Below are 72,089 nucleotides of genomic sequence, written 5' to 3'. Positions count from 1 at the left end.
TGTTGACTGTTTGAGCTGCTGACGGTGCGTCTGAGTGAATTGAAGTTTGAAAATTTGTATGATGGTACTTTGAGATGTATGGATGTATATGAAATCCATTTGAGCTCTCAAAACTTGTTGCTCCTGTTAAAACAAGAAAAACCCTGATTAGGGACTGTCTGTATAGGAGGCAGTTAAGCGTACCTGATTTTTGTGCAGTGTTGAGTTTCTGCTAATCATGTGATATTCAGAAGACTTCTAACACAAAAATCTTGGAAATTTGAATTGTGAATGATTGATTTGATTGATTGTACAAATCACTGTGAATTGTACTGTCTGCAGCTTGTCTGTCAACCGACTGTTCGTGTACAGTACAGTGTGAGTTTCCTGCTTTTGCGCCTGCAAAAAGATTTAACCCTGCATGAACTGTGTTAGTACTATTTATCTGTAAAATAAATAAATAGTATTTGTGAAGTAAAGAACAGTATTTGGCGTTTGCGTAAGAATAAATTCCACTGTAAGCCAAGTTACTGTGTAAGAAAAATTCTGAAAACCAAGTTCTTCATATGTCAGGATATTTTGAAAAAATCCATGTTTATATGAGACTCTTAATTTTCATATTGAAACTTTCCTGAAAAAAGAAGTGGGCAAATTTTGGGGTATAACAGTACCGTTGAGATGTTGATTCGGATGTAATCTTTGGTGGCGGGAGCCATTACCTGCAAAAACAAAGGTAAACTCTTTGATCCTTGAAGTGTTTGGTGCAAAAAATGATATGCTTATGATGCAAACATGTGGCACACAAAGACAAATCAAACAATAGCCTTAGGTTTAAAGGCTTGCATGGAGCTGATAGGTGATACCCTCCCCACTGAAGTTGAGTTGGTTAAAACCTGTCCTAGAATAGTATTCGGGTTCTACGATCCTTGGAAGTAACATCTCAATGCGGCGCTCGAGCGGCCGATCAAAATATTCCTCGAGGATAACTAACTTCGATCTATTTCAAAGCTAGCCACTTAAAAGGCCACAAGTCAAGTTCAACTAAAAAGGTTCTAAGACAAATTAGTGTTTAATGACACTTCGGAAGCCTAATATACTCCTTGATCGTTTTCAAGGGACATCAGTATGAACCAAAGTATCGCACTAATGATGACTACCAGATCAACCGTATCGGTACATGCCGTACAGTTTCCTTGGTCTATTGTCATATACTTAAGGTATCTCGAGATTCGGGTTAGAATCTTTCACACAAGCAAAATACCCAAACAAACTTTTGAAAAATAGAGCAATCAAGTCAATCAATTGAAAACATCGAAGTGATCTATTCTCTTAAGGTAACCCCTTTTGAAAACATTTTGTTTTTGAAAGTATCCCCAGCAGAGTCGCCAGTTCTGTGGACCTCCGATTTTTTTTAATACCGGGCCATACCTCTGATCTGTAGAGATACGTGAACTGACTCTTTTTTGTCGCTTAATGCTTTCGCATTTTTGAAAATATCACAGAGTCGCCACCGACCTTTTATTTTATCCAATTAAGGAAAGGTTTATAAAAGAAACAGAAAAAAGACCTTTAAGAAATTCTGGGTAAGGGGGTAGGTTATACAAAGGGAAGGTGTTAGCACCCTTTGTATCCATGGTTATCCATGGGCTCTTAAGTTTGCTTAGCTCACTTGTTTTTCGATCACTTTTCAATTGCTCTGAAATTGCTCATATGTGGTTTCAAATACTTTTGTAAATTGAATTTTGTAATGATCCGTGTGTGGATGTATACAAAATGCTTGTTTATCTTTCGAAAGATGTTTTTGAAAAGAACGTTAACTTTGTAATAATCCGTGTTTGGATGTATACAAAGTATTGTCTTTTGGAAAGTTTTGAAAAATCAACAGTGTATGAGAACTTTGTTTTGATTTGATTTGAGCAAGCAAACTAGGAGGTCTACCTTGAGTTGTAAGGTCTTTATCCTATTTCCTTTAAAAACCTATCCTTTCACCGGATATAAAAGCAAGGTTCGATTTTGTACTCAAAACAGTGGAATTTAACTTTGATTTTGAAAGAAATGAAAAGGATTACCTGAAGAGGTGCAAGTGTGATTGTGATTGGATTCAGATATTTTATCTTTGAAGTTAGTGATCTAACGGTTCAATTTTATCTTTGACATACACGCAGTTTATATGTGCGGGAATTTAAAGTGCGGAAATGTAAAGTGCGGAAAGTAAATCTACGCTATTACATCGATTATGCAGGAAATGCAAACTAGCCTATTTACATGAATTTGACATCCTATACATTTATCTAGGAATTTAAATTGCAAGAAAAATAAAAGGCATGTTTTTGGATTTTTTATGATTGGTTTTAATTATAATTAATGCATGATTAATTAAATTAAAATGAAGAAAAAAGATGAAAATAGATTTAAACCTAGAAATTAAGTTTAAAAGATGTACAAAATATTTGTCAATTAATTTTAAAACAAAACTAATTTTTTTGGAATTTTTGGAAATTGATTTGAAATTGATTTAAGTTAATTAAAACATAATTATGCAAATAATTATACAAATAATTAAAACTTAAAAAGAAAATTATTCAAAATATGTACAAAATTAGTTTATAATATATAAACAATATTCAACACAAAGAACAATTTTTTTTATGATTTTTTGATTGGTTAGAATAATTAAAAAGCAAATATATAAATATATACTCATTAATTATGAAAAATATTGAAATTATGAAGAAAAATAAAATATTTTTATTTCAGAAAATAATATATTATTTTAGAAGTTTAAAAATATTTTTTGTGTATTTTTTGGATTTTTAAAACTATTTTTAATTAATTTAACAAAGAAATTAAAATAAAAATAGAAAATAAAATAGAAATAAAGGATACTGATCCTGTGTGGTTGTTTGTGAGGGAGCATGGTGTGCATGCGTGATCTGGATCATTGGATGATTCATTAAATGAGATCAGGTGGTCCAGATGGTGAGGCACGTGGTAAAAGCTACACCTGCAAAGCACAGAATCAGAGGACAATTTAAAAAAAAACGCGCGCGTCTGAACCAATGAGGTGGGGACACCTCATCATCTTCAACCTCTCGCCAGGGCCTTTTACAGCGTTTTTATGAAAAAAGCGCTATAGTAAGTGAACCTCAAACCTGCAAAATAGCGAATAGGGGTAAACATGCAAAGATTTTTGGCGCGATGGTTCCATTCGTTTCGTCTTGTTCATGCGAATCTAATGGTGCTAATCAGAACTTCTAATTTTGCCTAATTTGGAAAGCCCTAAATTTGAAGCTATGAACCCTAAAATGGTAGTTTCGTTTATACGTGTCCAAACTTCAATTAAGTTTCCAGAAATGATCTACACCTCAAACCAAACTCAATAGTATGTCTACATCTTGTTAAACATGTGTGAATAACCAGATACGAATTGATTTTAGTTTGAACAAATTTTGACCTGTGTAGCTCGATTCAGTGAGCTTCAAGGCTTGTAATTGATTGAGATAGTTTCAGTGATGTTTAAGGAAGGTGTATGAATGCTTAGTTTGTATTGAAATGGACTGAAATTACAAATTCGAATTTGAGTTTTTCTTTGAATTTTTTGAAGTGATTACAAGTGTTATATGCTATGCTATGCTTCTGAATTCGTGTCCTCTTCTTTGCTGAACTAAGATAGCTTATTTATAAGCTATGTGTGCTTAGAAATGAAGCTAAGATGTGTCTTAGTTGCCTTTGTTGAAACTTTGCATTTTTTAATATAAAAAAGCTTGAATTCTTGACCAAGTCATCTTGCCTTCAATGCACCTGCCTTGCCCTTCAATTCTCTGCAGAAAGATGAAGATTCTTTGAGGTGAGTCATGCTTGATTTGTAAGCTAACCTTTATCCATGCATTTTCCTTTTAATTTTAATCTTAAAGTAAGATAAAATCATGCAAAAATGGATAAAAAAAGGTATGGGCTTAGTCTTGGTCGTGGGAGGCCCATAGTAACATGGAAATGATGTTTGAATGCTGAAAACTTGGCCCCATTTGGAAAAAATACATTTTTGAGCAATGTTGATTTCATGCATTTTACCAAAATTTAGCCAACTTCAACAAGGTGTAAATCCTTCAATTTTTGTCATATGAAGGAGATCTTGCACTTTTTGGAAACCTCAAAGACTCCTCTAACCAATGTCTTTGGTCTCATGTCAAAATGATTTTTGAATCTCCTTGTGTGTCCTTTTGAAAAAAGTGTCTTTTTGTTGACTTTGAAAATGACCTGTAATGTCTTTGGTCATATTTTTCAAATGGTGAATCCAATGATCATGGGATCAATGGCATTTGAAAGATAATTGAATTTCCTTCAAAACAAGCTTTGGTTTGAATTTTTTGGATGAAGGATGAGAGAGTTATGATCAGTCAAAGTTGAGTTGACTTTTCAGGCAAAAACCCTAATTTTGAATCTTAGGGTTTTGTTGATTTTTGATCTTTCCTTGATGAATTATGATCATCCAATGATCAAATGATGAATCCTTTGACAAAATATGGACTTTGACAAAAAATTTCATTTTTGACTGTCTGTTGACTTTTTTGGTCAAACGGGTCGTCTGTTGACTGTTTGAGCTGCTGACGGTGCGTCTGAGTGATTTGAAGTTTGAAAATTTGTATGATGGTACTTTGAGATATATGGATGTATATGAAATCCATTTGAGCTCTCAAAAACTTGTTGCCCCTGTAAAAACAAGAAAAACCCTGATTAGGGACTGTTTGTGTAGGAGACAGTTAAGCGTACCTGATTTTTGTGCAGTGTTGAGTCTCTGCTAATCATGTGATATTCAGAAGACTTCTTTGAACAAAAATCTTGGAATTTTGAATTGTGAAAGATTGATTTGATTGATGGCACAAAACACTGAGAATTGTACTGCCAGCAGTTTGGCTGTCGATTGACTGTTCAGGTATTGACGTAGTAGTTAGAGTGAAAAATCAACAGTCAAAGTTAATTTTCTTTTTTGTTGTTTTTTTGTTGTTTTTGTTTTATGTGAAAAATGAAAGTTTATTTACATGACTTGTTAGAAAAACACAGACATAATAAATAACTAATATTTACGGTATGCGGGCAAAATTACCGATAATAACCCTGAAAATCATTTAATGCACAGAAATAGGAATATTTGACTGGCAGAAAACACACAAAATATTATCTTAGTAACTAAGCAATATTATGACAAATAGTACAACATTTAATACTGACAGTACAAATATACTATATTGAACAGTACGACGAATAAACGGTACATTTAAGAAATACGGCAAATTTTAAGAATGACGATTAATGACCCATGCTATGAACAATAACATGTAGATGATTGGGAGTGCAACTATTGCAGGTCCACACTCCTCAGGACTATGCAGGCAGAAGAAAGTCATGATCACCGTAGCAATGGTGATGACTGTAAGAAACAGTGTCTCTATCCACTTTGCCATTCTTGTCAGGGAAGAAGAGAAAGGATGGATTATGAAGTAGAAATTTGAGAGATGAATTGGAATTTGATGTGAGATTTTATGAAAGAAAATGAGAGGTATTTATAGAATGGAAAGAAGGAAAGAGACGTTGGGGAATGATGTGATTCCGTACAAAAGGAAAATTTGAGTGGAAGTAAGATTTGAAAGAAAGTGTAGATAGTGTTGGGAAAAGGAGAGATTTGATTTTTGAAAAAGAGATTTGAAAAGATTTTTGCAAATATTGGAATATAGTACAAAAATTAGTGGGAAACAAAAGATAATAATAATCTATTTGTTACCAATACAGTCTGAGCTTCCTGATTCTGCGCCTGCAAAAAGATTTAACTCTGTACCAATTGTGTCAGTACTATTTATCTGTAAATAAATAAATAGCATGTGTGAAGTAATAAACAGTATTTGGTGTTTGCGTAAGAATAAATTCAACTGCAAGCCAAATTACTGTATAAGAAAGATTCTAAAAACTAAGTATTTCATATGTCAGGACATTTGTTGAAATAAAAATCCATGATTATATGAGACCCTTAATTTTCAGATTGGAGTTTTCTTGAAAAATATGTGGGCAAATTTTTGGGTATAACACATATAACTCTTCCGTAGAATAATTTACAATAACATTCTAGGCATCCATTATTCTTTCCACTATCACACTAGCTTTGACAATTTTCCCATCTTCACACTTTATTTGTTTGGTCCCTATCTCAAGCTTAGGTCTACTTCTCACATTCTTTGTGATGTGATACCTACAAAGTAATGCATATGATGTAGGAAACATATTTGCAACCTAACTCATCAATGCAGTATCACGATCTGTAACAATGACCTTCAACGTGTTTTCTTTGTCCTTCAACATTGTCCAGAATATTTCTAAAGCCAAAGTAAAATTGTCCTCTTTTCGCTTTCCAAAAATGCAAATCCGACGAAAAAAGTTTTTCCTGTTAAAGTAACGCTAACCATTTCCAATAGTGGAAGCATGTACTTGTTGGTCTTATATGTTGAATCAATAACGAGTACAGTGGAAAATATGTTGAACAACTTTATGGAATCAAGATGAGTCCAAAATTTATCTCTAGCGATTTCTCAATCCTAACACACTTAATACCTAGATACATAATCATTATAATTCATAAGCTTCAATAATTGTTGCATTTCAGTGTTATCCACTTCTACTGCTTTGTTGTTTCAGGCACGAATATTGTAAACATGCTTGATATTCGAGATATTTTGCGGTCTTTTCAGTTTCAAAGTTGCAAGTATGTTTTTGGCTGCACCATGTTCAATGTCATGTCAGAAACAATTTCCTTCTCTCCAACCATAAGGCGACTTGCAATGAGATGACCGACTAACTTCTAACACATGTCATAATTATGTGTACCATAAATCACATTAAATCACCATTTATTATTTTCCAAAAGGTATCCACCCAACTTAAAAGGACACTTATATTTCCTCAAAACAGTGTCACCTCATTTCAACTTCCGAATAGTAGTTGTGTATCTGCTGCTGGACTTGAAACTTCACACACAAGAGGGTGTGAATTGTGTGATTTAGAAAAAATGGGTTTTGAAAATTTTTTGTAATTTAATTAGAGATTGAAAATATTTTTCTAAGTCTAAGCAGCGAAAATAAAATATTAAATTCGGAAATTAAAAAATTTTAAGGAAGAAGAAAGATAGCAGAATTATGGAGGTTCGGCCAAAACTTCCTCTCTCCAAGATTTGGTCTTTGGAGTTTCAAATAATACTTGAGAGATTTTAGTAGGAAAGACTCACGAGCCCCTTTACACAAGGAAATGGTGGTTGTCTTACAACCACAATAATACAAGATGATAGATATGGGCATTTGCGTCTTTTCCATAAATTGTTGAGATTGAAGTGACCAAGCTTCCTTCCTAACTGTAGATTGAAGCATATAGTTTTTTCTCCACGAACATGGACCTTGTAGCAGTTAGTCTTCAAGTTCCAAAAACATATTTAAGCTAAATTGGTTTAACATGATTATCAAATAACCTCTTGAAATTTTAACCGGGTTGATCTCAAAACCTAACATGGTTTTAACCAAGCTAACCATGAACCAATGGTAAGATATTAAAAGCTAGATGATTTTAACCTAAATATATAAACTAGTGGGAGTTGATCCCAAAATATTCAACCGTGAGCTTTTAACGTGTTTAGCTTCGAACCACATATATGATCCCTAAATGGAAAGTATTCAGCCAAGGTGCATGAACAACATCCTTGGTGAACTTATACAATGCTACCCTTCCAAAATTACAATAAACATCTCACTCACAAATAGAACTGTCCTCACAAAAGAATTTGGCTATACGAACTATTGAGAGAAAGTGAACAAAAAAACTTAGAGAGAGAGAGGGAGAGTGAGTGAGTGTCAATATAAAAATTGAGTTATGGATCATATGAAATTATAAATTGAGCCTCTATTTATAGGCTTGAGATTTACCAATAGAGGAAATAGCATTTAATCAAAAATAGTTGTTATTAATTGATTGATCTAATAGGATGGAGATGATATATAGTCATTGGATAAAATCTGGGTGCATTCAACTTGCCTTGCTCCTCAAATTTGAGTTGATCTAATCGATTGACATTATGTTCTAATCAATTAAATAAAGTTAAAAAAGCATTTTATGGATTTTTGAATGCTCTCATCCTTTTCTATACAACTTCTATATGTTTTTCAAAGCATTATATTTTGATAAACCATTTGATAAAAAGTGTTCCTTCTGGTTAAAGATTTAAAAATGGTTTTAGTGTGTGTGCTTATAGCCGTATACTTTTACGAAAAAAGTCCTTTGCATTTATAAAAGGTTACTCACTTACTAAATTAGGAATTTAACTCTTTCCACAAGCTTTTTGTCAGATATCATCTTCTGTGTTGACACTGCTTGAGATCTTCTAAGGCTTTAGATAATCTCTCTTGGTTTGCCTTCTTCTTTTATTAGTCAAGTTCATCAAACCTTTACATTTATGGTTTGCATCTTTAACCTCTTAAGTGTTATTTGACTTATCATTTGTTGTATTCTTATCATGATAAAGTCTTCTTAGTATTTTACTTTATAGTTGTCATCATCAAAAGAAAACCTATTACTTATAAAATAAGGTTCCACATTTGTCACTTCTTTCGCATCTAAATGTCACAAATGCAAGTCGTTTATCTGAATCGATATCTGACATTCCAATTACAACATTGAACCCCAATTTGGCTGCCTATGTACGGATCCATTGGAGCATATGATCACCAACAACAAACTTTTGTTCATTTGTAAAGTGGTTGCCAATATCTACCTTGACATAAACCGGTTTGACTTATCATTTGTTGTATTCTTATCATGATAAAGTCTTCTTAGTATTTTACTTTGTAGTTGTCACCATCAAAAGAAAACTTATTACCTGCAAAACAAGGTTTCACATTTGTCACTTCCTTTGCATCTAAATGTCACAAATGCAAGTCGTTTATCTGAATCGTTATGTGACCTTCTGATTACAACATTGAACCCCAATTTGGCTGCCTTTGTACAGATCCATTAGAGTATATGATCACCAACAACAAACTCTTGTTCATTTGTAAAGTGGTTGCCAATATCTACCTTGACATCAACCGGTTTGACATCCGTTAACACAATAAGTTTGGGAAAAATATCAAGGTGCACCATATTTAAGGCCAATCATAAAACAAATATTAAAAAACAGTCGAAATTGAACTCTGAAAATGAATCTGTAAATGAATTTATGGTTGCAACGTTCATTTTTTTCAGAGCAAAAACCAAATTAATGTAGGTAATAAGGAAGGAACTACATGTACATTATTTTAAGTTCGAGCTTCTTTTGCACCATTTAATGTTAAAAAATAGACAAATGATGTTTAGAAGTAAGAAAATTGATTGAGTTTGAATGGTGGTTTTGATATGGTTTGAAAAAAATTGGTATCTTGATCATGAGCGAAACAAACATGAAAGGTGGTATTTTATTTAATTTCACGCCTGACCTTTCCGGAAATGCATTTATGAAATTATCACTAACATGCAAAGATGGCATTTTTTAAATTCTTGATTGACAAATTCGGAAGTACACTTTTATATTTGTCATTGAGTTCTTAAATTAGCAAAGTCATTAAAGGGGTGTGTTCGGAGATGCACATTTGGACTAGTTTTTTGTGTGTCTCATTCAAGGCGTATTTTAGTGTGATTTGTGTGCATCTGGGAATACACTTTCAAATTCATAGGGATATTTTAGAATTTCCATAAGATGCTTCTCCACCACTTAGGGTGGAAAAAGTAACCCCTTTACATCTAGGACATATTAGGTCACATACAACCCCTTTGTGGCTAAGATTATATTTAGTAGGTATAATGTTGTTGAGGATTTTTCACAGGACACATTTTGTCTGGGTGTAGCCTAAGAATTCCATTTCTTTTTCCAAAAGTTTTAATCTTTTGTTCTATCTGAGTGTTCATGGTCTCTTTCTTGTTCCAATTGTTGTTACACTAGTAGCCTATTTTGACTGTATAATGGCCATTTTATACGAACATTCAACAAATTAGGCCTTTGCTTCTCTATTTATAAGTGGATTTATAAAATAGATTCCCCTGTTTGTTTTGAGGAAGAGGTTGTTGAAGAGATTTAGGTTCCAACAATTGTTTTCCTCATCAATTAGGTCTCAGATTTCGTTTATCCTTGTTTTCAAGGGTTTACGTGTCGAGAGTTTAAACCCACATTGGTTTGGAACTCAATTATCTTTCCAAGTGTCAATGTTATTATCTTTCCCAATATTTCAGGAAATACCCTTTATGATGATCCAATGTTATGTTAGATACTTCTCCAGATATAACTAGGGTTATTGTCAATCTTAGTTTGTAGGATGTCTCACTTAGGAAAATATTTAGCTGTTATGATTCTAGCCATAAGGGAGTTTGGATTATAATGAGCTCTTTAACATTATTTATTCAGAAGGGCCTCACTGAACTTTCTGATAGATCTAAATCCAAGAACTTCTTCATCTTTAGGTTTATATAGATCAACCCGTTTTTTCTGATGGATTTTTCCTATCATTTTCATTATCACCCCTAAAAATTTCCTTATGATTGCTTCCATTTTTCTTGAAATTGATATGGGGATCACGAAAGAGCTCATGATGTAAGTGGGAATTTCTTGAGGTATGAATATGGTGTTGGACAAATGACTTCAAGTATAAGAAGGGGGTGAATTATGGTATTTAAAATTCGTGATTACTGTTGTGTTTTTCTCAATTAAACTTGAAATTATGTTAGTAGTTTCTTAAGAGTAAATAGCACCAGAAATAAAAATAATAGATAACATAAAATAACGAGATTTTCTTGAGATTTTGACTACAAATTCTTGAGGTTTTACATGTTATGCCCACAAACCTTATTACAATCTTGAGATTCTTACAGGCTTACCCCCAACTACAAATAGCTTTTATCCCGGGATAAACTAATGAACCTTTAGAGATTTTCATATTTATCTCAATAACCAAAAACAGAACTTTTTGTAGCAAAGCTCAATAAACCAAAATATAGATTTTATGACTTGTTTAACTAACAAACCAAACTCAATATTCTCAAGAATATCACAGTCTTTTATTCCATATTGTTGATTTCCACTATCATCTTCAGGTTCTCATCTCCTAGAGATAAACAAATGAGTTATTTTAGCATGGATTTGGGAATAGGACTTTACTGACTGATGTTGGGTTTCTTAGTAGGGTTACTATTGAATAGTCTCTCCTTTTGTTGAATTTGTTTTCTTCCTAATTGGTTGGACCTCATCCAAGATCCCAAAGGGTTAATTCCATGGATACTATGATTAAGGATGATTGGGTTCTTGCAGTGATCTTCATTGTTCCCTATAATGCCACATTTAAAATATAATATGGGTAGTTTTACATACCTGAAATCTACCCATGTTACATCGTTTTCTTTGCTTCCAATGTACGTCCCCGGTTTGATAGGTCATGAATGTTGATTTTGACAATGACTTTTATCATGGAGGTTATGTTTGGCATGTAAAAGATGAGCACTTCATAAGCCTCTCCATGTTTGTCCCTTAACATCATTCTCATTTGGTTTTTTTTTCCATTGATTAGAAGCCCCAAATTTGAATGCAGATTGGTGCTTTGGTGAATTCTATATTTTGTAGAGGTGTGATATCGTTTCACTATTGTAGGATAAGTTATAAATTCTTAAATATCCATGGACACCCTTTGAGAATACAATTGGGATATTCTCATTTCTCCATGGTTATCTTGAAAATAAAGGGTTATAGTTCATAAATTGTTAAATTGAGCACATTGCACCATATATTTGCCAAGAGGCCCAAGACATTTGAATTGATCCTCTGCGCATTAGTTTTTCCTATTACGATCTTACCCAAGATGATACATATAGGAGATTCTTCAGTTTCTCGAATTTCTTCTTTCTTCAAAAACGAAGATATCGAGTTCAAGGTCTTCCTTGTTTTGGTTTGAGTCATTTTTTGAGGTGGTATACTAGTTTAGGGTGACTTTTCTATTACGGGATAAGGTTTTTTTCCGAGGGATTTGAATATTTTTCAGATTCTTAGTACTTATGATGGTTTGTTGATTGTTGTTTTCCAAGTTTTAGAAATATTTGATTTTCTGTTTGGTGGAGGTTTTCTCACAATTGACATCATAATTGGTACCAATATGTTCAAGTGAAGCAGTTAAGATGCGATTCATTTGTTTGGGGTTCAGTCAAGTGAAATTCCAAAGGTTCTTCATGTGAGATACAAAGAGATCAGAGGCATATTGAAGAGGATAATAACTAAAATGAAAAACATGCAAAGAAGATAAACATCTGAAAGGTTTAACCACTTATGAAAGGGAGTGCACACACGATGGAAAAAGGGAGAAGAGCGAAAGAATACCATGTTGATTACATATAAAAACTATGATATGAGCATGATAGAAGAGCGATGAGCAAAGATCAGAGGAGAACGAAAAGTGATATAGTTCTTGGGAGATATATTTTTGGAGTTCTTCACTTCTTGTTGATCATGACTTAGCAACAAACCAACACAATGACTCTATATTTCAAAAGCGGTTGATTTAGCAAATTTTTATATTAACACATATTATGATAATTTTTTTTTAACTTTTGAAAATTTTAAAATTAATATTACTATTACTTATTCATTAATTAATAGTGATATTTTTAAATGAATTTACATTTTTCATTTTGAATGAACAACATTATTGTAATTATTGTCATTCAACTATTAAAGAAAAAAGGCAAAATTACCCCCGTGGTCCTTTAAGTTATTTAATTGTAACAACTTGGTCCCTTATGTTGGTTTCTCTACAACTAAATCCTTTAAGTTGACTAACGCCTTCAGCGTTACCCTTGTCCACAGATTCTGTTCAAAAAAATGTGATGTGGCACTAACGGTGCTTACGTGTCACTTAACTTTGCTGACTTGTCTGTTATCTCACTTAAAGGGGAAGAAAAATGGTCGGTGCTTACAATTAGAGGATCAAAACGCATTTGTTAAACCCTAATCCTAAATCAGTGTGCAGAAGTTACTTGGAGAAGACGAAGGTGTAGTTGGCGTTAGAGGCGAAGACGAGAAGCAGATCATTGAAGCTCCTTGCTGACGATATCGAGACACTCAGGTATGTTATGTTCTGTCTATCTTAACGATTCATTGCATGTGGTTCTGTTGTTGATTTAGGGTTTTTGTTCATTATTAGGAAAAATGGATTCGGATATTTTTTTTGTTGATATTTATCATGGGGGATTTTTTGTTGGTGATAACTACATAGAAGGGGAAGTGGCGAGAGGTAGGTTGGATGGTGATAAATGGGGGTACTATGAGATGTTGGGAGTTGTTAAGGAGTTAAATTATCCAGGGTGTCTTGAAGTTTGGTACGACTTTGCTGGAACATTGAAGAAACTAGAAGATGACTTTAGTGCTTTAGAAGCTTTGCACTGGGCCAAAAGTAATGGAAAGGTTGTTATATACATTGTTCACCCTATTTCCCAACCTGAGGTAATTTCAGATGAACCAATTGTTCCACAACCAATTGATCACAATGAGACACACACTGATGCCCAACCTGAAGTAGTTTTAGATGATCCAATTGATGCACAACCTGAAGTAGTTTTAGAAAAGCCAATTGAGCCACAACCTGAAGTAGTTTTAGATGATCCAATTGAGCCACAACCTGGAGATGTGTTAGATGTTCCAACTGATGCACAACCTGAAGTAGATCAAGAAGATCCAATTGAGCCACGACCTAGAGTAGTTTCAGAAGATCCAACTGAGCCACAACCTGAAGTAGTTTCAGAAGTTCCCACTGAGCCACACCCTGATGTAGTTCCAGAAGTTCCCACTGAGTCACAACCTGGAGATGTTTTAGATGATCCAATTGAGCCACAACATGACAGTGATGATAGTGCTTTAGGAGTAAGGTTTTCTGATTCAGATGATGAAATTTTAAAAGATGGAATTGATGAAGTGTTGGTAGGAGAAGGAGGGTTCATTGCTGGCCAAGAAGAGCAACCAATTGATGAACTCATACCGGAGGAAACACCTAAAAAAAGAAAGAGGAATACTGGAAGACCAAAGAAAAAAAAAGGTGGGAAATCAACTCCAAAAAAAAACCAAGTGGATCCAAGAAACTGAAGGGAAGACCTGTTAAAAAAAGCTTGGCTGAAGGAAAAACAATTGAATTTGGGTCTGAGGACACAAGTGAGGAAGATGTGTTGGACTTTGGATTTAGGCAAAGGAGTACTGGTAAAAAGGTATGTCATGGGTTATCTGATTCAGACTATCAAACTGAAGATATAGAAAGTGAAGATGATATGAGTAGTGATTACTCAGATGAGGGGACAAGGGTAAAGTATCCATCATTTGTTATGCCTAAGAAGTTTAATGATTATAAATGGGAATTGGGGAGCTTGTTTTCATCAAAGGAGGAATTCAAGGAAGCAATAGCAAGTTATGCTGTTCATAATGGTAGGGATTTGAGATATTTGAAGAATGACAAGACAAGGGTTAGAGTGGGCTGCAAGGAAGGATGTGAATGGGTGGCATTATGTTCCAAATTGCCCAATGAGGATACATGGCAATTAAGAACTTTGAAAGACAATCACACTTGTAATAGAGAGTATAATGTAAGGATGTTTAGTACTAACTGGCTAGGGAAGAAATTATACTCAACAGTTAGAATCAACCCCAATGTAAAATTGACATCTATTTATGAAAAAGTACATGAGAAATGGAATGCAGGCATGAATAGGATGAAAGCTTATAGGGCTAGAAAACAAGCACTGAATATGGTTGAAGGGTCATTCAAAGAACAGTATTGTAGGCTTTATGACTACACACATGAGCTTCTGAGATCTAACCCAAACAGCACCATAAAGATGAATGTCCAAGCAACTGAACAAAATCCTACTGAAACTGAACAACATCCAGAGAATTATGTTAGCAGACCACTACTGCCAAGTTTCCATAAACTCTATATTTGCCTGGATGCTTGCAAGAAAAGTTTTAGTTTTTGCAGACCAATAATAGGTGTTGATGGATGTTTTCTCAAGGGGAATTATGGAGGTCAGATTCTTGCAGCAGTTGGCAGAGACCCTAATGATCAGATGTTGCCCATTGCATTGGCTGTGGTAGAGGCTGAAACAAAGGATTCTTGGGCATGGTTCTTTGATCTACTAGTGAATGACTTGGGAGGTCCAGAAATATGCAAGAACATTACTTTCATTTCAGATCAGCAAAAGGTAACATCATTTAATTTGTTAATTTGAACTGTTTTTTTTAACACTTTACATTGTAATCTAATTTGTTTACAACATTATTAGGGGTTGTTACCTGTAATAGATGAGTTGTTGCCTGGTGTTGACCAAAGGTTTTGTGTTAGACATCTGTATAGCAATTTTAGAAAAAGATATCCAGGCAAGCAGTTGAAAGAGTTAATGTGGAAGGCAGCCAAAGCAACATATCCACAAGCATGGGAGAGGGAAATGAAGGAGATGAGAAAGATCAATGAGGAGGCATTTAAACATTTGCTGAAGATCCCCCCTAGATACTGGAGTAAGTCACATTTCAAATACAGGACAAAAAGTGATGTGCTTGTGAACAACATGTCTGAAACCTTTAACAGTGTTATAATTGGACCAAGACAAAAACCAATTGTAACAATGTTAGAGGAGATCAGAGGGTATCTCATGGACAGATGAGCTAGAAATAGAGCAAAAATTGAAGACTATAATGAATCTGTACTTCCAAGGATTAAAAAAATAATTGCAAGAAGGCAGGAATTCTCAAGATACTTCATAGCCAGGTAATTGAATCTGTTTGTACAATGTATATATCTGACATGATAATTGATATCTTAAACATGTGTATTTGATATGCTTCTCAGGTTATCAGGTGACTTGATATATGAAGTCAGGCATACAAGTTTCAGTGGAGATAAATTCACAGTGGATCTCAAGAAATCTGAGTGCTCATGCAAGAGCTGGATGCTGACTGGAATTCCCTGCTACCATGCTATTGCCTGCATCCAAAGTTGCCAAACAAATGCTCAATTTGTGGCATTTCTGGCCATAACAAGTCATCCAGTCCTTCTGCACCAAGACAATCAACAACAACTCAGACCCAAACAAGTCAAGCCCAGACCCCTACCACTGCAGTCCCAACTGTTCAATCTCAGCCAATCCAGAGGGTTCATGCCAGGCAGTCTCAGGATTCCATCAATCAAACTCAACCATCTCAAAGGGTTCAGACTAGGCAATCTCAAAATGCCTTTAGCAGTTCCCATCCAACTCAGAGGGTCCAGACAAGACAATCAGCACAATCTGAAGGAGTGCAAACACGTAGTTCCATAACTGTTTCTCAGCTGCTTGCCATGAGAAGGGCTAAAGAGAAGGGCCAAAGACCAACAGCAGCATTTCAGCCACCAATATCTCAGAGACCAAAGATGCCTTATAAGAGAAAATCCACGTAGATAGTTTGCAGGGATTCTGTTTTTTTTTTTGCCAAAGATGCCTTATGGGAATATGATGTATTTATGGTTATTTTGAATCTTTGGGTGTATTAGGTATTTTGGAGCTATATTCTATAGCTGTAACAATATTTTGCTGTTAAACCAGAAATTCTATGTATTTTGATGCACTACTAATGCTATATTCTGCTGATAAGAAAATTTGAATGCCTTCCTATTAATGCTATATTCTGTTGTTATCTAAGAACATTTAGTTTGAATCAAAGTTATCCTTGACTATTTATTAATTGCATATGGTATTTACTTATAGAAACAGAACAATGTATCAAAGTTGCATATGGTATTTATCAAAGTAAAGAAACAGAACAATTGCATATGGTATTTATCAAAGTTATCCTTATAGAAACAGAACAATAAGGCAGATATAGCCAAAAGTAACCAAATTTGATATTAATCTGCATTTGTCATCAAAAGATTACATCAAACTAGAATTCCCTGCTACCATATTCCATTTCTTACAACATTAACCTTAACATAAACTAAGATTACCTATTTTTAAACAACATACAAGTCAACACTACAATAATCAGAATTAAACATATCATGACATAAAAAAACATCTTCAACATCTTCAAGACATTCTTCATCATCTCCTTGTTGTATGTGTCATCCTTCATAAGCATCTTAATTTGTACCTCCTTTTCATCACATTTGGAAGACCTTAAGAATGCATTTGGTGGTGTCTCTTGTTTGACTTCAGAACTTTGTTGGTTTTCATACCACATAAAGAAATTGCAGCCAACATTCTCATGTTCATTCTGCAAACAAAATCATTAAACTTCTTAACTGACCCAACTCAGGAATACGAAGGAGAATTGACCCAAATATGCAAGAACATACGTACGTACCTTAAAGTTTCTGCAGCCCCAAAAAAGCTTACCCAAGTTCCTTCCTTTCTTCTTAACTGAACGTATCACAGCTATGGATCCACACATGCATGTTGGTTCGATTCTTGATTGGGATCCACTCGAAATTAGCGAAAACGAGTTCTCAGCTCTCACATTTGTTCCACAGCCACTGTATTGACCCATTGATGATGACTTTCAAAATTAGGGTTCTTGAATTTGGGAAATGCGTTTTGATCCTCTAATTGTAAGCACCGACCATTTTTCTTCCCCTTTAAGTGAGATAACAGACAAGTCAGCAAAGTTAAGTGACACCTAAGCACCGTTAGTGCCACATCACATTTTTTTGAACAGAATCTGTGAACAAGGGCAACGTTGAAGGCGTTAGTCAACTTAAAGGATTTAGTTGTAGCGAAACCAACATAAGGGACCAAATTGTTACCATTAAATAACTTAAAGGACTACGGGAGTAATTTTGGCAAGAAAAAAAAAAAAAAAAAACTTGTATGAGCAAAAGACGTGGAGAAAATAGTGGGGAACTAGGTGGGAAAGGCAGACACGCATAAGTAACTCTCTCAACCCGAAATCTGAAATTCCAAATACTTAACTTAATTACACATATTCCCTCACCAACCAGAAAAAAAGTAAAAAGAAGTCGTTGTATTTTCCATTTCCATCATATCACACCCCACACAAGATTCCTCTCTCACCGCAACTCACAACGCAACAAGGAATCTCAGAAGTGGCACTGTTGTTGATCGGAAAAAAATGGATGATGAAGTTGTTCAGCGAGTCTTCCATGAAGGAGGACGCGATTACTTCCAACAACAGCCTTCAACTTCTTCCTCTTCCTCTTCCATCCTTCAATCTCTCCCGCTCCATGTGGTATATTCACCATGCATCAACTTTCGTATTCTTCGATTCTCATTTCTCGCTTATACGATGCACTTAACGTTTTGCTCATAATTCAGATGAATTGAATATATATAACAACACCTGTTGAAATCTATGCGTATTTTCTTACATTCTTCAATTTTAGGGCTTGAAACTTAATTTTATAGATTACGTTTTCCAGTACTCGATAATTTTACTTGTGGATGAGCACACATGATACTTAAATTGTAAAATTAATTTTATATTTGAAGATCAGTTTATAATTAACTTGTAATTGTGTAATGTTTGTACTTGTGAATGATAGAGTATGTTGCCAATTAATATGGCTGATTTTTTATTTTGAGTATATTGAACTTTCGTGCTATGTAGCACTGACACTTCTGAAAAAAGATGAGTTTGTGTCTGTAACCGACCTGTGATCTTGTTTACTTTATTCATTTTTAAAAATTATTTCTGTGTCGACATGTTAGTGTTTGTGTCGTGTTTTCGGTGTCTGTGCTTCTTTGCTTTCGTGTACTTAATTGTCATGATCCATGAAGTTTGTGCTAATTTTAGTAAGATGTGAACAAAATGGTGCAGTCTTTTGATCATGGATATTATTTGTTGGTAAAATCTATTCAAGAACTGCGAGAGAAAAAAGATGGCCTTGTTACAGTTGGCATTGGTGGTCCAAGCGGTTCTGGTAAAACAAGGTAAGGTATTATTGATATTGTTGTCCATGTATTTGTAATTTTGGACTTGGTTTGCTGAAGAAAGTCGATAATGCTGCCTTGCTTTTCTCTTAATTTTCTCTCTTTATTTCATGGCTCCTGAAGCTTAACAGAGAAGGTGACGTCTGTTATTGGATGTACTGTTATATCAATGGAGAATTATTGTGATGGAGGTGATGAAGGAAATGTTCTGGATTCTATAGATTTTGTTACCCTTATCAAGAATCTCGAGGTTTGCCATTGTTTATACTTTATTTTAGAATGTAATAAGTGCTGGTCTGACCTTTTTCTTCATTACCTTGGTTTATGCCTTCACCGGTTTCCAACACTGATATCTACTAGCCCCTAAATTGTATACTTTACTTTTTGGTCTTTTCAAGTTTTATTGGCATAATGTTGTTTTGTTTGATCCTGGGATCTTATGCTTACCAGCGCTTACAAAACCAAAAGAGAAAAGCAAGAGTAAGAATAGAAAGTGTCAGTAGCGGCTGTTTTATCATGTAATTCATGGTGAAGTGATTTTTTGCTAGTTTTCTTTTGGACCGAAACTGATCAGATTACGTGTCAAACTGTCAACTTAGAATGTGCTTATTAGGGTGGCGGGGGTGGGGGAGGGACTAGCTTATGGTTTTACTTTAGCTAGTAGTACAAATGAGCCTTATACTTTGCTTTCTGCAGACTTTTTCTTCTTTTATTTTAACAGGGTTCTCTATTGCAATTAGGATTTGACAAAAGGCAAGGATACATTAATTCCAGAGTTTGATTATCAGCAAAAGAGACGCATAGGCTATAAAAAAATAATGAGTACTTCATCTGGAGTGGTAAGCTGGCCTAATTGCACATTTGAAGGAGTTTTTTGTATATTCAAATGAGTTATTTGTTTTTTAATTATCTTAACACCATTTGTTTCAGGTAATAGTTGATGGTACATATGCATTGCACGCAAAACTGCGTTCTTTACTGGATATTCGAGTTGCAGTGGTAGTTTTTTGTATTACTTTAATTTATGGCCTGCACTATGTTATTAGTTGCTTATATATTTCAAGATAATATAGAAAGTATATTTTTTTTATAAATCAGGTTGGTGGTGTTCATTTTAGCCTACTTTCTAAAGTTCGCTATGACATAGGAGATTCTTGTTCACTGGATTACCTTATAGATAGCATTTTTCCATTATTTAGGAAGCACATTGAGCCAGATCTTCATCATGCACAGGTTGGCTGCTTTCTTATTTTTATGGAGGTTGCTTTCTTGTTTTCATGTCTAAATTTCACAACAATTTTATTTCCTCTACCTTCTTTTGCCAGATCAGAATTAACAACAGCTTTGTGTCATCATTTAGAGAGGCAATCTACAAGGTTAAATGCAGAAGCAAGGTGCCTCTATCATCTATAATTTAGTACTGATATCTTTGTTTTTGTGTGTGAATTTATTTTTCTGATTAGCTGTTTTTTATTTGTTATGTTTATGTTTGCTAGGTTTTCTTTCTATCTGGTGCCCAGTTGTTTGTTTTTTTTATCCTTTCCTTGTCTACTGGAAGTCTTTTAGCTGCATGGTTCTTTTGCTTTTGAAGCTAGTCTTCTTCCTTATCTTATAACCCCAAATATAGTTTATTTTCAAAGCTAGACTAGCTGAACCATCTGGTAAACCAGGTTTCATCCCTAAGATTCATCAGGATTGAAACCTTGGGTTTGATTGCATTGCTTTACAGAACCAAACTAAGGATAAGAAGAAACCAATTTTCCGAATAAATGCGTTACTTCTTTAAACAAACCAAAGCAATAAAACGAACCATATATGGATGACAAAGAGAACAACTGTGATATTTATGAACTTATCATATCAATCTGTTCCACACAATCATGTGTTTTTCACCTCTTAACCTAACCTTTCATCATATTTATTTTACGATAGTGAGAAAGGAACCTCATGAGTGGGCTGGCCTTTTTCTCCTTTACATTTTTTAATATTGCTGGACCAAATTAAGTTAGTTAACATTTGAATATGGGTCTTTATATAGCGAGCATGGATTATGGGCCTGTTTGTTTCAGCTTTAAAAAAACATAGATTATTGAAGACCAAAACTTAGTCAAAATTGCAATTTTTTCAAAAAGTTGTATTTCAAAAATGATTTTTATGAAAATCTATTTGAAATAACTTCAAAATTAAGTGATTTTTGAAAGTTTGATATCCAATTTTTTCCCCATAATTAGGTGAAATACCTAAAATCACATTTTAAGAATAACTATTCAAACAAAATTTTCATTTGAAGCTTTTATAAAAAGTTTCTTTGTAAAATTATTTTTCACAAAATTTTGTAACACTATAAAAATCCTTTTAAAAAAAAGCCAAAACAAACGGACCCTATTTATGTTCTGCACGCCCTTTACTGTTTATTCTTTTGCATTACCTTTGTGTTTTGAGAGGAACTGTGTGTAATATTAGTTTTCCCATCACCTTTGTGTTTTGAGAGGAACTGTGTGTAATATTAGTTTTCCCATCAGGTATTTTTTTCTATTATTCTTCTGACTCATTGTGTAGTTTTTTCAAATATCTTTTTTGTCTGATTTAATTTTTATTTTTTTGTTATTGTGTTTTGGACTTTTGGGGGGAAAACTTCAAGCTTTTTACTATTATTTAAAACTTTGTGACAGTCTTCAGATGGATATCCAGGTTCTTCCTCACAAGGAAATCAAGCTCAAACAGATAAGTTAGTATTTTGATTTTGGGAAGAAAATGAGTTTGGTAATCACTAGAAAATTTTAAATATATTCACTAGAAAACTTGTTTTGCTTTCAGTTTTATTGAAATGTACCTTAGACCACCTTCGGCGAGTGAAGAAGCAGGGATAAATGATTGGATTAAAGTGCGGCAGTCTGGAATTAGGTATTATTTATCCCTTGGTGACCAGAGGATTGTTGACAAGAATTTCATTATCAGGCCAAAAGCTGAGTTTGAGGTATGACTATTTTCAATTTATTTTTCATCTTAATCGTTTTACTTTTCTGATAACAGAACTATATTAAACAACATGAGTGGGGTGTATCTCGTATGTTCAGCATTTAGTTGAAGGATATATAACCAAAAAGCTGTACCTTTCTTCAAGTTTTAGCATGCTGATTGCAACAAAACTATTAATTAAAGAAGGCGACATGGATGTTTTCCACCTCGCATCCACTCTTAATTGAATTTTGGGATCTGTGGAAATTGTAAATGTGTCACTCAATCTTAATATACCACAAAAAGTTAAGCAGTTGACTTGCCAATCATTTTCCCTCTGCTCATGAGCGACTTCCAAAACTTAGATGTTATGTCTAGCTATAGGGCTAGAAAGATGGAACTTCAAAAGGCACAAGTTAGTGTTCTTTCTCCCTGGTTGCACTAGACAATATGCAAAATTTGGCCAGCTTCATCATTGAAAGGAAATTAACAGTGTAAATGGTTAAGTTATTTATTATGTCCTTTTTTGTCACACATATACAGTCAGACTGTTTGAGGGATGGTTACAATACTATATTTTGATTTCGGGATAAACCTGAGAATATAGTAAAATGTTTTATGGACTTGGAATTTCTCTTGTCAATATAAAAACATGAAATATTCATATATTAATTTTTGGGCTTGGAATGGAGCTTCAAGAGCTACTATTACTATTTTCTGGTATTATTGAATAGAGAACAGAACCAACCTTTGTCAATATATATCAATTTGTTTTATGAGACTGACGGTAGTTTGATCAATGGGAATAAGAGAAACATCATTGTATAATATTGAGAGATTATATATTTTGTCAGGATGGTAGACATGAATTCAGAAGTTGGAAATTCAGAATGAAATGGTTTTCACGTGGCATTCTTTGTTGTTAAGCTTGACTAAAACATATTGTGTTGAACACTTTATAGACTTCTAACATTCCTTGGTTAGCCATTTAAAAAATCTTCATCTGTTGAACCTGTCATGTTGTCCATTGAGAAAAAATGAACCCATTCTGCCCTATAGTAGATTTTGTTTGCCATTCATTATTACAGTGTTGGAACAGGTTGGACGAATGACATTGGGTGGGTTGCTGGCTCTTGGGTACATTGTTGTGGTTAGTTATAAACGCGCATCCACAACTATCAATTATGGCAAGGTTTCAATGTCGTTTGAAACCATTGATGTTCTTGGCGAGACATTCTTGGTCACGAGAGGAACCGATAGGAAGGTATGAACTTTTTTTCTTATGACTAAATTATGTTCCTTCTAAATAAAATCTTTCTGACTATACGCATTCTTCTCTTTTGGTGCCTCACCATGTTGATTTTAAGTAGATAGTGTTAAGAATGGTACATATTTGTTTAAATATCTAAAAAGTATCATTGGTTCAGTACATATCTTTTATAGTATATTAGATTGTTTTAGAATATATTACAGCCTCGTAGGAGTGATTTCCATATTTTATCATATTTCCTGTTGTTTCTGTATTTGTGTATTAGTATAAATTGGTTTTAATGCTTTATATATTGTATCACATCATAATAGTCTATATCTATTTAACACCTTTATTTGTAGTCTCTATCATTCTTTTTCTCCTTCCTTTATATTTTTAACGTAGTATTAGAGTAGTGTCATCCTTTGTGAGCAATTCTCTCACTATTTTGTTATTAAGATTTTTGTTATTAAGATTCCTAAAATTTGGAAATCCTCCACGGAGGTGATGAATTCTCCTTGGCTCTATACACACAAACCTTAGCTTCAAGTCTCAATTTCAAAGATTTTGGTTTACAATAATTCCAAATATGGTTTTGGAGGTTTCAATGGTGATGTGCCTATTTATTGACCAAGAAATTCTGACCCAGCAATATTGACCTTCCATCATCTCGGACACAGTGACACCCTATCAACTTTTCTTTTACATTATTGTGTTTTGAAACCCACTTTAAACTTGGTTATAAGTAACACTATTTTAGGATAAACTATTTCTTTGTTACCTACTTTCTTCTGCACATATCACCATATGATAGTTAATTATTATGACGTCATTTCCTTTTCCTAGACTATCTTTTGATAGGATTTTTGTACAGTTGTCTATATATTAGACCTTGCATTTTAAAACTTGTCATGCAATAATATGTGAGCCTGCTTCCATGCATTAGTTTGCCTTTGTTGCAGTTTTTGAGGATTGTTTTAGTGTTCGCCTGTTTGGGCACATTCGTTCTGCCTCGCTCAGTGTTGCTGCTCTGAAAGTTAATTCTTAGTTGACTACTTAGATTTATACTTCCTAGTATGTTCATAGGCGGGGTGGTTCCAATTTCATATAAGTTTCAACTAGTGACACTCAATTTTACCTATAAAAAAAATTTAATATTAATATTGTTAGAGTCTGTAAGTTGTAACAGCATAAATTACATCTTTAATCTCATAATCACTAATGAGGACCAAAACTATATTTTTGTTTTGCTCATTCGAGTTATATTTCCCCTTTATGTTGTTAACTCCTAGTTTTGGGGAGTTTATTTTCCTAGTTCATTTTTTCCTTAACATTTTCTCTTATAAAAAGTTTTCCTTAGTCCTTACAGACCATGTATGTAATGTCTTCTTTAATTCTACACTGAATAGCATTTTTTACTAGAGGCAAAGAAGACCTAAAAAAATTATAAGAGAAACTATTAAAAAAGAAATAGAGATTAATGAGTTGGATAGATATATGATTTATGATAGAACATTATGACGTCATGTGATACATGTACCGACCCCACTTAATGGTGTAATACTTGATTGTTGTTATTGGCGTTGGAGGAGTGTTTAAGGGTGGTTGAGCAATGGATGTGTGGAAGGTGTATGAGTATTCATGCCATGAGCCGGGCATCATCATGATGATTTGATTCGAGTTATTCATGAGATAGGGGAGGTTGGGAACCACATTGTAGGTATTTTAAAATCATTTTCAAGGGACCCTGATACCCTTGGTGCAAAGGAGGGTTGGTTTTGGATGCAAGAGTGTTAGAGAAAGTCCTCATAACACCTATCTTCATTGTGAAGAGTATATATCCCAGTTGTCGTCTTGCTTTCTTTTAGGGAGGCTCTTTAAAAGGTGGTCGCTGAGCCGGGTTTTGTAGCTGCTTCAGTTCAGTTGGTACTTCTTTCTCATTGTACTTTACATGTTTTCAAGCCTTAAAATAGGCTGAATCGTAGGTCTGAGAATTTGAAGACCTTTCAGTAACATCACATTTTGAGTTGCTTGGCTACTTGAAGAGAAGAAGACGGTCTCGCCAAGTTATTTGATAGTGTGTTGGACAACTCTAGACAAGGTGATATGGGTCATGAAGGAGTTAACATTGAGGAGGGAGATAAAAACGTGAGTACTAACATCAGGCAATGCCTTTTTAAAGTTATAGATGGACACTTCACAACGGCAGGGAAAATGATGGGATCATCTAGAGTTAGGGGTGTTCAAAACCAAACCAACCCAATAGAAAACCGCAAACCAAACCGAAACCGCAAAAAACCGCATTTGGTTCGGATTAGTTTGAGTCATTTTTTAACAAAACCGCACGGTTCGGTTCGGTTTGCGGTTTGTATTTTGTAAGCCGAACCAAACCGAATCAAACCGCATTATATTACAACCTAAATTTTACTTAACTCACATCCAACCCAAACTTAAACCTATTATACATTGGCCTTATGATTACAAACAATTTTCCCATCCTTACACATATAATTTCAGTCCCGATCTTCTCAAATCTCTAATAACATTATCGCACCTTCTTTGCCACACACATCTTCCCTCTTCTGCTATAATCTCTACTCTCTTATATTCTTTCTTTTTCACCTTCTCATTTTTATGTAAATGTTCTGTATTTCAGTTTCGTTTTTATCGCACATCTTCTTCTCTAATATCTCAACACTTTTTTTTTTCACCTTCACTAACTTTCGTCTCTTCTATTTTTTGTTTTGTTATAATAATTTTTATATTATTTTATGCTATTATTTTATGTTTAATATTCCACTTTTGTCTAATTTAAAATTTACATATTAAATGGAAAATTGTTGTCAAAATATGACGAGTTTTGTTGTTATTTGATAATGTATGAATGTCTAAATACAAAATTATGTTGTCATATGTATGTGTATGTATGGCTTAATAAAATATTTGTAAAAAACCGAACCAACTGAACCGAACTAAACCGCATTAATTTGGTTTGGTTCAGATTTTTTTTAAAAGCCAACCGAACCAAACCAAACCGCACTATTTTTTCTCTTGCGGTTCAGATGATTTTTTTCGTCAAAACCGCCCAAACCGCACCGCGAACACCCCTATCTGGAGTGACCACTAAAATGGAGTTACAATGAATATTTTGGAGGCTAAACACTCATACAGGCCACCTTCCTCCATGATGATCTCCATGTTCTCTGAGGCTCCCGTTGTGGCTGAAGCTGACATTATTTTCAAGGGCGTTAAATTGTTCTCTAGAGGGACACTGTGTGGTAGAGAAGGTTTGGGAGCCCAACAATTATTAGACACGTCGTGTGAGAAGGTTCGACTGTGGCAAGAGATCTTCTTTGTGCAATCACTTTAGTAGTTAACTTATGGCTAGGAGAAAAAGTCTGACGAGTTTGGTTGAGTTTGTAGCTTCCTCATATTTGACGGTGCTATTAAAGCCTGATGGTAAGATACTCCCTATTGTTGTAGGTTCTATTTAGAGGTGTTTAGTATCCAATGTTACTATGAAAGAAGTTACGTGGAAAAGTATCTCGCTTTCAGTTTGGAATTGGGGTATCAGGTGGTTTTGAAGCCATTTTGCATAGTGACATTAAGGTGTTGAGCAAGCGATATGGAGATGGTTCATTGACTATGCTCACGATAGATTTCTGAAATGCTTTCAATATGGTAGACCGATCGACATTAGTGCACGTGGTGAGTTTGTAAGATGTCCATCTATTTCTTTGTGGGTTAAGTTTCTTTAAGGTCAGAAAGCGAGGTTGCACCTTGGGGATGAACATGTTATGTCAGCCATTGAAGTGCAGCAAGATGATCCATTGGAATAGTTCATTTTTTCTCGTGTTACACATGCGCTACATTGGAATAGTTCATATTTTATCTTGTATTACACCTTATTCATAATATCAAAGATAATTGCAAACTTATCCTTCATGTTTGGTATCTTGATGATGAGACCGTCGTAATGGATTCAAAGGAGGCGGCTAAAGCCCTTGACATCATTTGGGAAACGGGTCAAAGTTTGAGCCTTGAATTGAATATTTGCAAATATGAGATCTTTTGGCCTTTATGGGATGACAGTAGATATCGTGGGGGGTTATTCCTTTCGGACATTGGCAATCCAGTATTGTGGATGAAATTGCTTGGAGGGTTATTAGTCGATATAGAGATTTTATCAAGGGATCGTCCATGAAGAGAGTTGCCTAGGCTATTGAGTTAATGCATCTTCTTCCACAATCAATGGATCCGTAAATTGAAATTCTACATCGATCCTGCATCGGTATCGCCAAACAATTTTTTTGGCTTAAGGACGTGCCAACTTTTTCATGCGGAAGAGACAATTATTTGGTTTGATAAAGAATTGCAAGGGGGTGGCTGAAGACATTGTGGTTAGTAGATGTCCTTTCTTCGTTGACCTTCATTGGAGAGTGACTTCTTTACCTATTAGAGTTTAGGGATTGGGTTTGTAGTCAACAATAGAGACTGTCTTGTAAGCTTTTGTAGCTTCCAGGGTTCAATCTTGGATGCTACAAGATCATATATTGAGAGATATTGGGATATATGGTATGAACTTTGATTTTGACCGAGCTTTCGATGGTCTTCGCGGTAGGATTCCAAATTTTGACTGTAGTTGTTTTACTAGAAAGGACATCGCCCTACAGGTGGGAGTATTTGTGAAGAAAGGTGCGCATGTGAGGTGGGACTATTTGTGAACAAAGGTGCGCATGTGAACTTCTTGACCCTCCCACAGGAGGGAAGATCGACACTTAGGCCATCAAATGTGTCGCTTCAAGCAAAGTGGCCAAACATGAGAAAATGCGTTCAGACAATGAACATGATTTTATATTATTTGTGTTTGACACTTTTGGCTTCTTAACACCAGAGACAATGAATCTTTTACAAAGAGTTAAGAAGGTTATGTATAACAATTTTGTGTCTCTTAGGTCTATGGATGTAGTTTTTAAAAGGATTGATTTTGCTATCCAAAAAGGGGTAGCGGCCCAGCTTGTTGCCTGCTTGCCTTTCATGTGTAATCTTTTATATGCATATTAGTCAAGATAAGAATGATCACAAACACCCTTTTAATTTAAGGACATATTTTTTGTCAAATTAGCACCTATATTTAGGAACAGGATAAGTAATTGATAGATAACGCACTCTCTCTGATCTTATTTTAAAAAAAAAAATCATCTATAATAAATAGCTTTTTTAGTTAGTGGTTTACTTATGTGAGGAACCGAAAAAAAACTGCAGACTGTTGGAACAGAAGCATTGAAGATGGGTATCAATGGACCTTGGATTACTAAATCATACCTTGAAATGATTCTTGAGAGAAAAGGTATGGATTTGAATGCATACTTTCCTCAGTCTTTCATATTTAATTAATTTAGTTATTTTTCTTGTTTGATATTCTTTCTTTTATGTGGTGGTGAGTGATGACTGCCACAAAAGGTTAATTTTGGTTGTGGATAAAATTTGGTCAATTAGTTTCAGTGACTTACATCGTCCATCCAATGTTTAATTTAACCATGAGGATAATAACAAGAACATTTCAATTTGTTACTGTGACTTGTATTTATCGCTGAACAGTGCAATTGTTGCTTCTACTAACTTTTGCTTGCAGGTGTACCCCGTCTTAGTACGCCACCACTTGTGTCTAATACAACTGTGACTGGCAGTCAAGAAACAACAATTGTTGCACCAAAGCCAATTCGTGTTATCCCTAACCTTGTTACTGGCCCCGAGGATTTATCTCAGCCATGGACCCGTTCCCCAACAAAATCAAAAATAGAACCTTTTGTGGCTACATGGCGTTTCATGTCTTCAGATTCCTCCCATATTGACCACACAGTCCTAGGTATTATTCCTTGAATTGAAGAACATATCCTAAACTTTTCTGATATTTTGGTGATAATTTCCTGTATGTCTATATAAGATTTCCTTTATATCAAGACTTCTCTCATGAAGCAACCACAGATCCCTCACCTTTCAGGGACACCATTAGGCTTGCTCCCATGCCCGATTCATATGACCTGGACAGGGGATTGCTTTTGGCAGTTCAAGCTATACAAGTAAGGAAGAGTAGCTTGGAGATTTCTTCTGGACTTCATTTTTTAAAGATTGCAATTTCATAAGAAATTCCTATTTATTTGTTTGATTGAAACCTATCTGCTTATTTATTTTTGTTCCAGGCTTTGTTGGAGAATAAAGGTGTTCCAGTCATTGTTGGAATTGGTAATAATATGAACCTTTCCTCATTCCCAATCTTCCTTTTAGTGCGCTTCTCCATATTTACCATGCATAGTGCCTGCCAGTTGCTGTGTTACTCTGCCACACAGAACCATTTGTACAAGTAGCTACATGTGCACCAGAAGACCAAAGCTAACAACAACACCCAAGTCTTATTCTACTAAGTAGGGTTGGCTAAGAAGATAAATCTAACAAAAAATGAAATAGTATAAATGTATGTATACATCTTACACGCGTGCGCACACACACATACACATGAGAGGAGGAAGTATTTTAGAAGAACTGGGATTTCATTAAGGTAGAAGCCTTATAAATATATCATAGAATGTGTTGCTACAATTGATAAGTAATTAATAAACATTTAGCTTGCATATTATATTGAAGATACCAAGTCAGTTCTTCGGTTGCTTGCTGATAGGACTGGAAGTGAGTTTAGTTGAGCTCAAGCTTGGTTCACATTATGCTGAATGGGTCAATTTTGCTTAACCAAATTATCTTCATCAAAAGCATACATATATTAGCTTTGGTTCTTCCTAATGACTGATCCTTGGGAAGTTATGTCTTTCAGGTGGTCCAAGTGGGTGTGGGAAGACAAGTTTGGCTCATAAAATGGCAAATATCATTGGTTGTGAAATAATTTCCCTAGAAAGTTATTACAAACAAGTAAAGGATTTTAAATATGATGATTTCAACTCACTTGATTTATCTTTGCTCTCAAAGGTAGGTCAATTGAATAGTTTTAATGCAATTTATTGTTACGCTACTTATTTTTTTTATAATAAATTGATGTTGCTCTCTCATTTATATAGCAACCTAACTTCACAAGTACTTGAAATTTCTGTGTATAAATGGATTTATTTTGCTTAGAATTTGGGCTTTAGGCCTAATTCAACCCCCATAAAACTGGCTATAACATGACTAGTCTTATCAGCACCACTTAGACCATATCTCTAGTTGATGTTAGAATCTCAACCGCCCCATCTCACTCAGGATTCGAATCTAAAGTGTGGATCTTTAGGGTGGAGTAACAAGAATCCTAACACCTCCACTTGTCTAGAACTGGACATCTGAAGTGTGGATGATTGTGTGTGAAACAACAAATTTCTTGGCCTTACAAGCTATGTTACAACCTTCAAATTAGGGCTTCGGGTCCAACTCAATCCCATAAAATCAATTTGTAAGGTTAGGGATACCCTAGCCTGAACCTTTCTCATTATTGCTTGCCCTAAAACTTTTCTTGTTTAGGCTTTCTTATGTTTTCTTTATAATGATTGTGCTGATTTAGTATCATTAACCCATCTATTAGTATTTAGCTTTGGACCCTTTAATTAGTTTCGTCTGCAGAGTTTATCGGTAATGGCCTGTTTCCCAATTGTATCTTCAACAGAGTTTAAATAACAACTGTTTTGTATTATTGTAAACTACTTTAATTTCTTGTTTTCACCATTTTTCTCAATTAAGATGATGGTAATTACTCTATTCACCTGAAAATAAAATGGATGATAATATTGTCTCTACTTATCCAAAAAAAGGTAAATTTCATTGACTTAAATGCTTGGTTAGTCAAAGTTTCTGGATACTTTTTGGCCATTATACTTGTGGATTATTTAACATCTTTATTCTTGATTCCCTTGCAGAATATTGATGACATAAGAAATGGACGAAGAACAAAAGTACCTATATTTGACTTAGAAAGTGGTGCTCGGAGTGGCTTCAAGGAACTTGAAGTTTCTGAAGATTGTGGAGTGGTCAGTCATTAAATTTATTCCCCTGAAACTTGAAAGTAGGCATGGCAATAAAACCCAGATCCGTGGGTACCCACCCGAACCCGCCCCAAAGTTGACGGGGAAAACCCACTTTGATTGGGTTTGGGTTCGGGTTTTCCCCGATTATAAAATATGGGGACGGGTCGGGTAATGGGAACACTAGTACCCACCCCAAATCCGTCACCGAACCCGCCCCGTTTATTTCAACATGTACATTATTATTTATATTTCATAATTTATATTAATAAATATGTGGCTGATGTTTTGATAATTTGATTTGTATATATTATTTTAAATACTTGAAATGTATGTATGAAATATTTTGAGATTGTTTTATTTTGTTATTTATAATGTAATTTGATTTTTGAAAAAGTAAATATTTTTATTAAAAAAATTGATTTTACGAAATAGATGGTGGCGGGGCGGAGATACCCGAACCCAACCCGAACCCGTTTGGGACGGGTTTGGGTTTTAACTCTTCATCCCGTTTTGGTTTGGGGCGGGGGGAACGGGGATTGATTGGGGTTTCGGGTTTGGGTTTGGGGAACGTAAAAACCGTCTCCGACCCGCCCCGTTGCCATGCCTACTTGAAAGCTATGGACCATGGTTGACCTGTGTATTTCTTTATAATTACCATGCCAATAGCTGCACAAGAGTTGACAAATGGTGTTAGCGCTTTAACCCTTTGTACTTCTGTAGCATTCAGGCTATGCCACTCTGCTAAGACTGTACCTCAGAATCATAGTCACTATTTGTCTGCTGTAGAGATTCAGTGACACACTAACTGCAGTGTAGTGTACTTGTTGAAGTCCCCTGTCGCACTGCAGAAGGGTATATAACAATTAGTTGAGGAAATAAATATATTGATCAGTTTGTACCACAAAGGAACACTACATCATTTTCACCTCATATCGAAAAGTTGTGTAAACTCACTTTTTACCTGTTTGTACTGTTGCCTCTTTTGTCACACTCACTGACATCAGAAAGTGCAGTACAAATATGCATAGTAACAAAATTGAGTATTTGATGCATCTTAGTCTGTCTCTATGCATACTTCCTGATATAGTTACCAGTCACATTTGATATAGTTACCAGTCATGTTATGCTAGTTAGTTCTTTTTCCTATTTGTCAATTGTAGTTCTTGAGAGTTCATTCCTAATTTTGACCAGATTATATTTGAAGGCGTCTATGCGTTGCATCCGGATATTCGAATGTCACTTGACTTGTGGATTGCTGTTGTAAGAATGAGTTACCATCCATCTTTGAAAACTTTTTTTCTATTCCATCTATTTATTTAGCTGGGGCTAAAGAAGTCTAATAACTTATTTTCTTATTCAAAACAGGTAGGAGGCGTTCATTCACATTTGATTTCACGTGTTCAAAGGGATAAGAGTAGAGTTGGATGTTTTATTTCCCAAAATGAGATCATGATGACTGTGTTTCCTATGTTCCAACAACTTATTGAACCCCATCTTGTTCATGCACATGTTAGTGGATAGCGTGCTTTTCTTAATCTCCATATATTAATGCTGCTTAAGAAGTAACAGTTTAAGTAGTTTGATTACTTAAGATTTTAGGCTGAACCATCAAACGGCTTCCATATATAAACAAGAAGTACAAGAAGTACGACACATCTTCTAATTTTTTAATGCTCTCTAACTATTATAATATACATTACACTAGTATGATTCTGTAAATCTTGAAAATTATTTTGGTGGCAAAAGCTTTCATGCATGATTACTGACCCTGAAATAATAACATATAACTTGATGATTTTAGTTTTATTTTGACAAACCATTCTTTCTCTCTCTGCTCTCACATAGATCTTTAATAGGAGTACTGTGACTACTGTCTCTGTGTTTTTTAATTTTTAGATAATGGATAGTTGTTTTCAGAGAACTGATCAGTATGTGACCGTTTCATATTGGATTCCAGCTGAAAATTCGAAACGACTTTGACCCTGTGCTTTCTCCCGAGAGTTCACTGTTTGTATTGAAGAGTAACAAAAAAGTAAGGGGTTTATCTCTATCTATAAATCATAATATGTGATCAGGTGTTGTTCAATTTTTTTTTTACTAAAGATAACAATAAATAACAGGTGGCATATCAAGATATTCTATCCATTCTTGATCCAGCAAAATTTTGCAGTTCAGTTCAGAAATTTATCGATATTTACATGAGGCTTCCTGGGATCCCTTCTAATGGTCAACTGACAGATAGTGATTGTATTCGGGTTAGAATATGTGAAGGCAGATTTGCGTTACTGATACGTGAGGTCGGAAATATTTTTCTCTTTTCCCGTCATTTACTTATATCGTCACTCATGAATAGATGTTGTATCAGTTTTTTATTTTATTTTCCAAAAGTTTCATATTATCTTTTCTTTAAGTTTCATATTATCTTGTACTATCCAGCCTATCAGAGAAGGAAACTTCATCATTCAGCCTAAAGTGGATTTTGATATTAGCATTACTACGGTTGCCGGTCTTCTTAACCTTGGGTAAGCCATATTTCAATACAAATAGATAATCATCCCCTTTTGTAGATCATCGTAATCATAAAACAATTATGTTTTATGGATTTAGTTGTAGTGTTTGAAAATATATCTTTCTTATATTCTAACATAAGGATGTGTTGTATTTGACAAAGCGATAGACACCTCTTGCAAATTTCTATCTTTCAATTTTTCTCTCTCATTTGTCTATGTATTTACATATTACTATTATTGATTGGTAGCAGTTATCTATCAGGTATCAAGCAGTTGCTTATATTGAAGCGTCCGCATTCATCTACCAGGATGGAAAGGTCTCATGATTTATCTTATGATTTACATTTGACTGAAAATACATGTTTCATTCCAGTAATTAGCTGATAAAAATTACAGGCTGAAATGAATTTGTTCCTGTTTCTCCTAGTTCCCCCCTCCCCTTAACCTAACTTGGCTGATCTTAGCACCATGATGAATAAATTTGGTTTTAGCAACTGAAGTTTATAACGGTTTATGTTCAATAGAGCTCTAGTTCAGATTTATGATGATGAATCGTTGAACTCTTAACCCCATATGTGATATCTCGTCTAGTGTAACTCTAAAGGTATATCTTGGTGCCACTATTGTGAGTGTCAATTAGGCAATGAAGATTTAATGATAATCATTTTAAGTCTTTTTGAACATCACTCTTTTATAATAGAACAGTGGATATTCTTTTACTAATTACTCAGAAAATGGTTATACCATTTAGACTTGTATTTATACTAAAGCTTATACTGAACAATGACTAACACCCTTCTTTTTGATTCTCAACAAATAGTGACCACCTTTTTGGGTAGTTACAACTACCAGTTCCTTAATTTCCTTTTATTACACTACTCAAATTTGGTGCATATGATGTGGAATAATTAAATCATGTTATTATTCTGTTGGGGAAGATGATTATTTGCCACCATCACCTCTGGGCTTATTTATGGTTAATGGGCTCCTAAATTGCCATTGAAGTTTTCTTTTTCTTTTTTTCCGATTTTACTGGGGTAGATTCTAATTGAGGTTGATCATCTACAAGATGTTCCTGGTCCATACATTCAGATAAAGGGTGTTTCTAAAGATGCTGTGGCTGCAGCAGGTTCAATGCTTAAATTGGATGGTTCGTATACTACTAAGGTATCGGCATTATTGCTTTATTATAGTTTCGTTCTTTTCTCTGGTGTTGAATCAATCGTGTCTATTGTGATGTCCGGGTGGTGGTCAACTTACTATGGTTGTTGTCTGTTTTTCGGCAGAGTTACCTTGAAATAGTTTTGGAAAGACTACCAACAATGGAGAGAACATCTGGTGGGATTAACTTTCAGCAATCGACAAGGCTGCTAGAGATAATGGACTTTATTCAATCTCAGGTACCCTGTACTCAATGGACAAAATTTAGTCTTTTTTTGGGCCTTCTTCAAACATTATCCATTTAAGTACGTAACAATGTTTCACAAGAGGAGGCAGGGACATCGTGAATAATACTACTCTTTTGTTAAAATCAATATGGTATGATGTAAAAAGGACAAAGTACTAACCCCTATTTATACCCACTCTAGACTCGGTATGGTAATTTAAATTAAATTAGAAATCAAATAATGAAATCAAGCCTATGTTAGCCTTCCTATGCATAATTGGTTTTAAGCCCGGATAAAAGGATAGGGTTATGTAAGACAGTCAAAAGCCAACATAAAATTTTGTTGAATCTCTATGGCATAGATCAAATACGCAAATTGTAGGGGATTTCGCTTAGAAGCCATACCATGAAATTATGAGAAAAAGTGATTGGGTAGAGATTAAGAATAGAGACTCAAATTATCAACAATCAATTAGGTTTTATGCTTAGGAGGTCGACCATGGAAGCGATTTACTTACCATGATGTGTGATAAAGTGATATCGGATGGATAAAAAAGATTTCGGATGGATAAGCACTTAGTTTTCATTGATTTGGAGAATCCGTCTGATAGAGTGCCTAGAGAGATTTTGTGGAAAGTCCTAAAGAAAAAAATCAGTTATGAGAAAGAGTGGTTGAGCATAGACTAAGAATAGAGACTCAAATTATCGATAATCTATTTGTTTTTATGCATAGGAGGTCGACCGTGGAAGCGGTTTACTTACTACGAAGTGTGATGGAGTTATATCGGATGGATAAAATAGACGATTTCGGACGGATAAAAAGGACTTGCACTTAGTTTTTATTGATTTCGAGAATGCTAGAGTGCTTAGAGAGATTTTGTGGAAAACCCTATGATCAATAAATTCTACAAACAGTGATACAAGTTGTTAATCAACTAATTCCTAACCATCTTTTAACTTAGCATCTATATCTGAAGCTTTCTTAGGAAAATGGTCGGAATAGGGTTGACCCAAAATATTTGAACAGGTATTCTTCTGTCACCATTCAATTTTTATGTTATGATAGTCGGTGTTCCTTGAAGCTCAAACGAGATCAAACTCTTTCGTGGAATCAACCTCCGTTGTTGGGATTTCTGACATTATATTTCACCCAATTTTTTCTTAATAATACCAAATAATGAAATATGGGTCGTAGAAACAGTGAACAACCCAAACGTTTGATGCAAACGGACTGAAATAGTGAAAATTTGACACGTCTGAAGCAAGAACTACTGAAACACAAATCGAAGTAAGATCCAAAAACTGGAAGGGGTCCTTCCTAACAGAACTGGGAGGGAAAAATGAGACCACAGGAACAAACCACTTCACAAACAGATGAGCAGAAGGTGGCGCGGGACACACAAGGGATGGCAAATAGACCCAAACCCGCAGGGCCCACCCGCACCCGAACCCGAGTCAACGGGTGAAAACCCGAGTTGACTGGGTTCGGGTGCCACCCGATATTTCGGGTGCGGGTTTGGGTAGTGTGAAACCCGCGCCCGAAACCCGAAATCACACCCGAATATATATATATATATATATATATATATATATATATATATATATATATATATATATATATATATATATATATATATATATATATATATATATATATATATATATATATATATATATATATAGGGGACAACTCAAGTGAGAACACTTGGTTATTATGAGAAATGAGAACAATGAATCACGACTATTAAATTTTGATTTGTTGATTTTAATGCACTGTATTGGTTTCTGTTTCTATGTTGATTTAAAATAAATATTAAGGATCATAGAAAGAGAAACCAATCCAGTCCATTAAAATCAACAAATCAAAATTTAATGGTCGTGATTCATTGTTCTCATTTCTCATAATAACCAAGTGTTCTCACTTGAGTCGTCCCCATATATATATATATATATATATATATATATATATATATATATATATATATATATATATATATATATATATATATATATATATTGTGGAAAGTTATAAAAAAATTGTAGGAAAAATATATTTTATGTATTTTGTTGCGGGTTTGGGTTTGGGTGAAAAACCCGAACCCAACGGGTGTGGGCGTGGGTGTTATTTTATCACCCGAATAGCATTTGGGTTCGGGTTGTAATTTCGGGTGCGGGTTTGGGTAGTATAAAACCCTCACCCGCGGGCACCCGTTGCCATCCGGGGAAGTGCATGGAGGAGCTTCTGACAGTGGTGTTTTACACGACGACAGATTGAAGGTTTCCAGTCATGATGGCAGCGGGCATTGCAGCAGAACAAAACAAATGTTTCTTGGACACCCAACCGCCAGAAAAAAGCTAGGGTTTTTAACTTGAGACTGAAAATGTGTTCACTTCATTACTCCCTCCGTCCCAAATTATAAAACTATTTGGCCATTTCACACGAATTAAGAAATACGATTATTACTTTATGAGAAAATGAAATGATGTATAACTTTACAAAAATGCTCTTCAATAATTATATTGGAAAACGAAATTAAAAGAATTGAAAGATGAAAGAGAAATAAATAGCAGAGGGTATATTAGACAAAAAGTCATTAACGTTGTATTGAGATTGTAAAGTGAATTATAATTTGAGACAAATATATTTGGAAAAGTGACTTACAATTTGGGGAATATGTGTTTTCATAATCAATTCCAAGAATTAGGGAGAGAATCAACTAAGATAAATAAAATCAAGATGAAAACACGATACGCTAACCAATACTAATCATAATTACAATATATCAACAATTATCATTGGTGCTAGTTGTTGGAGGATGTGTTTTCAGGTGAGGAAAGTGGGACCTATGTCTAGGATATGTTAAGGTGTGCGTATCTGATGTTTAAAAAAGCGGGTACTTGATATTTTTGCTGCATCATATCATATTCTTAATTACAATAGCAAAGCCAAGTGAATGCAACATCATAATAAGGGGTGCTACAACTCCGGCCTCTTAACATGAACGATTGATCCTAAACTATATAGGCAACTGCTAGAAATCTATCCCATTCTATTCGAGATTTGCTAATGCGGCTCTGCACACCTACACTGCATGGGTTCCTGCATTGGTTCAAAGCGACTGTATTCCTAAATGGACATTTTTTCCGCATTTAAAATACCATTAAGCATAAAAAACTTTTTGGAACAGGGATGTAGCTCTTCTTCAGAATCCTCATCAAGCAGGGTAATCTCCCCGATTGAAGGCATTATTGAGGAGATGCAATCAAAGATTAGAAGGCTTGAAAGGTGGCTTGCGATAAATACGGTACTTGCAAAGCCCTGTTCCTTTAAGTGTTTGCTGACTTTGAATTCACTGCATTTCTTGTTTGTATTAATTTGTTTATTTGATACTGTGGGCAGGTTCTGTGGACATTTCTAATGTCAGCCATTGTTGGTTATTCACTTTATCAAAGAAGGCGTCAATGATGGTCTTCATAGTTTTTCAGGATTATGCACTCTCTTTCTTTGAATACCTTCATATACAGGGCTCTAGTTTTCAAGTGGTGAGTCCATATAAGCTAACAACAGTCACTAATTTCTTGAGTTTAGGTTCAATTGAAAACGTGCGTTCGTCAATTTCAAAGCTAAATTGAAGCATTGACTTATCCATGTGTAAATAATTTGATGACGAAAATGTGGTACGGCCCACTTTCCGCTATATTTATTATTTTGTTTTTTTTTAAATAGTTTTCATTTGATTTTTCTCTACAATAAATAAAATAAATAATTAAAAGTATTATTGACAAACTAATATTTAACATTATCTTAAAGTTTGAAAACGATAACTAAATAAAATCAAGTTTTTTCAATGTAAATATGAAAATTTCCAAATGAGCACTTAGCATCGGAAATTTCTCTTAGCACCCTTATAAAGTGGGGCGCATCTCTAAACATATTAACTACTATTTTTTAACAAAATTTAGTTCGGAGATACAACTCCGAATTTTTATGAGATTAATTTGGAGATACATCTCCGAACAGATCCCTGAAGTCATTTCACAATAGTTTCACTTAGACGATTTATCTGGATATACATATCCAAACTGTATGCTCATTTCACAATAGTTTCACTTAGACGATTGAAAAATCGGATGTAGTGAAAGATGCTGTTAAATCAGATGAAGTAAAGCATGATATAAAATTGGTTCTTGATCGTGGAATCAGTGGTCGTGGTGGACTACGGTGGATGTGAGAACGAGGTTTGTGAAAGTTTTCCATTATTGGTGCGAATATTTAAAATAGAAACACTCTTTGTCCCTTTTCTTCCACCTCTTCAAAGTATAACGAAGTACTACGACACTGGCGCGGGGCCATGGTTTGGTTAATTTGGTACCGATTGTTCATAGTTTTTGGACTTTTTTGGAGAGCTCGAAGCATTTCAAAAATTGATTCTTCCTGATCGTACCTCTCTGCCCAATGGCTCATGCAACGGTATGCACCATAGGGAATAGAGTGGGAGGCAACTGTACCAGCATGTTTCCCAAGTACTGGATCAAAGACCACTTCCTGACGGGGAATAGATTGTATGTCTACAAAGAGGACGACCTGTCTAAAGAGGATATGTATTTGAAGAAACGGCTGGTGAGTTTTGTCAAAGAGTTGGATTACCCTAGGGATGTTACTCCTCGGGATGAAGCTTCACGGAAGAGCTCAAAACGACTTATCAAAACCCGCTTGTTGGTGGATGCCCATACCAAGGAAGAGAGAAAGGTCATTTTTGGTGAGTTTCGGATGAATTTGGCCTTTTTGTCAAATTGATTATTTGTAACAAGCTTACTTTGGTATTCATTATCTATACATTCAATGAAGGATGAAAAGGCGCTCTGTCTCTTAAGACGAGGAATCCGTCCACTCAGACTGCAGCGAGCCTTTCAAATGCTTCAACGTTGGTTGATGCTCCTTCCTCCTAATGGTCTGTTGGGAATGTTGGCGTTTTGAATGATCCCTGAGAACCTTTGCGTGCGTTGGGTTCTCGAATTCTTGTATATTTGACGGAGCCATGCCTCTACACTCAAAGAATTGAGCATCTCCCGTGGAGGAAGACTGCTCCTATCTATCTAACCTAGTCATACATGCTCTTTAAGAGGAACTATCAACTTTGGCACGTTATATTCGGCACGCTTCTGCTACTTTAGCCATAGGTGGGGCCGGTCGTTAGGATGCTTTCCCGTTTTACCAGCAACACATGGAGAAGCAATGGATAGAGAAAAATATTCGCATCTTAACGCTACAGCAGGATACATACCTGCAAGAAATATATAACACTTTTGCTTCTATTACTAGGGTGGGTAATGCTTTGATTCAAGTTCTAGAAAAATGACCAGCCATGACTCATTTAATCTTACGGAAGTATACTTCCGAATTTATTCTGAAAGTATGAATTTTTTGAATTTTTTTCGACAAAATGAAGGTGTAACTCACTTATGAAAAAGTATTGTGTATACGAGGTGCATACAAAAATATATTTTCGAAATTTTAAAAGGCAAAATTTGACTTATTATAGGGTGTCTCTTCACCACTAAAGATGAAATATATTTTGAAATATTAAAAGAAAAATTGACTTTTTATAGAGTGTGTCCTCACCACTAAAGGTGGAAAGAGGAACCCTCTCAAAATTCAAAACTTTCGAGACACCTATACATAGGGGTGGTAAACAGACCTAATCCGCTAGACATAATTCAAAACTTTCGAGACGGATCAAAGTTTAAACTTGTACCTCTAATATATCTGCTAGACATAATTCCAAACTTTCGAGACATAATTTCAAACTTTCGAGACGGATCAAAGTTTAAACTTGTACCTCTAATATATCTACTCAGCTCTACCCTATTTTTTCCAAACTTTTGCAAACACAAGAATTAGCATAAAATTTTTGCAATCCTTAATTTGCTGAACTTGAAGATCTTTTACCTTGCACTTGTATACAAAATACTAAGGGTCTGTTTGGTAAAAATAGCGGTTGACTGATAAGCTAGCTGATAGCTTATGACTGATGGCTGATGACGGGTGACTTATAGCTTATAGCGGATGGTTGAGACTGATAGCTTATAAGCTCATTAAAGTGTTTGGTAAAATTAGCGGTTCAATTAACTTATAAATGTAAAATGACATAAAAGATATTTAATATATAATTATTTTATTTTAAATTAAAATAAATTATAAGGGTTAAAAATGGATTTTAATTGAAATAATAAGGATAAAAAAGGAAGAAAAAGTAATAAGCTATAAGACATAAGCTAAAACGCTATTTGAAATAGCGTCTGGAAAATAAGCTATAAGCTAGTAAAATAAGCTATAAGCTCGTGATGAAAAGACCGTTATCAAACGGGTCTAAATTATCATATGAGCTTATAAGACATAAGACATAAGCTATAAGCTCGAAAAATTGTCTTACCAAACAGAGCCTAAGAAAACAACGAGATTCATCCTCCTAACAAGTCATTTAATTTTCCGGGATATGTATTTCCAACATTTAATTTTCCAGCATATGCATTTCGAAATCCTTAATTCTAGCAACTTCACATTTACATTCCTGTGCATTTTTTATTTCATATCTGTTTACATTTCGTGCCAACTTATACTTTTTCTTCAATTACTTATTTAATTCAACCCAATTTACCTTGCATGCTCATATTCACCAATTAATTCATCTAAAATCTTATGATAGCATTGATTAAATATTTATTTGAAGTCAAATAATTAACACAAATAACTATAAACAGTTACGCAAAAAGGGACAATGCTATATTCAATATAAAAACAATGTAAAAAAAAGTAATTTAGAAGAGTAAGAATATAAAAACAAAAAATTATTGACATGAAACATATAGATAATGATATCCAAAACAATTAAACTCATGATTGAACAAGCGTATATAGATAGATACACATACCAATTTAATATCATAATTATACAAAATCTACAGGGCAATAAAGGGACAATGCCATATCCAATATAAAAACAATTCAGCATTATGAAAATATCATAAAGCATCAGAAACCCCCAAAAATGGAAATGTCAAAGGTAAGCTGTTTTGCTAGCAGTAAATATTTCTATGTTTGACTAGTAATCTTTAAGCCATAACTTTTCAATTCCTTCAACCTTTAGGAAGTAAGCAGCAGCTATTGCGAGTAGGATGATCAATACAGCAATCCACAAGTTCAACCCTCCTTAAAACAAGAAAAACAAAACAGAAACAGTTGGTCATGTGCTAAATTGGTCACACCGCAATATATCATGATCAATGGAATATCTATTTATTTATTGAACTATGTATCCTTAATTTCATTCATAGCTTCTTATTTTATGTATTTAATGTCATGTTGGGTTACGAATTTTCCCAGATGTTTAAGCTAACAGAATAGTTGCCCCATATCATATATAAGAGGACATGAAATTTCTTAGGCCAGCCACAAATATTAACACAAACATGCTTTTAAATAATAATACTATTCAACTATTCGTAGTACATATACTGTTCAAATTAGAAACCTAGTTATGAGGTTGGAAAAAAAATCAAGGAGAAGGACAACAATTTCAAGTTCCTTCAGTCGGCTATTATTAGGTCATAACATAAACACCAAGGCTCCTAGCAAAAGCCAACTGAAGCAACTTAAAACACCAAAATCCTTCCGTCTCAACACAGTAAAATATGTAGCCCCAAAAACAACACGGCAGTCCCGTACTCCGGCATAAAAAAAAACTGGAACCCCCCAAAAAGAGTTTGCTTACGGATCCAAAAGTGGCAGCCACATCCTATTTCTATCATCCAAAAGACACAGATTTAAGGCAAAATATCTAAAAACCGCTGCAAAAGACATAACCTTTATATGTTCCATTTTCTCCGCCTCAGTTACCACTTTATTATTGAACACTCTCATTCCTATTCTTCAAAATTGACCAAATAGCTGCATGCTACTGCTCTTTAACTCTCTTGCTCCAACCAAAACCCACCCACATAGCAAAGTATGAAAAGATTTAGAGGTAAGAACAAGGTTACACCCATCCACCCAGATTCAGATAATGCTCGCCAAATGTTAGACATAAAAAATATGTGGTGTTAACGGGGGTTGAGAACAACTGGATTTGGGGACCAGATAAGAAATATGTGTTTTCACATTAAAATCTACTTTCGATCTGGTTTCTAATTTGCAGATGTTAGGATATAATTTAACCCTGTTAACACAACATCCTGGATGACATCCATATGCATGAATATGTTTTCCCACTCACACAACCATTTTTCTGCACTAAAACCAAAAAGAGTCGTGGAAAACTCAATTTTAGAGTCTCTTGTCCTACCCAGACATCATTCCAAAAAGATACCGTCATACCATTGCCAATCTTTTTTATGACCAGGGTGTAGTTTGAAAACCATCCTGTATTATCATCTACGGAACACGTATCCTTTCACCACCTCGAAGTATCTCAACCAAACCTCCCTTCTCCTAATTCCACCTTCCATTGTCCACCAAAAGTTGCCCAATAACTTACATGCATGTCTTATTATGTTCTGTCTAGTACTTGTTCTTTTTGGAAATCAAACAGACTCTAAATCATGACCACGTTCAGGAACCAGATAATATTCATCGCAAGCAACGTGAGTGCATAATAACTTACTAGACATTTTTGGTCATTGAACAAAATTTCGGCACTAATATTCCAGGTTTATTAAATCAACAGACAGAGAGGTAAACAGTACTGCACCAATTATTAAGAGCTGTGCAAAACATTTATAAATCTGTAAATCAAGAACATGAATAGCTTTATCAAGTCAACAAATCAAGAAATGCACACGTACCATTTTTCTTCTCTTCAATTATTGTTACCCTTGCACTTGAATCCCATGATACAGAAGCCAGTGCCCTGAATACAGAATCCACAGTTATGATTAAAATACCTTCAAACAGCGCACAACCAGTAAATTTTGGCAGGAAGAAAATTCACTCCAAACCTTGAATCAGGGGAAAATGCTAAAGCAGTGATTATGCCGAGGTGAGCCTTTTTTATCTTTGTCTGAATATGCATATTAGTTGAATTTACAATTATAATCTCACCCTCTGGTGTTCCACTGCATGTCAATCCACCAAAATAAAAGATGTAAGTTTTTGTAAAAATGCACTCTCGAGGTCTGAAGGTAGACGTAGACCACAAAAATTAAGTCACCGCCTGCTTCCAGGTAGCTAAAGATAAAGACAAAGGTGCCATCTTAAATACTAGAAGTATAGATAATATGTATGTACCATGCCAGAAACTTTCCATCAGGTGAGACATTGAATGCAGATATTACATCTCGTGAAATATACTTTGAACTAATCCTTTCCCATGTTTTCGTATTCCAGGTCAGGATGCTTCCACCTTTATCTATACACAACAATACAATGTTGTGTTAGATAAATAAATAAAAAAACAAAAAAGTAGATGATTTTTTCTGCAAAATATATACCTGTTTTGGCAGCGATATATAGGACTTGAGTTGTATCATTTATTTGAGAAAATCTGCAAGAGCTAAAATTTTCACGCTGTATGAAATTCAACAAAATATGATTAGAATATACACATTATAACATTTATGACAAAGCAACCACCAACACAAAAAACACAAGAATCATATTGAGGCACCAGGAGCTAGAATTTTCTCAACTAGATGTTAAATGTTAGATTTTACTTTATTATAAATGCTTGGGTCCATCTTCATAACTAGAATTAAACTATAGTTAAGAAGCATATAAGAAACTTCCCAATACTTCAACATGATTGTGTTTGGAACATAATCCGAATATATAGAATTGATGTTTGTGTTGATTGAGTGCAATTCATAGAAGAAAAATTTCAATCAATTAATCTTCAAGGAAAAGATAATTTCAAACAATGCATAAAAAACCATCAAACCAAAAATAACATTATCCAGTAGTGAGGTTTTAATCAATTGCTTACATTTTCATTTGTTAGAGTAGCCAAGACTATTTCTGAAGAAATGTCCCAAACCTTACAGGGGCCACCACCTCCCAAAGAGACAATTAACTTGCCATCAGAACTGCAAGACAGAAAAACCAGACTAAGCTACAATCCATCAGAAATAACAGGGTTTACAGAGGCTCTCTATCGCTTATCCTTTCTTAACTTTTTCTTCTTTTCCTTGTGATTTACGAAGTCAAATAGTATTTATTATGTGAAATGCTTATGCTACTATGTGCATCAAACCTGAAGTGCAAGTCCTTCACAGTAGAATGAGCATTAGACTCATTGAGAATATTTTCCATGCTAGGCCACTTGAAAACCCTTAGACTTCCATCCTGTACTGCACAAAAATACAATATCATATGGCATGCCAATCCTTTAAAAACTAAATAATCTACAAATTTATGTTTGTTGGTAAAACAATTTTAGGCTTGTCAATTGCCACCCATTTAGGCTGGATCTTCCGACCAATGTTTTCAGATTTATGTTAACAGACACAGGGAAATAATATTTGTACTATGGACAAACAAATGGTTCTTACAACAACAACCAAAGCCTTTTTCCACTAGGTCAGCAGCCAAACAAATTGTTACATGATTACATCTATTTCAAATAAAATGGGCTTACCATTATAACCTGGATTGACTTTTCATATACTAAAGTAATACTCAAGTAATTCTCCTATTAAGTGCATGTCTTAAACTGACCTTGTGATACTAGAACTACCTACTTACATCAAATTGTTTTTATAAGAGATTATACATTTGTAATGGCTTGTATGAAGAATGAAAAAACAATAGCTTGGATCTTATCTCTACAAAAAACATTCCTTGAACAAAGTGTAATAGTAATTAATGAGTGGAGATAATTTCCATAAATCATCTTTTTATTTTTGTTACTAAAATTTGTTATCAGTGTTAGCAAACAGTTTCTCTTCATTTTTATATATGTAAAGGAAGCGAATACCTCTCCACCAGCAGCTAGTGTAGTACCATCATTGCTGAATGCCAATGCCAATTGTAGGCCAACATTATCCAACTGGGTGAGGACTTTCTCTGACAACTTCAGACCCAACTTGTGTACTTCAGCAGTCTCGATCTTATCCCAGTCAAACCACCTGCATGCTCAAGGCCCAATAAGTTATTGATCATGATGTTCTACAGTTAGTTGTAACAGTGCAAAAGAATATCAGTCTTCCGTTGGTCTAGAGTATCAATACAGTATTATGGACTGACACAATGCAGTGACCTTAACTGCCGTCTTTTATATTGTATTTCCTCCTGGAATGTAGTAAACCCCTACTTTTGTTTAGTTAGTGTCAGCACTAGGACGTGTTCTGGAAACTTTACAATGGCATACACCAATAATTCAGCAGCCAACCCTCTAAAAACAATTGACAAGGAAAAGAAATGTAGAAAGAAAGAACCATTTTCCAGATATTTTTGCCCATCGAACAATACTGATAATACTGGCTCTAAATTAAACAAAATTCTTCAACAATGAGACGGCCTTTTATGAATAAACACTATGAGTTCTTAAAACTATTTATAGTAAGGATTTTTTTCAAATCAATTAATTAGATTAGATTACTGATAACTGCTTTTCCAAAAAATTAATGCATGCTGATTTGTGAATTTAACTTCTTATCTTACTAATGCTATTGCTAGCTACATCCAGATATAGCTATCAAACATCTTCTTACACCACACACACTATGGCTAGAATTATTAAAATATCATGCAGTCTATATGGTTTATCATTAACCAATTCAATATTATATCCTAGTAGAGTATAGTGCAGCAGATAATGTTTTTGAGTGAAAGTTTTTGAAGATAGAGTTGTAGAACTAAGTGATTGAATTACCTCAATTTATTTGCAGCTAATAAAGTGTAAATAACTATTGAAAGATATCTCCTAATTGAAGTGTGTCCCAGCCTAGACTAGAGGGTCAACTTAAAAAAGGATACATTTTGGATATATAATCAAAATATATAGACCTTATGCAGTTCCTTAATATACTAGACAGCTTATAATACTTCTAGAATTTTTGGTTCATAAATCATACAAATCTGAAACCATTGAACTCATGATCCAACTTTTCTATCTTGATCCACGTTTCTGATAACTTGGTTGAGTAGGTGGAAAAAGGAAAAGCATAGGAACATGATAAAATTCAGATAAAAAATGCTTCCATTTTCCAACTGTTCAACCCAAGCACGGCTTACAAGTATGCTCAAACTAGTCTTACCTCTCTCACATTTGAAATAAGACACATTAAAATTAAACGGATAAATGAACTCTAGCTGGATTTCTAGTTAACAAAATCACCAAGTATATGAAACAAAAAGAAGAGATGAGAAGCAAAAGACCTGCAAATCTTTGGCGTTTCCATTGCACAAATAACTCCATCTCCATTGGGGTGAAGTGTCATTCTATAAGGCAACTCAGAGTTAGTTCCTAGCTTATTCACCTGAAATATTGATGAAGTTATTCAGACAAGAGACTACAGCGAATCCTTATGCAGTAAAAATTATTGTAATATGAACCACTGCCATAGAATTTATGCAATTCAAACAAATCTACCCTCAACAAAACATGAAATGAACCATAGAAAAAAATTCTAAGCAACGAACACAGATTCTTCACATTATAACTCAAACAAGAACAAATCAAATCCTATTCAAAACCAGATCCTATTCAATTTTTTCAAATTATTACTGATGCCAACATATTAGTGTCGGTGTCGTGTTTCCAGTGTCTATGCTTCAGTAACAGTAACAGAATCAAAAACGAATCAAATCCTATTCAATATCAGATCCAATTCTTCAAATCTCTCTGACTACAACTTTTTCGCTACTGAATCAAATCAAATCCATACAAATTTCACAAGCAAGCAAGAAGCATAAGGAATAAATGATGTACCGGTTGATCAGAGAGAGAATTAGATGCAACATCGAAATGCGCGAGCATGACAGAATTGGGGATACCGCTTCGGCCTTCTCCACCGCCGCCGGCGACCACGATGTAGTTCTCATCGTCAAGTGGAGATGTCTCCGGCGGAGATTTAGAATCGGCGTCGGGGGAATCGTCGGCGGTTACATTTTGGATCGATTTGAGAGTGTTGCGGGGTACCCAAGCAACGGAGTATAAAGGAACGCCGTATTTCTTCAGGTTCGGAGGGTCCGCAACATGCCTTTTCCCCATTTTTTTCACTGACAAGTTTTTTTTTTTTGAAAGTGATTGTAATTCAGCTTCGTATTTGATTTTACTTTAAGCGCGTTTGCGTTTCCGATTCTTCTATTTGGTTCAAAGATGTTGAAAATTAATTTTGATTTAAGCAGTTTTTAATTACAGTCCTTCTTAATGTGTAAGTTTTGTTTTATTTGGACTAAGTAATTAAGTTTCTAAATTCTTCTATACTTATTTAATCTACCAACTTTTCTAAATACTTCTAGACATTATTTGATTTAATTTCAACATTAATTTATCATTCTAAGCATTTTCTTTAACTTTTAAAATAACTTAATCTTTAACCGTTTTGTAAAAACATCTATAATTTGTTATTTGATTTGACAATACTCGACTACCACTACTTTTTCACCTATAAACTCTCTTATTTTATGAAATAGAATATCAATATGCTTGTATCGTCTATGAAAAATTGGATTCTTATTCAATGCAATAGTTGACTTGTTGTCACAATATACCTTTGTAGGATTATTCTGCTTCTAATGTATTACTTCTAAAATTCTTCTTATCCATATCCTTTGAGTAGCATAACTGATTGCTACAATATATTCAGCTTCAGCGGTAGAAAGCGCCACAGCTAGTTGTTTCTTCGAAGACCATGAAATGCATACTCTGACGTGCTTTTTCTTGTTTTTATATCTCCAGTCCAATCATTATATGTGTATCCAACAAGCTCCACATTATTATTACTAGCATAAAACATTTCACCAGTCAATGTATCTTTTATATAATGAAGAATCCTCTTAGCTCCTTGCAAGTGGCTAACACACAGTTCTTCCATGAATTTGCTAAGCAAACTAACTCCATATACTACATCAGATCTTGTCGCGGTTAAATATCTCATACTTTCGATCAAAATTTTATATTAGGTTGAGTCTACCCTCTTGCGACCATTTTCTCTCGTTAATTTCAACTTTTCTTCCATGGACGTGTAAATTGGGTTTGAATGCTCTATCTTGAACTTCTTTAAAATATCACCTGCATATATCTTTTTCTTCAAGATTACCATTAAAAAATGCAGACTTCACATCTATTAGATGTATTTTCTAACTATTTTGAGCTGAGATCGAAATAAGCATTCAAATTGTATCTAACATTGTAACAGGAGAAATACCTCAAAGTAATCAATACCTGGTTTTTGCTTGTATCCTTTTCCCACCAACCTTGCTTTAAAGCGATCAATCTCACCACTGAGTTTGTACTTTGTCTTGTACACCACTTCACTCATATAAGTTTCTTGTCTGCTTGTATCTCTGTTAGCTCCCATGTTTTATTCTTCTTAATTGCATTGATTTCTTCATTCATGACTTTTCTTCAATTTTTATCACATGAGGCTTAATTTAATGGCTCACAATATGCAAATAAAGCAAAGTTGATAATCTCTTCATCAGATGGGTCATTATCATTACCCAAAGCACAATCTTACAGTTTGGCTAGTAATCTACGCGACCTTTGTTGTCTGCTGAATATTTCTTGCTCATCAGGTGTTGTTTGTTGTCTAATGGATGTTTCTGCCTCATCAGGTGTTAGATTATATTTAGTATACTCTTCATAATCATTTGAAGTCAGTATTGGATCCTTTTGTGACTTTGAGGACCAACCCCACATTCCTCCTTCATCAAAAGTCACATCTCGACTGATAATCATCTTTCGTGTCTCTGGAATGTAGAGCTCATAAGCCTTTGATTTTGAACTATAACCAACAAAGATGCATCTTTCTCCTTTGTCATCTAACTTATTTCTCAATTGATCTGGTATGAGAAACACCGTCACATTTGATAACGTTCTTTTTAGCTTTGATGAGGTGATTTCTAACATTATGTATTATTCTTGGAGATGGGTTTGTATTAGGGAATCATCGCGTAGGATTAATTTTTATGATTGGTATAAATTACCATTATGTTTTAACAACACTTTCTAGTGTATTCTTGTTGTAAGGGTTGCACCCCTAGTGCGATTTCTTATAAAATCATTGCTTATTAAAAAAAACGTGAGAAATATGCAATACATCCAAAAACTCTAAGGTGGCGAATTGAAGGCCTTCTTCCATTCCAAGCTCCTCGGGAGTCTTTTCTTGGACACTTTTTGTAGGATACATGTTTAAAATATAAACCGCAGTAGCTACAGCTTCTGCTCAAAATTCCTTAGGCATATGTTTGGCCTTCAACATGAATCTCACCATATCCATGATTGTTCTATTATTTCTTTCAGTAACTCCATTATGCTAAGGTCTATATCTTGTTGTTAATTGATGCTCAATTCCATGTTGCTCAAAGAAACTTGTACCAACGAGGTATTCTTGGCCCCTGTCTATTCTCAATGCTTTGATTTTATAACCACTTTGTTTTTCTACAAATGCCTTGAATATCTTGAAGGCATCACATGCTTATGATTTTTGTTTCAAGAAATACACCTAAGTCTTTCTACTAAAAGCATCAATAAAAGTAATAAAGTATTTATAACCACCAGGTATAGATATTTCCCCTTAACACAAGTGTGAATGAATTATCTGCAGTAGTTTCTTCGCTCGCCAAGACATTCTAGTTGGAAATGAATCTCTATGCTTCTATCCAATTTGAAAAGTCTCACATACTCCATTTGGAATATTCACAACAGCCAATCCAGAAACATATTCTTTTCTCGACGGGTAATTCAAGCTAGAAAAATGGCAGTGACTAAATCTTATGTGCCACAACCAATTATTATTTGGAATGATAACTCAAGCAAGGAAATTTTTCATGTTGAATTTTAAAAGGAAATAGGTGATTCGGTGTCATTCACACCTTTGTGATAAATCTGTCATTTATGTCAATCAACATGCAGAAACCATTGTGAATCTACATGTTATGACCTTTCTCTGACAGTTGTCCCATACTCAATAGATTCTGATGAAGACAATGAGCATAGAAAACACCACCAAATAAAGTTTTTGTGATCCATCTTTCAACCTTATAGAAATTCGACATTTCCCTAAAATTGTAATATTTGAATTGTTTCCAAACTTCACGGTAGATTTTAGAGAAGAAAATAATTCATTTTCCCACACAATGATTGCTACAACCAGTATCAAAATACCTATTATTTTCTACTTCTGAAAATGAATTAATTGTCAAAAATAAATTTTGTGGATCTTCATAGTACTCACTGGTATTTTGACACGAACTTTCTACCACATTTTCCTGATGTTTGTATCTGTAATCAGCTGCTTTGTGTTCAAACCTTCCACAATGATAAAAATTATAATTTTACCTTTCTTGATAATAGTTATCTCTTCCTCAGTCACGATTGTCAAATCTTAAATTATTTCCTCGACCACGATTGTTGAATCCAAAATTATTTCCACCTCTTCCATGATTGGATGGATTAAAATTATTGTCTCTCCATTGGTTGAAATTGTCACGTCTTCTTTCTCCATAATTTCCACGTCCTCTGCCTCTATAATTTCCTCTTTCACTACTGTAATTATTTTGACCTATTTCTTCTCTAGTAAGACTTGATTCAACAGTGTTGTTGAAATTTACCTGACTTTTGAGAGATTCTTCTTTTACTACTTTCTCTGTCTTTTCTGATATTCTGCTGACATGATTTTCAATGCTTCCCTGTAACTCTGCTACAGACAATGTGTCTGTTTCGTGTGACTCAATTATTCTAATCACCACATGTCAAATTTCATCAACATCATAGGTAGAATCTTTTCTACCACTTTGCTATCAGAAATTTTCTTCTCCATATACTTTCATCTTATTGACGAGATTTATAACACGAGAACAATATTTTTCTATTGTTGCTAAATTAGACATTTCGTACCTTTCATATTCTATACGCATCGATTGTAATTTGGACTTCTGAATCTTCTCTGCTCCTTTATGTGATAACTTTAATATGTCTCGCGCTTCTTTAGCTATCTTCGTATTTGCTATTTTGCCAAATATTGAGTAATCAATTCCTTGATGAATTTGTGAAAGTGCCAACTGGTCAATTCTATGAGCGACTTCATCACCTCCTTGTTGTAAGCCGGGATCCACAAAACTCCAAATATTGTGAATTTTTATATGTGTTGTCATCAACAGTTTCCAATAACTAAAATCTAATTCTGCAGTATCCACTTCAAATATTGAAGACGGAAGGATGAAGATAACGATCGATCAAGAGAGATACGAAACACGAATATGGAGATGATGATGTTGTGAACACGAATCTTAGTATTTGGGATTCTCGATTGCGAGAAAAATGGAAACGGCGGACCAAAAACATAAAAATGGAAACGACGGATCTGAAAGAAAAGTTGTGGAGACAAATGCATAAATCATAAGGTATGGGGCATGGGCACGATACCTTTGCAAACAGAAAACACACTGCATGTGCTTGCTACTTATATTGGATGATTTTAAGTGTTTGCATTGCTAACCAAAGTGGCTTTACGTTTTTCATTGTGCAAGTATACATGCATTTCACGTTGGAAAATGGAAAGTCACCAAAACAATCATAAACCTTGACAACATGCGTGTAAATGTATGTTCCAATGCATAATTAAAATCTAATTTTAATTGTATTAAACCTAATTAATACTCCTATATATTAGCCTTAATCAGGGCATGAAAGGAAATTTGGTGGCTTATGTTTTCTTATTATTATAGTAGAAAAATAATAATGATTATTTATACAAAATTATCCCGCTTTTCACTATTCCGCTATCCCAATTTTGAGTCTGCCATTCCGCTCCGCTATCCAGGATTAATAACTCTAAAATTGTCCCTATTTAGTCTACTGTGGGGATTATCTTATCAGATATAACAACAGGTGGTGAGCTAGTAGCCTGTATCTGGTGGGTGGTAGCAAGGATCTACGTGTTCATTGCTCTTTGGACCGTGCTTTTGGTGTTAGAACAATATGGCTGCTGGTCTTCTAGCAAGGATCTACTTGTTCGTTGCTCTTTGGACTGTACTTTTAGTGTTAGATCGATATTGTTGGGCCTTTATTCGACCCAAAACAAGTTAAAATAGTCTTTTTGTTATCTTATACTAGGGATGTTCACGGTGCGGTTTGGGCGGTTTTGACGAAAAAAATCATCCGAACCGCAAGAGAAAAAATAGTGCGGTTTGGTTTGGTTCGGTTGGCTTTTAAAAAAAATCCGAACCAAACCAAACCAAACTAATGCGGTTTGGTTAGGTTCGGTTGGTTCGATTTTTTACAAATATTTTATTGAGACATACATACACATAGAGATGACAACATAATTTTGTATTTAGACATTCATACACTATCAAATAACAACAAAACTCGTCATATTTTGACAACAATTTTCCATTTAATATGTAAAAATTAAATTAGACAAAAGTGAAATATTAAACATAAAATAATATAAAAATTATTATAATGGAACAAAAAATAGAAGAGACGAAAGATTAGTGAAGGTGAAAAAGAAAAAAAAAGTGTTGAGAGATTAGAGAAGAAGATGTGCGATAAAAACGAAACTGAAATATGGAACATTTACATAAAAATGAGAAGGTGAAAAAGAAAGAATATAAGAGAGTAGAGATTATAGAAGAAAAGAGAAGATGTATGTGACAAAGAAGGTGCGATTATGATTAGAGATTTGAGAAGATTGAGACTGAAATTATATGTGTAAGGATGAGAAAATTGTTCGTAATCATAAGGCTAATGTATAATAGGTTTAAGTTTGGGTTAGATGTGAGTTAAGTAAAATTTAAGTTGTAACATAATGCGGTTTGATTCGATTTGGTTCGGTTTACAAAATACAAACCGCAAACCGAACCGAACCGTGCGGTTTTGTTAAAAAATGACCCAAATTAATCCGAATCAAATACGGTTTTTTGCGGTTTCGATTTAGTTTGATTTGCGGTTTTCTATTGAATTTGTTTGGTTTTGAACACCCCTATCTTATACTATTGGATGGCATAAGGTGATATGGCATGTAAACTTCTACCTAAATTTCATATAAATAATCATAATTAAATTGCTTATGAAATTTAAGATAAAAATGAGTACATTTAAGATGTTTTGGATCTCAGGATAACACCCCTAAACTTATGTAAAATTTAATTCAACTTTCATCAATAACTTTTGTACAGCTATAAAATGACAAAAGGGATTACTTTTGTAGTGCTTTTTTCTTACCATCACGTGGTAATGTTACATAAGGTGCAATGTGTGTGTATGTATTTTCTTCTTTTTGTTGGAGCAGTGAAATAATAAGTTGTAGAAACATCACTTATGAAGATAATACATGATGCAAGCATTTTGTAAAGTAAACATGTGTTTCCAAAATTTTGAAGATTTTACTCTATAATCTATCTATATGCATAAACTTGAGACGTTATCAAGTAGTTTTGCTGAACCAGATGTGCTCAAAATCAAAAGCACATATATTTCAAGTCTACAAGGATATGCCTAGTGGAACCAAATTTTTCTAAACTAAAGGAATATTATATACATTGATTAGTATATATACAACCTCTATCCTATTCTATCTCTTCTATGGTTTGTGATTGGCTTTTCGTTGCTGATGAAAGTGCAGCTACGGCCTCTCCAACTGTCAAAAAAAGGTAATCTGATCGTACAAAATCGTTATCTTCATCTGCTTTTTTCAGCTTTCCAATAACCTCAGCTAGAGGATTCACCAATATAAGCTGTCATAAATTGTTCCAATTAGCCATAGTTCATATATGGATTCTAAACTGTCAAGATGCGTAAGTACTGACACAGACGAACACTAGACATGACACTGATATGTTGGATACTGGTATTAATTTTAGAAAGTAAACTAATTGAGTGTAATCACATATGTCAGAGGCGGACATCAGACATGCTTTCATCAAAAGTGTCTGTACTTAATAGGTGTAGATGAATAAGCTTGTCACAATTCAAAAATCTTACCTCAACACCTTTTATTTTCAATGTTCCTTTCAACTCCTTGAAAAGTGAGACTCCACTTGTGTCTATGGAACTCACAGCTGAAAATTCAAAGATCATATCATTGATACATGTATGGCATATCATTTATGATTGGATGTGTATGAACATGTTGAGCAATATGCTCCAAAGAATCTCATTTCTAGCTACTTTGAACCTGAAGCAAATAAGGTCAATTTGATGATGGAGTTACCTGACAATTCAAGAATCACATATTGAAGGCATGAGTTTTCTGTCTTGGTGTCCTCTTCTTCTTCTATCCACCGTAATATCCTAATAACAAATATCAATGGTGTAATAATTGAGAAAACAATGTCGAATGCAGCTAAAAAAGTTAGAAAAAAATTGATAAATATGTTGAAACCAACCTCTCATGGAGATATGTAATATTAGCAAAATTGATTGGAGCCTCTATACTTAGAATTAGAAAACCAGGTACTCTTGTAGCTTCTTTATAATGGTGAAGATTTCTATATATGTCTGTCGCCGGTATGTTCCCTAACATTGCTGTCTTAGGCCTTGTAACTTGCAGCAGGATCCTAAAAATTGACAATCCCACCTGGTTAACAAGATGAACATCTCACATTGTCAATCATAATTGATTCGTCAAAGAGATCTTAGATTCTTGTTTACCAAATATTCATCAAAGAGTTAGTTACAAATAAGTTATATTAGTTATAAATTTGTTGTTTTGATTGACTATATAAGTTTCATTGTGACCGTAATCATTTTAAAACATGTTGTAGGACAGATGAATGAACTTACCGCAATAGCGAGGCCGTATTGGACAGAGATGAAAATAACACCAAAAAAAGCAGTCAACAACACAATGAAATCGAATTTGTCGAGCTTCCAAATGAGATAAGCAGCAGGGATATCAATTAGGCCAACTACTGCTGCTATTATGATCGCACCCAATACAGCATTAGGCGTGAATCGAAATAATGGCATAAGAAAAAGGAGTGTCACCATGACTGTCACAGCCATTACTAAGTTCGACATTGCTGTTTTTGCGCCCGCGTTATGATTTACAGCTGACCGAGAAAAAGATCCTGAAATTTTAATCATTTAAATAAGTTAATTACGCGTTTATCAACACACTTCATTAATTTTATTAGTTTTTAGAGTACAAAAATTAACAAGAACCTGTTGTGACATAGCATGATGTGGTAGAGCCAACCATATTCATGAACCCAATTGCCATCATTTCTTTATTTCCATCCAACTTGTAGTTTCTTAGAGTTGCAAATGTTCTCCCCACTGCAATTCCTTCCTGTTTCATATACTTATCCATTAATATTTATTAAGCTTCAAACATTGTCTGGTACTTTGGCACTTCAAAGTAAATCAAACAATCAAGGGGTAATAAATGTTTATCATACAAATAAAAGAACATACGGTTAAATATGTTTCTAATGCCTATAAATACCCCGTAAAAGAGAGTGAAACTTACAGTGAGTGCTAAAATGCCAGAGACAATTCCGGTTTTGACGGTTAGACCAAGATAATCTCCACTGAAAAGCAACATGTTGGCTGAAGCAGGATTTATTCCTTGTTGCAATTTCCCAATCTAGCAAGTAACATTACATTGATTTTTAGCTAAGAAACTAACTCATAATAATATTGACAAAAGAAGCTTTAATTAGTTAGGAGGGAGAGACTTACTATACTGATGTTATGTTTTTGACCCTTGATTACAAAAGTGAAGATGGTGGAGATGATGACACATGCGAGAGGAGCTCCAGCTGACACCCAGAATAACTGTGGCTTCCATATGCTCTGCACACATTTTCCATTCTGTTTTAGCTCTGAAGTTCCAAGTGTTACTCATATAAAATTTATATATAATTTCAAAATAATAAATATAAACACTGTTAGTTGAGGTTAATTCAAATTATGCTGTTGAGTCTTATTCTGTCTTTCGATTCAGTTCTTGATGTTTAAGTTCCAGCAATTGGTGCGGCTCAATTGTGACAAGAATGTATGTGAAATCATGACAGCATCTCTGAACATTTTTGTGGTATTCTTTCGATGATCGAGGGCGGAAAGAACTATGACAGATGGATTAAATAGATGAGGGCACTCTTTGGCTTCCAAGATGTGTTGGAAGTGGTGAGTTCTGGCGTAGAGGCGTTGGCTGAAAACCCAAAACTTCGTAGAAGGCGGTGTACAAGGAGGCAACGGAAAAGGATTACAAAGTGTTATTTTTTATTCATCAATCGGTGAATCTATCCATCTTTGAGCGTGTTTCTGAGGTCACCCCAGCCAAGTCATGGGAAAATATTCACAAGGTGTATGGAGGTGCCGAGAAGTTGACGAAAGTGAAACTTCAAACACTCGGGAGACAATGTGAAGTTCTGAACATGGAGAAGGAGTTTCACTACAGTGATCACTCTAACAAACAACATGACAGATAAACTTATTGTAAAAAATGTTGAGAAGTCTCAACCCGAGATTCGATTATATAGTGGGGTCTATTGAAGAAAGAAAGAATCTTGGAAGTATGAAGGTGAATGTACTGCAAGGAACGTTAGAGGAATACGAGCAACAATTGAATGAGAGAAATGCAAGTGGGAAAATGTGACTGAACTGGCTTTGCAAGTTCAGGCAAGCATTGGAGGAAACAAGTTTGAGAAAGGCAAAGGAATATGGAAGAAGAATCTCATCAAGAAACCTCAATACAAAGATGGAGGAAAGTGGCACTCAAATCAATCTTCTTGTAGCGACAATAATAGAGGTGAGAGCACTAGTCACTCACGTGGAGGAGCTAGCAGTTTTTGTTGTGGAGTCGGTAGTTCTAGAGGAAGAGGTAAAGGGAAACGTGACAAGAGTAGCATTCAATGTTACAATTGTAAAAAATGGGGACACTTGGATGATGAATGCTATTGCAATGATAAGAAGGAAAACCAAGGTGATGAGGCCAAATTTTCACAAGAAGATGAAGATGATCAAGTCTTGCTTATGGTAATCACAAATGAAGATGAGGATAAGGAAAATCAGTTGTATCTTGATACTGGGTGTTCAACACATATGACTCAAAGGAAAGATTGATTCATAAATATTGATGAATCAATGAAAAGAAAAGTAAGGTTTGTTGACGACAACACACTCATTGCAGAAGGAGTTGGAAAGGTGATGATTAAAAGAAAAGATGGAAGAAACTCATTTATTTCAGATGTGCTATATTTTCCCAAAAGGAATAGCAATCTATTGAGCCTTGTTCAATTGCTAGAGAACGGCTATGTGATGATTATGGAAGATAGGGTGCCGAAGGTGCTTGGTAGCAATAAAAAGATGATCATAAAATCTCCCTTGTAAAAGAACATAATCATCAAGGAGGGAATTCAAGTGATGGGGCACAAGTGCTTGCCAGCATCAGTGAGTAGAGAAGAACGGTAATGGCATTACATGTTTGGACACTTAAATTTTAGGGACTTGTTAGAATTTAAGAGGCAAGGCATGGTGTAAACTGGATATTGTATATTCATATGTATGTGGCTCTAAGAAAACCGACTCACTTGGTGACAACATATATTGTGTGTCTTTCGTAGACGATTTCTCTAAAGAGACATGGATTTACATGATTAAGAAGAAACCTTGAGTGATTAAGGTGTTTGGAAGATTTAAAGTAGTGCTGTCTAGAAAAACTGGAAAATTCATCAGGGTTGTAAAGACTAATGATGGAAGAGAGCATGTCTTAGCTGAATTCAAAGCCCTGTGTGAAGAGGAAGAGATAATTCATGAAGTAGCACCACCATACACACCACAACACAATAGAGATGCATAGAGGAAAAAGAAAAGTCTCATGAATATGATGAGAGACATGTTGAAGGGAAAGGATTTTCCAAAATACCTTGGGAGAGAACTTGAAACAACTATAGTCTATCTACTCAATAGGTGTCCTACAGATAGATTGAAGGAAATGGCGCCAGAGGAAGCATGATCAGAAACTAAACCAAATTTAAGTCATCTAAGAGTATTTGGTTCTACTTGCTATAGACCTGTTCCTGATCAACTTAGAAATGGATTTGACGATAATGGAGAACAAATAGTGCTAGTAGGATATCATGTGACAAGAGATCATAAAAAATCAGCAAAGATGTGGTAGTAGATGAATTGAAGAATTGGAGTTGAGAGGACAACAAAAAGGAGAAAATTCTGGTGTGATGGTTGATCTTGGTGCTAGTGACAAGACTGATACCATGACCGAGGAAAGAGAAGTAAGAAGATCTGATAAAATTAAGAAATCATATGTGAGGTTGCGCAGTTATGTATGATGTGAATCTTGATTTTGAGAAAAATGGTGAAGGCTGGACATTCATAAACTCTAAACCAAACTCAACCCACCCAACACATCTCATCATCAAGGGCATCACATCAACAAGGGTCCAATGTCCTGACATATGATCCATGACCCGAGCATATGACCCATGATATGAATACTTGCCTACTCCAGGTTGCACGTTCGCTCACTCACTTACTTGGATAAGGTCACTAAGGGATAGATCACTTTCAAGAAACTTGGGAGAGGGAGTTACCCGAATTGGACTCACCCATGATGATCCCATGATATCTAAGGGAATACAACCACCAGGGGGTTATATATAGGCTATAGCCAAGACTCCAAAAGAACAGTCCATTCATTATATTTACCAAAAACACCTAGGACCTATGTCAGATATACCATTGGCAAGGTTTTCACCCTTTAGCAAGAACAAAGATGAATTGGTTCATTTTTCACTCATTCCAAAAACTGGAAGTTACATTTGAAGAAGTATTGCAAGATCCAAAATGTATTGATGCAATGATGGAAGAGTTGAGATCAATAGAGAAATGCGAGACATGGGAAGGAATCTGCCTTGTCATTGTTGTTAGACAACAAATTTTCCATTCATCTAACCAAACATCGTATTTTACATGGAAGGAGTAAGCATATTGAAACTAGGTTTCATTTTATAAGGGATCAAGCGACTAAAGGAAAGCTAGTTATGGAGTATTGCATAGCAGGTGTTCAAGTAGCTGATATCATGACTAAGGCTTTAAAGATCAAGTCATTTATTAGATTGAGAAGCACGACTGACGACGGTAATGAATATGATTGACAAAGAAAATAACATTTAACTTAATAATTACAACAACAAAAAATTAGAATAAAATCTTACAACTTGTCTTGCAAACAGAAGTATCACTAAGAAGGAAGCCCCCATCACTATTGTTTCCCATGACCACTGCACAAGAACCACAAAAAAAACATTATTAAAAATATACTACCTTTTTACTAGTTATAAAATTGTCCCTAAATAAAAAAAAAAACTTCATCTTAAAAATCAACCTCATGCATATTGTCAAAAACTGAACGCATGACCGGAATAATAGCCATCTGTTTAGTGAAATGTGTGATTCCAAGTAAACTCTTTAGCTGTTGCAGAGACACAATTACAGCAGCTCCAGCCGTAAACCCAATTAAAATCGCCTTAGATAGAAAATCAATGATAAAACCTAACCTGTAATCCAATCATTCAATATAAGGGAATATATACATATACTATTTTATATATATATATATATATATATATATATATATATATATATATATATATATATATATATATATATATATATATATATATATATATATATATATATATATTGTGATTAATTAGTTAATTAATTACCTTAAAATTCCAAGAGCAGCTTGAAAAATACCAGCAAAAAACGTTGAAGTAAAAGCTAACTGAATGAATAGATCAGATTGTGTCGTGGGAGACACTTCCTCTGCAATCATGAATCCCATCACAAGAGACGCAATCGAAACGGGTCCTACCGCAAGATCTCTCGAGCTTCCAAGAACAACATAAACTAACGGTGGAACAAAACTCGAATCTATCATTAATCATTCATACACAAAAAGATTCATAATTAGAATAAATTTCCACTCACATTATCATTTTCGAACTTATTATAACAATCAGTTAGAATCAATTAACATACTTACATAGTCCTATAATCGGAGGAAGAGTCGCAAGCTTAGCGTAACTAATTCCCTGCGGAATGGCTAAGCTAGCAATAGTGAGGCCAGCAACGAGATCGGATTTGAAGAGTTTGAGACTGTAATTAGGTAGCCATTGAAGAATAGGGAAAAAGTATTGAGCTCCAAGGATGAGTTTTGTTTTAAGAGTTTTTCCTTTGAATTGTCGTATAGGATCGTCGGGGAAAAAAGTTTCCTTGAGTTTGAATTTGATTGTTTGTAGAGTGCTTACGTCTGGTGGTGGAACAACTTGGTGCACATCTAGTGTTATTTCCACCAAATCTGAACGTATAGCGTTGTTACTAGTACTGGTACTAGGCTCGTCCATATTGGAGTTACGTCGAATACGTTAGGGGCATGAGAATATGGAGAAAATTAGGAGATTTTGGGTAATGTTTTGTTGATGCATGCATGAGAGTAATGGTGCATGGCGTTGATAGTTTTTTCAGATTTACTATAGGAATGTTGTTAGTTAACACATGGCGTGTGATGCTAATGATGAGTATGAAGTCATGTTAACAGTTTTTTTGCCATTCATTGTCTTTTCTTTGATTGTCATGTTGAGTGGAGGAGATGTGAGTGGGAATTTGAGGGAGGGAGAAAATAAAGGGAGTTCAGATCAGTGATGTTTTCATTTTGTTGATTATACATTGCAATAGGTGGAAATAAATCTATTTAACACCAAAATGACTTGCGTTTGGTTAAATATTTTGTTGTTTTCTGTTGTGAAAAACGATACCAATAACAAAGTATAATACGAATTAAGGAAGAAAAGAATTGGTTATAACTGCTATTCTTTTACTTTCTCTTAAAACAAGATTACAAGTTTACAAGAATAACAAATAACCTCTCTCACCCTAAATTAGGATTTGCAGCTTAGCAATGATGAGAGACTAGTATGCTATTTATAATAAAACCTAACATACTAACTAATGGGCTTTTTCCACAAGGCCCATTACACAAGCCAACTTAATAAACAAGCTAACTTAACAAATTAGGGTTTAAACACTAAAACCTAATTTAACATGCTAACAACCCTAGCATCTTCGACACCAGCATGTGAACAACCTTCGACTTCATGCTTAATCCTGTCGAACCAAGACACTACCCTTCGACCATACTAGAGTTCGATCCAATATCTCACAAATCTCCACCTTGGACCTAACTCTACAACGTCAAGGAACAGACTAGCTTTCTTCATGCAGCTTTATCAACTGCATACAGTGGAAAAACTTGCAACTCGGCAATTTCTTGGTGATCATATCAGCAGCATTGTCTTCAGTCGAAACCTTCAGCACTTGGACTTCTCCACGCTCGATTACTCCTCTGACGAAATGCAGCCTCACATCAATGTGCTTAGTTCGCTCATGATAGGCTGAATTCTTCGACAGGTGTATTGCACTTTGACTATCACATTTAACAGTGATACCTCGACCTTGAAGTTTTAGCTCCTTCGCAAAACCTTCAAGCCACAATGCTTCTTTCACAGCTTCAGTTAGGGCAATATACTCCGCTTCAGTGGTTGATAGAGCAACAACCTTCTGAAGTGTTGCTTTCCAACTAATTGCAGTGCCAAACATAGTGAAAACATATCCAGAAATAGATTTTCTGGAATCCATACAACCTGCATAATCAGAGTCGACATATCCTTCTATTACTGATTTACTATCTTCACCCAAGGCTCCACCATAAATTAGGACTCTATTCAGAGACCCATTTATGTACCTTAAAATCCACTTCAAAGCTTGCCAGTGAGCCTTTCCAGGATTCGCCATGTACCTGCTTACAAGACTGACTGCGTAAGCAATGTCGGGTCTAGTACAGACCATAACATACATCAAAGAGCCGACTATATTAGCATATGGGATGCTATTCATATAGGCTCTTTCGACATCAGTACTGGGACACTAATCAATACTCAGCTTGAATTGAGGGTTTGTTGGAGTCACAACTGGCTTCGAATTCGACATACCATACTTTTCAAGAATCTTCCGTAGATATGCCTCTTGAGATAAGCATATCTTCGACTTCTTTCTATCTCTCCGAATGTCAATTCCAAGAATCCTGGAAGCAGCTCCCAGATCCTTCATATCGAACTCCTTATTGAGTTCAGCCTTCACCCTCATCACATCTTCAACACTGTTGCTTGCTATGAGAATATCATCCACATAAAGCAACAAAATAACAAATGAATTACCAGGTCGAAATCTGAAGTAAACGCAGTGGTCGAACTGACTTCTAATGAAACTTATGCGTGTCATGAACTTGTCGAATCTCCTATTCCACTGTCGAGGAGATTGTTTCAGCCCATACAAAGATCTCTTTAACTTGCACACATAATCTTCCTTCCCCTTTTCGACATACCCTTCAGGTTGCCTCATCAGGATCGTTTCATCTAGATCACCATACAAGAACGCAGTCTTCACATCCATCTGTTCCAGTTCAAGATCGAACTGTGCCACCATGGCAAGCAACATTCGAATGGACCTATGCTTCACAACAGGAGAAAACACATCATTGAAGTCGACACCTTCTTTCTGAGTGAAACCCCTTGCAACTAACCTTGCCTTGTATCTTTTCGACGTCACTCCTTCAATTCCTTCCTTAACTTTGAAAATCCATTTACAGCTGACTAACCTTGCCCCATCAGGTTTCTTGATCAGTTCCCAAGTATGATTATCATGAAGAGATTTCATCTCATCATCCATGGCCTTCAGCCATTCAGTCTTATTTCGACTCCTCATAACTTCCTTATAGTCTCTAGGTTCTTCGTCTAGAACCTCACTTGCAGAGATTAAGGCATAAGCTATAAGATCTGCATATCCAAGTCTTTGAGGTGGCTTGATGACTCTTCTCGACCTATCTCTCGACAATAGGTAGTCATCGTCAGTTTCCTCAACTTCAGCATCTTCTGCTTCTTCTTCGACTTCATCTGGGATATGCAATTCAGCATCAACATGCTCCACCTCAACAGGAATCTCTACCTGTTCCAGCTCTTCGTCAGATGTTTCTGTACTTCGACCAACATCATCAGTTTTCTTAAAAGCCATTTCAGCTTCATTGAAAACTACATCTCGACTGGTGATACACCTCCTGTGACCTGGCTCTAGGCACCATAGCCTATAAGCTTTGACTCCTTCAGGGTATCCCATGAACATGCATTTCAGAGCTCTAGGTTCGACCTTGTCTTGCCTAATGTGAGCATAGGCTATGCAGCCAAATACTCTCAGTTTGTCGAGATCTGGTGGATGTCCCGACCAAACTTCTTCAGGTGTCTTCATATCTAACGCTGTCGAAGGACATCTGTTTATCAGATATGTTGCTGTCGAAACAGCCTCAGCCCAGAACACCTTCTTTAAACCGGCACTAGTCAACATGCATCTGACTCTCTCCAAAATAGTTCGATTAAACCTTTCAGCCAAACCATTTTGCTGTGGAGTACCTGCAGTAGTTCTATGCCTTGCAATACCAGAGGCAGCACAAAAACTGTTGAATGCCTCATTGCAAAATTCAAGGCCATTGTCGGTTCTCAACCTCTTGACTTTTCTGCCAGTCTGATTTTCAACCAGAGTCTTCCAACTTTTGAAATTCTCAAAAGTTTCATCCTTAGTCTTCTGGATGAATACCCATAATTTTCTGGAATAATCATTTACTATGGATAGAAAATACCTTGCTCCTGAATGTGATGGACACCTTGCAGGCCCCCAAAGATCAGCATGGATGTAATCAAGGGATCCATGTGTTCTTTGTTTGCCTTTGTTGAACTTCACTCTGCAAGTTTTTCCAAGTACACAGGGTTCACAAAACTTCAGCTTTTCGATTTTGTCTCCACCAAACAGATTTTGTTTCCCTAATTCGACCAGACCCCTTTCACTGACATGGCCCAATCTCATGTGCCAGATTTCTGTTTTCGACAAAGGTTTCGTGGATGCAACATTTGTCGAACCACTTACAACTTCAGCCTCAAGGGTATACAAGCCTTGTTTCTTCACGCCTCTCAAGACTTCCTTCGAACCCTTCATGACTCTTAGGATACTTTTCTCTCCTTGGAAAACATATCCTTTCTTGTCGAATTCACCAAGAGAAAGCAGATTTCTCTTCAAATCAGGAACATACCTGACTTCAGTCAACAACCTTATTGACTCATCATGGAGCTTGAATCTCACAGATCCAACACCTGCAATCTTGCAAGCCTTGTTGTTTCCCAGCAATACTGATCCACCATCTTGATCACATAATTCCTCGAACAAGTCTTTGTTTGGAGTCATGTGCCAAGTGCAACCTGAATCCATAATCCACTCCTTCTTAGAGTCACTGCTTGAAACCACAAGAACATCAGATGATTCGAAATCATCTTGAACAATGGCAGCGTTGCCATTATCCTTACCTCCATGATATTTCAAGCGTTCAGGGCACACCTTTCTTGTGTGACCCTCCTTCTTACAATGGTAGCATCGAATGCCAGATGCTTCGCCACTGTAAGTCTTCGACTGGATTTTGCCTTTCTTCTTGTCGAACTTACCATCCTTTCGTAAGAGTTTTCCTTTAACGGCCAAACCTTCGCCAACAGTCGAAGGTTTATGCTCCTTTCGTTCATTCAAGTCCTTAGAGTACAAGGCTGATTGAACTTCTTCAAACGTCAGGGACTCCCTTCCATACAAGAGAGTTTCTTTGAAGTGAGCACGTGATCGAGGCAAAGAACACAATAGTAACAGCGCTTGATCTTCATCATCGATCTTCACATCAATATTTTCAAGATCAAGAATCAGCTTGTTGAATATATCCAACTGCTCAGCCAATACTTTGTCTTCAATCATCTTGAATGAATACAAAGCTTGCTTCAGGTAGAGTCGATTTACCAGCGATTTGGTCATATACAAATTTTCAAGTTTCACCCATAACCCTGATGCCGTCGTCTCCTTTGATACCTGCCGGAGAACCTTATCACCAAGGCTCAACAAAATTGCGCTGTGTGCTTTCTCGATCATATTTGTCTTCTCCGCCGCCGTCAATTCTGCATTCATGGCTGCCTCTCCCTTCAACGCTTCCAAACAACCCTGCTGAACCAGTAGGGCTTTCATCTTCAAGCGCCACAGACCGAAATCATTCACTCCGGTGAACTTTTCAATCTCATACTTTGTTGAAGGCATCTTCTCCACGCTCACCGCACCAATTTGTTGTGAAAAACGATACCAATAACAAAGTATAATAGGAATTAGGGAAGAAAAGAATTGGTTATAACTGCTATTCATTTACTTTCTCTTAAAACAAGATTACAAGTTTACAAGAATAACAAATAACCTCTCTCACCCTAAATTAGGATTTGCAGCTTAGCAATGATGAGAGACTAGTATGCTATTTATAATAAAACCTAACATACTAACTAATGGGCTTTTTCCACAAGGCCCATTACACAAGCCAACTTAATAAACAAGCTAACTTAACAAATTAGGGTTTAAACACTAAAACCTAATTTAACATGCTAACAACCCTAGCATCTTCGACACCAGCATGTGAACAACCTTCGACTTCATGCTTAATTCTGTCGAACCAAGACACTACCCTTCGACCATACTAGAGTTCGATCCAATATCTCACATTTTCCTTAAATATATAGTAAGTTAAAATAGACTCTATAACTGTTTGAATTGAAGTGTAAGAAGTGACCTCGAACTAAATTAGTCGATATTATTTAAGAAGATAAAGATAATTTTTCAATATTGCTCTTTCATGTTAATAAAGTTTGTGAAATGTGATATAGTTTTCATTATTGGACTTAAAAAGGAAAATTACAATAGTCAAGTACAAAAGCGATATTCGGCTTCAAAAGACGACCGTGAGACAATAGGTTGTTTCTTGAACTTCCATGAGATGAGGGAATCTCCAAGGAAAGTACAGAACCCTGTGATAGATTTTATTGTGTCAATGCATGAAGTCCAGTCGGGGTCAGTGAAAGCTTTGAGCTGGAGGGAAGACGAAGAAGAGAAAAATAGGTATCGAGAAAGAGATTGCTTGATATACTTGAGGACACGGTACGCATTTTGAAGATGGCTGCATGTTGGAGAAGACATTAAGTAGCACTAAGTTGTGGAGTCGAGTAACTTAGGTCAGGTCTGGTGGAACATAAATATATTAGACGACCAATAAGATTTCGATAAGCAATGGCATATGTAGGTGGTGAATGATCAACAATTGAGTGTATATGAGATTTAGTTATAGGTGTGGGATAAGGTCTGTTGGCAAGGAGGCATGTGTCATGAAGGAGTTCAAGAGCATATTTGCGTTGGCAAATAAAAATACCAAGAGGATAGCGTGGGATCTCGAGGCTAAGGAAATATTGCAAGTCTCCAAGGTCCTTGATTTTGAAAGTGGTGTCAAGTATGTGTTTAAGGGTGTTGATTTCTGCGACATTGTTTCCTGAAATGATTAAGTCACCAACATAAATGAGGAGGGTAATGAAGGTGTTTCCATGAAGTTTGGTGAAGAGGGAGTGATCAGAGGCGGATTGCTTTTAATTTAAGGAAAGGAGTAAGGAAAAGTGTTTAGAAAACCACTGTCTGCTAGACTGCTCCAGGCCATAAAGAGACTTTTGAAGCTTGCAAACATGGTCAGGATTTGATGGGACAAGACCAGGAGGTGGTGTCATGTAAACCTCTTCATCAAGATCTCCATGAAGGAAAACGTTATTAACATCGAGTTGAATCAAATACCAGTTTTGTGAAACAGCAATGGCCAAGAAGAGCCTGATGCTGGTCATTTTAGCAACTAGAGAAAAAGTGACCATGTAGTCAATACCTTCAGTTTGTGTGTAGTCTTTAGCAATCAAACGAGCTTTGTATCTCTCTATTTCAATGGCTTTTTCGAAGATAAAATCAACCAAAGGCATCTCATTTTCATCTTCTATTGTAAAATCTCGAGCTAGACATTTTGTGGATGCCATGGTCGTTTGGTTTCCTACCAATGCAAGTAGGGACCAAATAAAGAAAAGTTGTTTTGGAGATGTCCCTTTTAGAAGAATGATGAGATGTGAGATTTAAAGTTAGGTTGCCTTTGCTGCAACTATTATGAAATCTCTGTATAATGTACCACCTCCAAACTTATTTTTGAAGTTAGCATATAAATGTCTCAAACAAAACCTGTGTTCATATGCAAGATATTCCTCTAAAAAACTTGCAAAGTCCCTACATATAAATAGCAACATAAGATTTCAATAAACTAAAATGACAAAAAATAATAATAATAACCATAAACAATTATACATATCTTTTGTTGATTATAAATAAGGCACCATCTAGTATCACAAATATCTTTAAGAAGTAGCTTAATAAACCAACTCCAAGAGTCCTTAGTTTCAGTCTCTACAACCCCAAAAGCAATAGGAAGATACTGATCATTAGCATCCCTCCCAACAACAATCAACAAAATTCCACCATATTAAGTCTTTAGGTGAAAACCATCTAATCATATTAATGGTCTACATGCCTGTGTCACTGCCTTTTTTGTGCCATCTAGGGATGGCAACAGGTCAGGTCGGGTGCGAGTTTTACACTACCCAAACCCGCACCAAAATCGGAACCTGAACCCGAACTCAAACCCAAATGTTGTTCAGGTGGCAAAATAACATCCACGCCCACACCCGTTAGGTTCGGGTTTTTTCACCCAAACTCAAACCCGCATCAAAATACATAAAATATATTTTTCCTACAATTTTCCACAATATATATATATATATATATATATATATATAAGCGGTTGTGATTTTGGGTTTCGGGTGCGGGTTTCACACTACCTAAACCCGCACTCGAAATATCAGGTGGCACCCGAACCCAAACACAGTCAACTCAGGTTTTCACCCGTTGACTCGGGTTCGGATGCAGGTAGCCCCCGCGGCTGCGGGTCTGCTTGCCATCCCTAGTGCCATCAAAACACATGTAACATTTTTCAAATCTTGGTTGCAATCCAGGTTTTGGTCTTCCAATGTTTAATTTGAATGTGTTTCCTTGAGAAGCCCTTCTTAAATTGCTTCAAAGATGAAAATTCTATTGCCACTTTGAATGTGAAATCTTTTGTAAGTGTTTCCGCTTCATTGAACCTAATCACTGCATGTATGTCATCACAACTATCTTCATCTGCCTCAGTATCAAGCTCATCTGTCATGTAATCTTCTTCTATGACATGTTCCCTATCCATCTCCTCTGTGGTAAACATATAGTTGGTTGGTTGACTTGTATCAGCACCATCAACATTCTCCCTTCTAGACTCACATTTATCCACCCCTAAGTTAAACCCCTCATCAAGGTCTTCATCAAAAGCATGCATTATCTTTTATTCATTGTCTTGGTCTTCACTTGATTCACTATCCTCACCACTTTCATGTCCTTTTTGTTTCTCTCTAAACTTTTCCACATAAGTCAATTCACTTGTAGACCATTCATATTCAAACAAAAATCAATGACTTATTAACATCTTCAACGAAGCTTCAAATGTCTTCAATGGAGCGCGAGCGAGAGAGACAATCATGAATAGTAGACATTTTAGAGTTTTTGAAAAACTAAAGTTAGAGACATTTGGTTTTTTAAAAGGAAAGTTTGAAATTAAGGGTTAAATATATTTTTAGTTTCTATAAATATCTTAAAATTGACTTTTAGTCTTTATAATTTTTTTTCATGTTTTAGTCTTTATAAAATTATTTTTTCATGACGTTTTAGTCATTCTACAAGGACTAAAACTACTTGCATAAATAATTTTGTAGGGACTAAAACATGAGGACCAAAAATTAATTTTGATAATTTTATAGAAACCAAAAACATATTTAACCATAAAATTAATATAGAAGATTTTTACAAGCCACATTAAAAATAATATATTTTAGTCAAATTAAAGCTAAAAAAAAAAGTAAGAATTAATTTACTTGTATTATCATGTCATAGTCATTTAGTCTCACTTAACATGAGAGACTAAATATATGGATGAAAAATTCATAAAAACTATATTCTTTAAAAATAATTTTGAGAGACTAAAAGTAAAATTTAAAGTATTTATGAAAATATTTAATTTTTTTTTATGTAACAACACTTTGTAAAACAATAGTGGTAAAAACTATAGAAAAAAAAAAAAACAGTTAAACGACGTCGTGAGTGGGTGGGAATCTACACACTCTATCCTCTTCTTCATCCATGTTGTCTTCTCATCTTCACTCTCAGTTCACTTGTGACTCTGACTAAACCCACTTCTATGTCTCCGTCTTTATCACTTCAACGACTTCAGTCTCTATAGCACCCTTTGCTATCATACACAGCACTTTTGGTAACATATCAGTTTCCCCATTTCTCTTCTTTTTATTTTATTTTCATTTTTAAATTCTATCATGTGGAAGCTGTAATAGAATTTATGAATCCTAAATTATACTACAAACTGGAATGCGCGTCAATTCAAATTAAAACGCAAATATATTATAAAATTCTGTATTATTTAATTGGAATTACTTGCAGAATTTGTGTGAACTAAATGTTTATATTTTTTGAATGAATAATTTGTAGTGTAAAATGGAAACCAGTAGCGGCAACAACAGCAGTAACATGATGTGGTTTTTCAAAGACAGAGGTTTCGATGATAACATCATCCAAGGAATGTTCAAAAAATGCAAGCGCCTCGAGATGGTTCATCAAGAAAGAGCAAGTGAAAATTGGGAGTATTTGAAAAATATTGGAATTCAAGAAAGGAAACTTCCCTCAATCGTTTCAAAATGCCCGAAAATTCTCGTGCTCGGCCTCAATGAGAAGATTCTTCCCATGGTTGAATGTCTCAACACACTTGCAACAAAGCCTCATGAAGTCGCCTCTGCTATTGCCAAGTTCCCTCACATACTTTCTTATAGTGTGGAAGAGAAGCTTTGTCCGGTTTTGGCCTTTTTTCAAGCATTAGGAGTCCCCGAAAAGCAAATCGGGAAAATTCTACTGTTAAACCCTAGGCTTATTAGTTACAGTATTGAGACAAAGATGGGGGAGATTGTGAAATTTCTGGCTAGTATTGGTCTTGATAAAGACGGAATGATTGGTAAAATTTTGGTCAAGGACCCGTTTATCATGGGTTATAGTGTTGATAAAAGGCTCCGTCCTACTTCGGAGTTTCTGAAGTCAATTGGTCTGACTGAGCAGGATCTTCAAATGCTGGCGTTGAACTTCCCGTCGATTTTGAGTAGAGATGTGAACAAGGTTTTGGTACACAATTATGATTATTTAAAGGGTCGTGGGTTTCAAGGGAGGCAGATAGTTGATTTGGTGGTTGGTTTTCCGCCTATCCTAATCAAGAGTGTTAGGAATTCTTTAGAACCGAGGATCAAGTTTTTAGTAGATGTAATGGGGAGACAAGTTGATGAAATAATTGATTATCCCTGCTTCTTTCGTCACGGCCTGAAGAAAAAGTTAGTGTTGCGGCACAAACTACTGCAGCAGAGGAATTTGAATTGCAGCTTGAGTGAAATGCTGGACTGTAATGAGAAGAAGTTTCACTTGAAGTTTGGCTTGTTAGAAGGACATGCCCTGAGTAACTAGGTCTCATCCCTATTTTAGTCTGTTTATGATTTTCATAATTAATTTATTAGTTGACTCATTTTTCGTTCCTTTGATGGAGAGTACCTTCCATATTGATATTGTTGTGATTCTGTATGTGTCTGATCTTTTGTTGAAATTCATGATCTTGTGATATGTTGTAACTAAGATGATAGGTTAATAGGTTATCTTTTGGATCTAGGATTGAGGCGTGTTTGCATGGCATGGATACCAAAG

General features: G+C 35.1%; 4 protein-coding genes across 8 annotated transcripts; 2 read left to right on the top strand and 2 right to left on the bottom strand.

Moving 5' to 3' along the window:
• The first annotated feature begins 17,939 nt into the window (after positions 1–17,939).
• LOC131602546 (uncharacterized) lies at positions 17,940–38,806 on the top strand. Of its 5 annotated transcripts, none has more exons than XM_058874689.1 (26): positions 17,942–18,280; positions 18,869–18,981; positions 19,113–19,231; positions 19,722–19,820; positions 19,912–19,980; positions 20,080–20,214; positions 20,307–20,375; positions 21,654–21,709; positions 21,799–21,958; positions 23,039–23,203; positions 28,454–28,538; positions 28,824–29,057; positions 29,153–29,271; positions 29,392–29,434; positions 30,018–30,169; positions 31,087–31,197; positions 32,386–32,454; positions 32,560–32,703; positions 33,152–33,226; positions 33,315–33,491; positions 33,631–33,716; positions 33,967–34,021; positions 34,746–34,871; positions 34,991–35,104; positions 38,280–38,396; positions 38,492–38,806. In XM_058874689.1, exons 2-26 carry the CDS (start codon positions 18,930–18,932, stop codon positions 38,555–38,557), a joined length of 2,697 nt encoding a protein of 898 aa, XP_058730672.1. In that variant the 5' UTR covers positions 17,942–18,280; positions 18,869–18,929; the 3' UTR covers positions 38,558–38,806. The 5 variants fall into 5 exon arrangements, 4 of the variants coding, with proteins under 4 accessions (XP_058730672.1, XP_058730670.1, XP_058730671.1 ...); XM_058874687.1 differs by having other exon boundaries at positions 17,943–18,280; positions 19,105–19,231; XM_058874688.1 differs by having other exon boundaries at positions 17,944–18,280; positions 19,105–19,231; positions 29,177–29,271.
• A 3,156-nt stretch (positions 38,807–41,962) lies between these two features.
• Positions 41,963–48,422, bottom strand: LOC131602547 (SEC12-like protein 2). The gene is made up of 10 exons (XM_058874691.1): positions 48,015–48,422; positions 47,462–47,562; positions 46,059–46,209; positions 45,336–45,427; positions 45,069–45,168; positions 44,578–44,653; positions 44,375–44,495; positions 44,086–44,202; positions 43,933–43,997; positions 41,963–42,301 (listed from the first exon to the last, which is right to left on the bottom strand). Exons 1-10 carry the CDS (start codon positions 48,294–48,296, stop codon positions 42,195–42,197), a joined length of 1,212 nt encoding a protein of 403 aa, XP_058730674.1. The 5' UTR covers positions 48,297–48,422; the 3' UTR covers positions 41,963–42,194.
• A 6,282-nt stretch (positions 48,423–54,704) lies between these two features.
• Positions 54,705–61,815, bottom strand: LOC131607393 (probable sulfate transporter 3.3). The gene is made up of 12 exons (XM_058879403.1): positions 61,270–61,815; positions 60,950–61,157; positions 60,607–60,778; positions 60,437–60,502; positions 56,940–57,053; positions 56,728–56,844; positions 56,421–56,547; positions 56,040–56,326; positions 55,643–55,833; positions 55,468–55,547; positions 55,239–55,315; positions 54,705–54,991 (listed from the first exon to the last, which is right to left on the bottom strand). Exons 1-12 carry the CDS (start codon positions 61,628–61,630, stop codon positions 54,824–54,826), a joined length of 1,968 nt encoding a protein of 655 aa, XP_058735386.1. The 5' UTR covers positions 61,631–61,815; the 3' UTR covers positions 54,705–54,823.
• An 8,631-nt stretch (positions 61,816–70,446) lies between these two features.
• Positions 70,447–71,991, top strand: LOC131602545 (transcription termination factor MTERF6, chloroplastic/mitochondrial). Its single transcript, XM_058874685.1, has 2 exons — positions 70,447–70,608; positions 70,842–71,991. The coding sequence occupies exon 2, from the start codon at positions 70,848–70,850 to the stop codon at positions 71,853–71,855; it is 1,008 nt and encodes a 335-aa protein (XP_058730668.1). The 5' UTR covers positions 70,447–70,608; positions 70,842–70,847; the 3' UTR covers positions 71,856–71,991.
• Positions 71,992–72,089: the final 98 nt, after the last annotated feature.

This window comes from Vicia villosa, linkage group LG5 (genome assembly GCF_029867415.1).
Source record: "Vicia villosa cultivar HV-30 ecotype Madison, WI linkage group LG5, Vvil1.0, whole genome shotgun sequence".
NCBI classification, from domain to species: Eukaryota; Viridiplantae; Streptophyta; class Magnoliopsida; order Fabales; family Fabaceae; genus Vicia; species Vicia villosa.
Note: the sequence above shows the minus strand (reverse complement) of the source record. Positions and strands in the feature narration are given on the sequence as shown.

What these genes read in the sequence shown, in the direction of transcription:
- LOC131602546 (XM_058874687.1), top strand. Translation starts at nt 18,164, where the DNA reads ATGGATGATGAAGTTGTTCAGCGAGTCTTCCATGAAGGAGGACGCGAT. An exon ending in TGAGTACTTCATCTGGAGTG is followed by an intron (nt 19,821 to 19,911) that starts GTAAGCTGGCCT and finishes CATTTGTTTCAG; the next exon opens with GTAATAGTTGATGGTACATA. An exon ending in TATTGAAGAGTAACAAAAAA is followed by an intron (nt 33,227 to 33,314) that starts GTAAGGGGTTTA and finishes AATAAATAACAG; the next exon opens with GTGGCATATCAAGATATTCT.
- LOC131602547 (XM_058874691.1), bottom strand. Translation starts at nt 48,296, where the DNA reads ATGGGGAAAAGGCATGTTGCGGACCCTCCGAACCTGAAGAAATACGGC. An exon ending in ATTCTCTCTCTGATCAACCG is followed by an intron (nt 47,563 to 48,014) that starts GTACATCATTTA and finishes TCAATATTTCAG; the next exon opens with GTGAATAAGCTAGGAACTAA. An exon ending in GCATTTTCCCCTGATTCAAG is followed by an intron (nt 43,998 to 44,085) that starts GTTTGGAGTGAA and finishes TTCTGTATTCAG; the next exon opens with GGCACTGGCTTCTGTATCAT.
- LOC131602545 (XM_058874685.1), top strand. Translation starts at nt 70,848, where the DNA reads ATGGAAACCAGTAGCGGCAACAACAGCAGTAACATGATGTGGTTTTTC.
- LOC131607393 (XM_058879403.1), bottom strand. Translation starts at nt 61,630, where the DNA reads ATGGACGAGCCTAGTACCAGTACTAGTAACAACGCTATACGTTCAGAT. An exon ending in TTTTTGACAATATGCATGAG is followed by an intron (nt 60,503 to 60,606) that starts GTTGATTTTTAA and finishes GTTCTTGTGCAG; the next exon opens with TGGTCATGGGAAACAATAGT. An exon ending in TGAAAATAAAAGGTGTTGAG is followed by an intron (nt 54,992 to 55,238) that starts GTAAGATTTTTG and finishes AATTTATGACAG; the next exon opens with CTTATATTGGTGAATCCTCT.